The sequence below is a fragment of the Balaenoptera ricei genome, chromosome X, assembly GCF_028023285.1.
Source record: "Balaenoptera ricei isolate mBalRic1 chromosome X, mBalRic1.hap2, whole genome shotgun sequence".
NCBI lineage: Eukaryota > Metazoa > Chordata > Mammalia > Artiodactyla > Balaenopteridae > Balaenoptera > Balaenoptera ricei.
In genome coordinates, this window is record NC_082660.1 from 1170684 (window position 1) to 1241196 (window position 70513).

Here is a 70513-nt window from a genome sequence, read left to right on the forward strand (position 1 = left end):
ATGGATGGATGGATGGATGGGTGGGTGGATGGATGGATGGATGGGTGGATGGATGGATGGATGGGTGGATGGATGATGGATGGATGGATGATGGATGGATGGATGGATGGATGGGTGGGTGGATGGATGGATGGATGGATGGGTGAATGGATGATGGATGGATGGATGGATGGATGGGTGGATGGATGGATGGATGGATGGGTGGATGGGTGGATGGATTGATGGATGTATGGATGGGTGGGTAGATGGCTGGATGGATGATGGATGGATGGATGGATGGATGGAAGGATGGATGGATGATGGATGGATGGATGGATGGATGATGGATGGATGGATGGATGGATGATGGCTGGCTGGCTGGCTGGCTGGCTGGATGGATGATGGATGGATGGATGGATGGACGGATGAAATGGATGGATGAATTGGGGGATAGATGGATGGATGGTTGGATTGTGCCCAGTATCTTCTCCTGTACCGGGGATGCACCTCCAATATCATGGTTTTTCCTGCTCTAGACTCCCCCTGGGCTCCTGAGTTTACAGGACAGCTCCCTTAAGGCTGCGGGCACCTCCAAGCTAAGTCAGCCCTCCTGGACCCACCTGCCTCCTTCCCCTTCCAAACGGCGCCTTCTTCTGTTGGTTCCCCCTCAGTGCATGTCATTGACCTCACCCGGTGGCCAGAGCCTGGGACCTCAGAGTCATTCTTATCCCACCACCCCTGACCCCTGTAATCCAACCAGACACCCTTGATCAATCCCTGAGTCCTTTATCCCAGCCTAATCCCCTTTCTCTATCTTCGACAGTGATGCGGTCACCCACCCCAAACTACTGATTCCACAGTCTGAAGTCACCGTTGAGTACCACCGTATCATCACAACAGTGGGGGCGTGTAACATGTCTGCAGCATGAGGTTTTCATGTAACACTCAGCGAGTGAGTGGGTGAGTATATCTGTGCCTGACTCAGCACAGGGGTTGCTGTAACGGCTTACTCAGCATCCTGTGTGTGTGCATTAGGGCTGTTTCCAATTTCAGGTCTCCTAATGCAGCCAGAAGCATTAATTGCACATATGTCTTTTATACCTACAGGGACTATATATATATATATATATATATATATATATATATACACACACACACACGTATATATATGTATATACACACATATGTACATTATATATGCATACTACATATATGTGTGTGTGTGGCCACACACACACGTATGCAGAACTTACACATATACTTTTGTATATCTGTGGGGAATAATTCTATAGGATGAATTACCAACACTGAGACTGAAGACTCAAAGAGAATGTGGGCACTTTAAAAATGGTAATTGATAGATTTTGTTGAATTTATTTTTGAACATCAGGCTAATTTGTACCACCAACACCAGCAGAGGCGAGAGTGCATTTCTGCAGTGTCTTCAATTGTGGTGTGCCTTTTTCTTTTTATTGTGCTGCTTAGGGCATGATAAATTGCGTAGAAAGTTCTGGAATAAATAAAAAATGATCTAATAGGAGACTGAGTGGCAGAAGGTGGATTCCATAAATAGGGGAATGTTCATGGGAAATGACTGGACTGATACCTTTGCTGAGGATGGATGACCCTTCAGACTTTGGCTTCACATCCAGACCAGAGGATTAATATGGCGGAGCTCTCGCCAGTGTTCATTAAGGAGGTGGGTGCGCCACCTGGTGGAAAGGGGTTGTTTTGAATAAAGTGTTGAGAGGCATGGATCTGTGAGGTGGATGGAGAGAGGGATGGCTGGGTGGGTAGGCGGATCGATGGGCAGATGAACAGGTGGGTGAGTGGGTGGATGGAAGGATGGGTGGATGGATGGGTGAGTGGACAGATAGGCTGATGAGTGGGTGGGTGGGTAGACCAATGGATGAGTGGATGGATGGATGAATGGATGGATGGATGGACAGATGAAGAAACAGACAGATGGAGTGTGGAGGCTGAATGGACAGATGAATGGACACACAGGTGGATGAATGGATGGATAGCCAGACAAATGGTTGGATGGATGGATGGATGGATTGTTGGATGAAAGGACAGATAGGTCAATGAGTGGATAGATAGATGGGTAGATGAATGGATGGATGGGTGGGTGGGTACATGGATGAATGGGTGATGGACAGACGAATAGGTGGATGGGTGGAGGGTGAATGGACACACAGATGGATAGGTGGATGGATGGATGGATGGGTGGGTGGGTGGATGAGTGGCTGGATGGGTCAATGGATGGATGGATAGATGGGTAGATGAATGGATGGATGGGTGGGTGGATGGATGGATGAACAGATGGATACGTAGGTAGATGGATAGATGACCAGATAGGTAGATGTCTGCATACGTATATACATACATTTACAGATACCCATACTAACACCAGGCACTTTTCTCGTAGGAATGGATTAACAGGGTCCCTCGATATGGCTCAAAGTGAAAGGAATAGTGATACAGAGGGGGGAAGGTGTCTAACCTGGAGGGAAGTATCTGAATCTAGATGGAAGCCAGAACTGGAGTAGCTCTGGGTTCAGAAACAGGTGTCCAGCTTACTGTTCTCAATTCTCGCAGTGCCTCATTGAATGCCTACATCCAGCATGAACCTGAGTACCCCTGTATCAGCTGTAATTAGTTACTCTAAGATGAGGGCACAGTGGAGGAGGGTGGGTCTAATCTAACGTGAACGGGGCCCTTATGAGAAAAAGAGATGGAGACACACACACAGAGGGAGGACGATCCTTTGAGGATAGAGGCAGAGATGGCAGTGAGGCTGCCACAAGCCAAGGGACACTGGAGATTGCCAGCAAACCACCCAAAGCCAGGAGACAGACCTGGGACAGATCCTTCCTTGGAGCCCTCAGAAGGAACCCACCCAGCCCACACCTTGGTTTCAGACTTCTGGTCTGAAGGGGGTACATTTCTGTGCTGTCTGGGGTAATGTGTTACAGCAGTCCTAAAAACTGAATCGAGTGATGATAAGAAAATCACTGCTTATTTAAGCACGAGAGGAGGTCATTTTCTGTGTGGGGTAAAGAGGCATGTTTTTCTGTGATTAAGGAGGGCTGAGGATCCATATGTTTATTCCAGATGTAGCAGTCACATATGGCTGGGTAACAAAGGGCTCCAAACGCAGAGGCTGTAAACAACACATGTTTATCATCTCCCAGTTTCCCTAAGTCAGGAGTCCAGGCAGGGACTAATGGCGTCCTCTGCTCAAGGGTTCACCGGGCTGAAATTAAGCTGTCAGCCAGGGCTAGGGGTCGCACTGGGGGCTTGGGGCTCTCTTCAAAGCTCAGTGCTTGTTGGAAGAATTTCAGTTTCTTGTGTTGGAGCATTAAGACCGTCATCTCCCAGAAGCCACCTGCCAATCCCGGCCAAGTGGTCTTTTTCCACCAGGCAGTTTGCTTCCTCGAGGCAAGCAGGCAGTTCCTCTGTTGTTTCAAAGCTCTCCGACGGCTTAGCCCTGACTCCGACACCTGATTAGGTCAGGCCCATCCAGAATAATCTCTCCTTCCATTAGCTTGAATCAGTGGATTATAGACTTTAATTACAACCACACAATTCCTTCACCATTGCCATATAATCCTGGGAGCGAGATCTCATCCGATCCCCCGTCCCCGTCACGCTCAACGAGAGTGATTTATATACCCACGCATATATCACGCCAGGACAAAGGATTAGGGCTACAGGTAATTGGGAACTTTGTTTCTTTGTTTCTGGGGTATATCCCCTGAAGGAACGTTTTGCTCAAAATTGTAAAAGGATTTTCCTTGAACATTTCCCAAATTATTACAATCCTTTCTTAGTCTTGCCGCTTCCAAAGAAGTGAATACCTCATTTCTTAATTCACTTTGCAAATTGCTTGGTAGAACACAGCGGAGAAGCAGTTTCCAAATTTAACAGTTCTCCAGGGAAATAAGCAAGCCATCCACATGCAAGCAGCCTTTGGGAGAACGGCTTTCAAGGGAACACCAAACACCTTTATGTTCTCCAGAAGAAGAAGACAAAAGAAAACAGAAAAGATGCATATACCCCACTGAGAAGCCTGCCTGTGTTCAAAGAGGGACCCTCTTACCTTGGGGGACCCTGGAGCCTCCGTTTCCTCCTTGTCAGGTGGATGTCATGATCATATTTGACTATATGGGTAGCATTTAATTCGACTACATATCTCACCCATAGCAGATACCCAGCAAATACCCAGGAGCCTCTTTTCAAAACTCCACCTGACATAGGGTGGAGTTACCCACCCTCGCCCCTTCTGAAGCAAATGCTTTGGCACTTTCCGTGTTGAAAAACAGAGGGTCTGTGCTCTTGTTCTCCGACCCTGGGTTTTTTTTTTTTAATAAATTTATTTACTTATTTATTTTTATTTTTGGCTGTGTTGGGTCTTCGTTGCTGCGCACTGGCTCTAGGCGCGCGGACTTCAGTAGTTGTGGCGCGCGGGCTCAGTAATTGCGGCTCATGGGCTCTAGAGCGCAGGCTCAGTAGTTGTGACTCACGGGCTCTAGAGCGCAGGCTCAGTAGCTGTGGCGCACGGGCTTAGTTGCTCCGCCGCATGTGGGATCTTCCCAGGTCAGGGCTCGAACCCGTTTCCCTTGCATTGGCAGGCGGATTCTTAACCACTGCACCACCAGGGAAGCCCCCAACCCTGAATTTTCAATGTGGGGACTTGTGACATATTTGGGGCCTCAGAATCACATGACTTGTGCAGCGCCTGGCATAAAGTGGGAGCTTAATAAATTGTCATTTGTTAATTTATATCATAAAATTATATGTATATTATTGTGCATAAATTATATGTAACATGTAAAGTTATGCAAAAGTTCATTACATATGAAATATGTTATGTATAACGCCTAAAGCATATTATTACTTATTTACAGTTAAATTTTAGATATTATTAGGCTTCACCTTAAAATGATAAAATACATAAAGTATATGTCAAGTAATTAAAAATAATCGGTATGTAATTTGTGTCATTTTCAGATATTATTAAAAATAAATATTATAGAAAAATAAATGTTAAAATGTAAAACATTCAAAATGTAAAAATAATATATGTTTACACTAACATTGTATTACATATGTAGATGTAATTACCTTATAATATAATAACGTTATGCAACGAATCAATTCCTATAATACAATAATCAATATGTAATTAGATAATAGTTTATAATGAAATTATACTATATATTATGTGCGATGCATAATTATAATAGTAATTTAGGCCCAAACACCTGGTCCCGGTCCTAAGTCAGGTGGCCTCACACTCCTGCCCCAGGTGCGGCCTCCGCCTGGACGTGAACACAGGTAGCGGCCTGGGGGCGGGGTGGGCTCGCGCATGAGCAGTGCAAAGCCCGGGAGGGGGGAGGGGAGGCCCCGGCCGGCACCACCCCCTCGTCTCCGGAAGTCCCGCCTCTGGGGGCGGGACCAGGGCCTGGAGGAGAAACAGGGAGCCGCCGCGCGGCCGCTTCCGCGGGCCCCGGCGCCGGAAGCGGAGATGCGTCACAGGGGCGGGCGACGGCGGCGGCGGCGGCGGCGGGTCGCGTTGGGGGTGCCTCCGGTGGACGGTCGCGACGCCGGGCGGGGAGGCCGCGCCTGCCAGGGTCGTCGGGGGCCCGCGGAGAGCTGGGGCCAGGGCGGCGGCGGCCTGGGACGCAAGCGGAACCCCGCGCCGGTGAGCGCCGTCCGCAGCCGCCTCCGCCCGCGAGCCGGGCGGGGGTCTGGGGGCGGGGACCCAGTGGCCGTGGTATCAGAGGGCCGGGGTCTGCGGAGCTCTCGGGAACGGGGACCCAGGGGCGGGGGACCCAGAGGTCGGGAGTCTGCGGGCGGCCAGGGGGCGGGGGTCGTAGGCCTGGGGACCTGGAGTCGGGGAATCGAGGGCCGAGGTCTGTGAGGAGCCGGGGGCGGGGGACCTGGGGTGACGAGGTAGCAGGGGCCGAGGTCTGCGGGGATCTTGGGGCCGAGGACACCGGGGGCTGGGAGAGGAGCCAAAGGCGGCCAGGGAGACGGGCGTTCCCAGGAGGCCACTGGTCCCCGGGGGGGGGCGGGGGGGAGGGCAGGGCCGGTGCCAGAGAGGTAAGGAGGCGGGGCCGGGGGGCTGGGGGTTCCGAGGTTAATGGGGTTGGCGGGGGTGTCCGGGACCACAGGCAGCGGCCCGAGACAGGGAAGGCGGGAACTGGGGGACGGGGGGGGCAGTTGGAGGGGCTGGAGGTCCTTGGGACCGCGTAGGGGCACCTGGTGGTATCAGGGCAGCGAAGGGGCTGGGGGTCGCGCCCAGGATGCAGGAGAAGCCAGGCGACCAGGGAAGCTGGGAGTACCAGGGCTCCCGGCAGGCAGGCGGGGGAGGGGTCGTGGGTGTCCCAGGGCTCTGGTTTGGGCCCTCCCTGCGGTCTTTGGGGTCTTGTGGAGGGGGGAGTCACAGGTCTCAGCCCAGGCCAGAGTCCCTCTGCGGTGCCCCTGACCCTGCCACGTGGCTCTTCCCTCCAGCTGGGAGGCCCGCACCCCTTGGGTTCCTCCTGGATCTGGGGAGGGAGCTCCGAGAGCTAGCGGGTGGGCGGGCAGGCCGGCTGAGGCCGCCACCTGTAGGGCTTGGTGTCCGTGGGTCTGGGTCAGGCTCAGCGCTGCTGCGGCCTGGCTTTCTGGAAGCAGGCACTTGTCCCACCAGGAGGGAAGAGCTGGGGGAGGAGGGCCCCCCCCCCCCCGGTTTCCGAAAGGCCCTGTCACTTTTATGCTTTATTTGGGCACAGAGAGGGTGCCTCTGCCCACAGTGGGGAAATTGAAGTCGATGGCCCTTGGCTGTTTTTTTCAGCCTGAAACTTCCTTCCTGTTTCTTCCGTGGAAACACAGGGCCGCCTCCTCCACAGAGGCTCCCAGATGCCTGTCCTGGGCCGTCCCTTCCCTCCCCCGTGAGGTGTCTGCACCTTCTGGTGGAGGTGGCGGGTGGAGCCGGCCTGCCCCGTGTACGCTGAGGGCAGCGACCGACCCCGCCGAGCTGGGCTCCCGCCGCCCTGGCCCCAGGAGAGCTGCCTCTGGGTACTGGGGGCAGGTAGCGCTGCTGGAGGAGTCGGGCTGCCAGCTGTGCCTAAACGTTTTGTCGGCCCGTTTTCTCCCCTGCTTTAGTGTAATCTCATTAAAAGCGCCAGCGTCTCGGGCTGAGGGCCTTTCCCTACGTAGAGGCCCGTGTGCCTGACGTACAGAGAGCAGACTTGCCTCCCTGCGCTGGGCCCGCGGCACCGGCCAGCCTGGGACACCTCGCCCCGGTGCCCGGCCCTGACCCCTCGCGCGCGTGTTTTTCAGGCCTGAGGTCCCGGCTATGGCTGCGGCTACCATCGTGCACGACACGTCCGAGGCGGTGGAGCTGTGCCCTCCCTACGGCCTGTACCTGAAGCCCATCACGAAGATGACCATCAGCGTGGCGCTCCCGCAGCTGAAGCAGCCGGGCAAGTCCATCTCCAACTGGGAGGTGATGGAGCGCCTGAAGGGCATGGTGCACAACCACCAGTTCTCCACGCTGCGCATCTCCAAGAGCACCATGGACTTCATCCGCTTCGAGGGCGAGGTGGAGAACAAGAGCCTGGTCAGGTCCTTCCTGGCCTGCCTGGACGGCAAGACCATCAAGCTCAGCGGCTTCTCCGACATCCTCAAGGTGCGCGCCGCCGAGTTCAAGATCGACTTCCCCACCCGCCACGACTGGGACTCCTTCTTCCGGGACGCCAAGGACATGAACGAGACGCTGCCGGGCGAGCGGCCCGACACCATCCACCTGGAGGGGCTGCCCTGTAAGTGGTTCGCCCCGAAGGCGTCGGGCTCCGAGAAGCCCAGCGAGGGGGTGCTGGTGCGGGTGTTCGAGCGCTTCGGGGAGATCCGCAACGTGGACATCCCCATGCTGGACCCCTACCGCGAGGAGATGACGGGCCGCAACTTCCACACCTTCAGCTTCGGGGGCCACCTGAACTTCGAGGCCTACGTGCAGTACCGCGAGTACGCGGGCTTCATCCAGGCCATGAGCGCCCTGCGCGGCATGAAGCTCATGTACAAGGGCGAGGACGGCAAGGCCGTGGCCTGCAACATCAAGGTGCGCGCGGGGTCCCGGGGGCGCGGGCGGGGCCCCGGGGGATAGGCCCCAGCGGCAGGCCCGCGTCCTGCAGGACGTCAGGCGCGGGGAGGGGAGCGGGCGGCCCCGTTCTTCTCACGGAAGCTGCGTCTTCAGGGAGGCGTGAGGGAGCCCAGCGTCTTCCCGTGGCCGCGGGGGGGACGGGCGGGCACGCCCTGGAAGGAGCTCCAGCCGGGCCCGGCCGGCGCACCGCAGGCCCCCACACGTCCCTGAGACGAGGCGACGGCCCTTTTACGGCCGTGCGCTGTGCCTCGTGCCGGGCGGCTCGGGCGCCTGGGCGGTGGAGGCGCGGCCGCCTGGCTGCGGGGCCGGACGCGGGGCTTCCCGGGAGGAGGAGTGACCCGGAGCAGTGGCACGGGTGCGGGGGTGTCCCTCTAGTTTGTGGTCCCCTTCCCTCGGGAGGAGTCGGGTCCCGAGCGCTGTGAGGCTCGGGGCCCGCGGGCACTCAGCGGGAGGGCGTCCGGGAGCCCCTTCCCTGCGGTGGGTCTGGGGGAGCCGGCCTCACGCGGGCGGGCGGGGCTGCCACCGTCAGGGAGGCTCTCGGGTCGCCCGACCCCACCCCAACCCGCCCCAACCCGCCCCGTTCTCCCTCGGAAGGTTTCTTTCGATTCGACCAAACACCTGAGCGACGCCTCCATCAAGAAACGGCAGCTCGAGCGGCAGAAGCTTCAGGAGCTGGAGCAGCAGCGGGAGGAGCAGAAGCGCCGGGAGAAGGAGGCGGAGGAGAGGCAGAGGGCCGAGGAGAGGTGCGTCCTGCCCGGGCCGGGCCGGGCCGGGCCTCGCCCCGCCCCACCCCGGGAGCGCCCGCCCGGCCGCCGTGTGCGCATGCGTCTGCGGGCTCGGGCGCGTCTGTGTGCGCATCTGTGCGCATCTGCGGGCGTGGGTGCCTCTGTGTGGCAGCTGTGCGCGGGGGCGCGTCTGTGCGCGCGTCTGCGGGCGCGTCTGTGTGCGCATCTGCGGGCTCGGGCGCATCTGTGCGCATCTGCGGGCGTGGGTGCCTCTGTGTGGCATCTGTGCGCGGGGGCGCGTCTGTGTGCGCGTCTGCGGGCGCATCTGCGGGCTCGGGCGCGGGCGGCAGCCGGAGACCCCGCGGGCAGGTGCGCCCCCCGCCCCCTCCCCGGAGATCGCCGCCCGCCTCCCGCGTGGCCCCTGCCCCGTTCCCCGCACGGGCCTTTCCCTCCGAGCCTCCCTGAGCGCCATGCGCGGGTCCTGCCGACACAGGCACGGAATCTTGGCTGTTCTGCAGGTTTTTGCGTTCAGGCTGAAGCTGCTTTTAAGTGAAGTATAGAGCTGATGACGCTCGCGGGTTTTAACAAAAATGCCTCATACAGTGGGTCTGTAGAGTAACTGAGGTTCACGCGTCTAAAGGCAAACTCGGGGGACGACCTTTCCCCCTTTTATCTTTTACTTTGTGACTTATAAAAGCAACCTGACCAACGATACTACCTGCATTTTGGAAAACAAGGAGAGATTCTTCTTGGTCCATCACGGCTGCTGTGCGCTTGTTGTTTCTTTGCAGCGTGTGTGTGTGTGTGTGTTACAGTCAAGGTTTCGTGTGTTTTGCAGAGTGTTGTTCAGTCTTAGGCGTGCGTGATCTGGGCAGTTCATTGCTCACCAGTGTTTACCTGTTGGCTGAATTGACTTAGCTCTTGCCCCGGCTGTCGGGTTCCTGTTTTGTTTTCCCTTCTTCACCGATAGCAGTAACACAGATGCTGAGATGTCTCGGCGGGTAGCAGTTCCTTTGTCTGCACCGGAACCCAGCTCCAGGGTGGCGGGTCCGCACGCCGCCGCTGTTCTCCGCTCAGCCCCACGTGGCTCCCGCGGGGAGGCGGGGGTGGCTGGGCAGGGGCGAGCGTGTGGCCGTTGGTCGGGGGCCAGGAGCCCCGGAGTGAGGCCGTCGGTGCAGAGAGAGGAACGGGCGCCCGGGGAGTGTAGGCCGTGCTCGCGGCGTGGCTGTCCTCAGGAGGCGGCCCTTGGCAGGGACGGTTTGGATCGCGCACTGAACCGGGCCGCGGCGCCAGCACGGCCCCCTCAGGCAGAACCGGGAAGCGCCAGTGGCGTGCGGACCACCCACTCGCCCTTGTCCCAAACGGGCCTTGTCCTGCCTCTTCCAGGCTAGACCGTGACCACAGGCCCCCGAGCTGGGGGGCGTAGAAGTTACCCCACGGCCTTCCTGACAGCAGCTCTGAGGTCTCGTTAAAGGCAGTTTGCTTGACCTTAATGGCAGGAAAAGCGGGCGGGGACCCGGGGCTGAGAGTGGCCTTTGAGGACAGAGAGCAGGATACGTCCTGGCGAGGACCCGGGCACACAGCCGCAGGGCGGCGCCCCGGCTGTGGCCGCGGAGGGGGCAGGCCTGGCCTGGGACGAGCGGTGGGCCCGGGAGGCGCCCAGGGTGCGCTCTGGTGGGCAGGGCTGTGGGGCGGAGCCTCGGCGTCTGCGCCCCATCACGGGCGGGCGTGTCTGGGTCCTCTGGTGTTCATAAGGAACGGAGTGCAGCCGGCCAGCAGCGGTCACGTTCCTGGTCGTGGCAGGTCGTGGGCCATGAGCTCCACGCTTGAGGGCTGTGGTCACTTGAGGCCCGTGAGGCCGCTAGGACCCGCAGCTCTTGACGGACACCTGCTGCGGGAGACCTTCAGGTGTGTGTGGCCTCCTGGACACCGGCACCCTCGAGCTGTCCTGCTTCCCCGCGTTAGCCCGGCCTCGGTGCCCAGCCCGCCCCCCTCCTCCGTGTCCGGGTGAGCTTGGGTCCTCCCGCCTCCTCGTCCGGGCCTGGCGCCCTGGGAGTGATGTCGGCTCTTCTGCAGACGGTCTGCCTCCTGGCCTCAGGGGTCTCTTCTGTGTCTGGTCCTGCCCAGAGCGACCTCGCCTCTCTGCTGTGCCGGCCCCACCGGCGACTCGGCGAACTTTAAAGCTCGAGGGAGATGCGGGTGTGCCGAGTGGAGACATCCGTTGGTCTTCAGACCTTCCCTGGGGGTCTGGAGCCATCCTGCTTTCGGTGGCATCCTCATTTCCGAACGAGGAAAGGATGTTGTTAGGGTCTAGGCTGGTGGGTGTGGTGCGGGGGTGTTCATGGAACAGTCGCTGTCTCCAGGGCGTGTGTATGCAGTGACCTCGCAGGGTGTCCCCAGTGCGTGCTCTCGGGACCCCTTGATCGGGGGACACCCCAGGGCAGACCGGGTCGGGTTTGCGTCCCCTTGCCTTTGTCGTTTCTACCACTTCCTATGAAAGGCCATGCAGTACAGTCTCTCGTGTTTGGTCTTGCCCTTAGCTCGCTGCTTCCGGAACCTTCCTGCGGCCGTGTACGTTGCTGATTCCCTCCCGCTCAGGGCCCACGGGTTCCCGGGGTGTGAAAGCCCGGGCCGGGTGTCTCCGCTGCCACTGGGACTGGGGCCGGTCCAGCACGCTGGCTCTGTGCTCGGGGTGCGTGCGGCCGGCGGAGGGGCGTCGTCTCCCCGCGCTCCGCGCCGCTGCCGCAGCCCTTTCCCCGTCCGTCTGTCGTCGCCCCTCCACCAGCCCGGTGCATCTTGTTCAAAACTCAGCTTCCGACGCGTCCTCCCCGGCCGGCCGTCCCTTTCTTCACGTTTCCGGGCTGGGGTCGCACTCAGCGAGACTCTCCCTCGGACGGCGCCGGAAACTCTCACCCCTTGTGCCCCGCGCTCCTCGGGTCCTCGGATGCGGCTGAGCTTTCTCCGGGGATAAAGCGCTGAGATGATGAGTCCCGCGATCGCCGTCCCGGGGCCCCCTTCCCCGCGCGGCCCGCGGGCCTCACGGAGCCCCGTGTGTGTCGCTCGCGCAGGAAGCAGAAGGAGCTGGAGGCGCAGGAGCGCGAGAGGAAGCGGGAGGAGAAGCTGCGCAGGCGCGAGCAGAAGCAGCGGGACCGCGAGCTGCGCCGCAGCCAGAAGCAGCTGGAGAAGCTGCAGGCGGAGGCGCAGCGGAAGCTGCAGGAGAAGATCCGGCTGGAGGAGCGCAAGCTGCTGCTGGCCCAGCGCAATCTGCAGTCGCTCCGGCTCGTCACCGAGCTGCTGAGCCGCGCCAAGGTACCGCCTGCCGGGGGTCGGGGCGGAGGCCGGAAGATGCGCGGTCCTCGCCGGGGCCCCGGGAAGCCAGGCGCCTGGAGCCGGGCCGTGCCCCCTCGGTCCGCAGCTGCAGAGCTGACGGGTCTCAGCGGCGCTGTGCGGACGGCCCTCCCGGTTCCCCCCGCTGCTCCTGCTGGAGGCCAGGCCGGTAACTCCCGTGAGCCGGGCCGGGGGCATGGACGGACCTTGCTGGGCGCTCGTGGTGCTCAGGCGGGCCGCGGAGTGAGGCGCGGGGCGACCCTAACCTGTTGTCTGGTTACAGTTGTGATCAGTCCGCGGGAAGGAGCGTGGCGGGCGCGCTGAGACCTGTGGCAGCGTGTTCTTGTTTCATGGTGAATATTGAAGACCCTGAGCAGGCCCGGCCCCGCGCCTCCGCGCCGTAATCTCAGCTCCCCGTGGCCGGCGACCTTCGCACCGACAGCAGGCCCCGTCCGCCAGCCGGAGGGGCCCGGCCCGCGCAGAAGGCCCGCCCCGGGGCTGCGGCGAGGAGCTTGGCCAGGGCTTTCCTCTCCCGGCTGGGCAGGACGCGCGGGCGTGGTCAGGTCAGGTGGGGCGGGCCAGGCTCCAGCCGGCCACCCGCCCGCCCGCCGGCCCGGTTCCCCAGGCCCCCCAGGCCGTCCGCCTGCAGAGCCGCGCGGCCTCGGAGCGTCCGTGCGGGCTCAGAGCCCAGCTCAGGCGCGGCCCCCTCTGTCCCGCAGGCCGTGAAGCTGCGGGCGCAGGAGCAGCAGGAGGAGACGCTGCGGCTGCAGCAGCAGGAGGAGCGCCGGCGGCTGCAGGAGGCGGAGCTGCGGCGCGTGGAGGAGGAGAAGGAGCGCGCGCTGGGCCTGCAGCGCCGGGAGCGCGAGCTGCGGGAGCGCCTGCTCAGCATCTTGCTCAGCAAGAAGGCGGACGGGCCCCGCGCGCCCGCCGAGCCGGGCGCCTCGCACGCCCACCTGCTGCAGCCCGTGCTGGACATGCTGCACACCGTGTCGGCCGGCTGCGCGGGCGCCGCCCCGCCCCCGCCCTGCGGCCCCCGGGAGGCCCCGCCCCGGCCGCCGGCCGCCGGCCCCGCCCCCGGCCCCGGCCCCGCCCAGAGCGTGAACGGGAGCGCCGCGGAGGAGGAGGCCGCGAGCAAGGAGGGGCAGCGGGCTCGCCGGGTCGCCGCCGACGACGGCCCCTCCGGCCCCGCCGAGAAGAGGTGCCCCGGCGTCCTCGCCTGCATCCCCGACAACAACCAGCAGCCGAAGGCCGCGCCCGCCGCCTGCGAGCAGAGCGCGCCCAGGAAGGACGCGCGCTCCGAGCAAGACAAGTGCAACCGCGAGCCCAGCGGGGGCCGCGGCCGGGCCAGCGGGGACCGGGGCAGCGACGACAGGCCCAAGCGGGAGCGCAGCCGGCCGCGGCGGGCGGGCAGCCGGGAGGACGCGAGGCCGCACAAGGAGCGGCGGCCGCACCGGAAGCGCTCGCACCAGGACGGCAGCCCCCGCCGGCGCAGCGCCAGCCCCGAGCGCGAGCGCGAGCACGAGCACGAGCACGAGCACGGCCGGTCGCGGAGGTCCCACAGCGGAGACCGGCACGGCCGGCGGGAGAGGAGCCGGGACCGGGACCGCAGGGGCAGCTCGGGCAGGAAGCGCAGCCGCCACCGGCGCAGCGAGAGGTCGCGCTCGGGCTCCCCCAGCCGGCACCGCAGCACCTGGAACAGGTAATGCACGGAGGGCCCAGGCAGCCGTCCCGGAGGACCAGGACGGGGGAGCGCACGTCCTGCAACTCGCTGCCCCCACGCCCCCACGCCCCCCCCCCCCCCCAGCACACCCAGGGAGCCCCCTGGTGAGGAAGGCAGCGCCTCCAGCCTCCTCTCCTTCGTGGCCGTGGGTCTAGTTCAGAGGCATCGTCCCCGGTCACGAGCTTTCGTTTCCCTTAAAACTGTTGATCCAATAGCTTTAACGTCAGCAGCCCTCTCTGAATCAGGAGGAGCACGTAGGCCGCCCGCCGTGAGAATTGCAGACCACCCCGCCCCGGGCACACAGGCTGGCAGCGCCGAATCCCTGCACCTGCTCGGAGACGCCTCTCGTACTCACTTCACGGGAGCCGCCTGTCGCGTCTCGGGGACGGACTGTCCAGTGTGGCGGCCGCAGCCCCACGGGGCGTGGAAACGAGGAAGTCTCGCCCTGCGGGTGTTTTTTTGTTTTTTGGTTTTTTCCCTCATTTGTAAGTTCAACGGATTGGGAACAGAGTTTGGGTGGGATGCCAAAGGAAAATGGCTCTGGTGCATATAAGTCATCGGCGGGGAAGCTGTACGTTCTGCAACACGGAAACTCAGATGTGCCATCTTTCTAGGTGTGGGCAGGTGCGGAAGTGGTGCGGAGGGTCCCAGACACTCACTTTTTTACAAATTCAAGTAATTCAGCGTAAAAAAAAAAAAAGGTTGATGAAAGTTAGTTTTGGTTCCTAGTCAAGGTTAGCCTGTGTGGTTTTTTTTAAGAAACCGTTTTGCTAAATTATTTTTACTTGGAACGTTTCAGATTTAATGCTGCAAACATGTTAAATTTTATAGTCGTTGGCTTCTCTGAGTGAAGCTCAGAAATCCTTAAAGATAGCTGTATCGTCCGCCTTAGGAGAGATGGTGTTTATTCCAGTTTGCGTTTTTATGGTGAAATAAAATCCTTTTCCAATGAACTAATGTTTCCCATACTTATGTGTTTTCTTTCTTAAGTTCTTTGGGCTACTTCACTGACCTGAGCGTAATTTGGCATATTTGAAATCGCCAATTTCTAAAGATTCATTTCACATGCTGTGACTATTGTAAAATAACCCCCTGGAGGAGAACACGCGTCCTGGGACTCATTTGATTTGTGTACCAGGAACATAAAAGTTTAGCAAGTTCACAGAAGCAGTCTTTAAAGCTACAGTGCCATTAAAAAAAAAAAAAAAAGATTTAAAGAAAGTGGTTCTCTTCTCACCTTGAGTTGATGTAGCAGGTAGGTGTCAGTGCCCCTGTTGGGACCCCGAGCTGCAAGTGATCCCTCCGTCTGTCTGTGTTTAAGTCAAACCCAGATCTTATCAGCACGTGGAGGGCAATTATATGCCTTTTCCACCCTAGTCACATCATCGTCAAAATCTCAGGCCGGCACAACAGACTTCCACTTTCCTTTTCTGCGCTGGCATTGGTCTGGTCTGTCACCAGCCGAGGTGTGGGTGCAGGACGTGCTCAGATGCCCAGTGATTGGAGATGCCTCTCGGAGATGCACGCGGGCAGCTGTGTCAGGATTCCTGCAGCCTGGCATGGAGTGTTTTTTGCCCCATCAGCAGCTCTGAGAAGGTCGGGGGACTGGGTGTCACTCTGGGTGCCCAGGATATGTTGCTGGGTGAGACAGGCCCCCTGAAACATGGGGATCTTGAAGGAGCAAGTACAGGAATGAGGAGCAGGCCACGTGGCGTTGTGTGTGTATGTAGGGGAGGTCTCTGAAGTCAAGGGAGAACTCCGTGAGGTCAGAGGAGGTTTCTCTGAAGTGAGGGAGAGTCAGATCAGGGGGCATCTCTGAGGTAGGGGAGGTATCGCTGTGGACGAGAGTCAGGCATCTGAATTCTAAACCTGTTCCACTGATCATGCATCTTCCACCTCCAACACCACTGAGCTACGCGGCAGAAGGCGGAGGCGTGATAAATGCTGCCCAGGCCAATCGTCCCTTACTGACTGGTCCTCCACCTGTTGGATCTGTCAGTTCCTGAGAGGGGGATGGCATTGACATCTCCAACCGTAGCAGCAGATGCATCTTTTTCTCCTCAAAGGCCTTTCCGTTTCTGCCTTTTGTGTTTGACGCTGTGTTGTTAGTTGCGTACAAGTTAAGGATTGTCACGTCTCCTTGGAGAACTGGCTCCTTGGTCGTTTGCAGTGCCCTTCTGTACCTTGATAATTTTCCTTGTCCTGAAGTCTGTTTGGTGGTAAATGGGGAGGAAAGGAATTTGATGGAAAGAGATGTCCGTTACATGTATGTGTCTCCTAGACACACACACAGCATCCAAGGGTGTCAGGGAAGAAGAAGGTTTTGGCGTAAGCCATGATCTCTCTTTTTCAAGCCAAGCTCTGCAGAGGAGAGGACAGTAGTCTTTTGTTGTGACACAGCAGATACTTTTAGAGGCAGCGTGACTAAGAATGAGGATTCGGGAGCCTGGCTTAGAACCGTTTCACCCAACAGCCCCTCTTCTGTGAGGCCGATGGCAGTGATTTGCGTGGGGACCCGGTGAAGAGCACCCCTACTGCCCGTGTGGGATCCTGGTCGTTTGGACTCATCTTGGCTTTAAGACACTTATCATCCTTATGACTTAGGGTGGGATTTCCCAGGTTACCAGTGCAACCAACCCTTATCCACGGGTTCCACATCCACGGATTCAGTGAACCGCAGGTTGAATACTATGTTTACCATCTGCGGTTGGTTGAATCCGTGTGTGCGGAACCATGGATACAGGAGGTGGACTCTGGGACTTCAGCATCGGCGAATTTTGGTACCGGCGGTGGGTCCTGGAACCGATCCCCGTAGATACCGAGGGACAATTGTGCTTTCATTTATTTTCTAAAAGTTCTCTTGTTTTCTGTAGGAGTTGTTAGCGATAAAAAATAGAGATTAATTGAAACACGTCTGTTAACTGATTAGATTTTATCTTCACAAACCAGGATTTTTCTTAGTTCTAAGGTGACTAGATTGTAACCAAGGGCGCTGTGACTAAGGAACACGTTTATTGAGGAAACAGAAGGTTTCCACCCTAGAAGCGTTGTCCTGCCAACTTCTGGGGTGAATGAATGGGAGGTTTGCTCCTCCTTTTCTGTCTGTCTGTCTCACAGCATTTTGTCCTGAGCCTCTTTCTAGCCGAGTGGGATCATTATCTCATTGTGGGTAAACAAAAACCATCCCCAATTTATCACAGTTTCACCCGGTGGAGATGTTCTCCAGACCTAAGGGCCTGGGGGTCACCAGGTGGTCTGGGATTTGGGACTTGACTGTGGCTCTTGTGTCCTCTGGAACCTAGCAACCTGCATTGGAGGAGAGATTGGGAAATGACAAAAGGCGCAGAGCTCTCAGGGAAGAACGAGATTAACGTGGTGTCGGGCAGTTGATTCACCCCCTTTCACTGCCATCTTCGCTCCTGCAAACCCTGAATCTAACAGGCAACTATCGATACAAAGGAATTTTTGACCTGCTTTCGTTGTATGGTTGCTTATTTCCCTGGATCTTTAAAGTACTGCCGTAGAGGAGGTTGTCATCACCGTGACCATTCCTTGCCCTCCAGGCCTATCCCCGCTCAGCACATACGGCAGAAACCCCTCCGACTCACCCGAGTCACCTAGGCTGCCGTCTTGCTCGATTCCCCAATTCCTGTCTTTGCCCTGTAATCTCCCACCTGGGGTTTCATGCCAGCTCACGGGGTCCTTGACGCACACACCGTTTGAAGGGGATCGGGTCCATTTCTGAGTCCTCGGCTTCGCTCTAAACTTGTTCTTGTAACTGATCGTCCTGGGAGAGTGGCTCCAGCGTCCCCTTTCTCCTCCCTCTCCCGGCCCCCACGGAGGCACCGTGCCTCCTCCTTCCTCGTACTTGGGCTCTGCGCCCCAAGATGGCACGGCTTCTAGGGTCCCAGTGTCACCTGGAGAGGTGGGTCTGGGAGTGACACGGGGACAGCGGAACGGAAGAAGGGCCTCCCGGAGGTGTCTGCTGGGAGATTGTTAAAAAGGAAATGACACCCTTCTGTCCATGTTTCTGCTCCCATCGAGTGCATGAACCAGGTTCCCCCAGACACAAGGAGAACCGGGAAAAAGTTCGTTCTGAGCCGTCATGAGAGGAAGCCCTGTCTCCCTCGTTTAGAGGACGCATTTCCGATCGAACGTCAGTTAATACTTAACATTTGCAAAGCTCTCATTTATACACCTGCTCGTGATGAGTCAGAGCACATAAAACACATAAAACCTTCTGTTAACAGTAAAAAACACACAAAGCGTAAATTCTCGTACAATTTCAATTTATATGTTTTATTTTTTCTAGTTTTATTGAGATATAATTGACATATTGGTTGGATATTTGTGTATACTGCAAAACGATCACCACAAAAAGCTAGTTAACCTCCGTCACCTCGTGTATAGACATCTTACTTCACAAGTATGATGGGATGACCAGGTACATTTCTAAGCACAAAAAATAGAGCCCAGAATCCTGGCGGGGAGAAAAGTGAGTTGAGAATGTGGATAGAACTAGAAAAGGAAACCATATAACATTATTATTTTAAACACACTGTTATTTTGTGGGGTTTTAAGTGGATGGATATAGTTATTAAATCGCTAGGGTGTTTAGATTCTATCAGACACACTCCAAAGAATGCAGCAAATTTGAAAAATGTCTATTATATGCCAAACATTGCACCATTTGCATTTGCATTTAGATGATATTTTTTTTAAAAAAGCGCGTAGGGGGGTCCCTGAAAGACCCCTGCCCCAGGATGGCGGTCTGGTTTCAGACTTGCAGGTGTTCTGGACTCACCTCGGGGTGAGAGGAAAAGGCAGGATCCCACCCGGCAGGTGTGGGGGGGCGGATGGAGCACCTGTAACAGGTGTTTTCCAGGTGATGCTGATGCAGTGTCGGAGGAGGGGGTGCGCTCCGCGGAGCGTCCCTTCCCGCCCCTCCCACCTGCCCCGCTGCCCACGCGCACATGGCGTGCCTGAGGCCCAGCCCCCTCCTCCGGGCAGGCCTTCCCGGGTGCCATACGCACCCCCCTCTCACATCAGGCCCCTCCAGTCAGCCCGCGGACAGGCTGACGTCTCCACCCCCAAGCTGTGTACGTGTCTCCCCACACCCGCTTCAGCCTGAGTGCCCCCATCTCTGCTCTCGTCCATAAAACCCCTGCAGGAGGGTCTTCTCTCCCGCCCGGCAACTCAGGCACTGCCCTCACACTCCCACCACCCTCACCGCCCCGTCAGAACGCTCGCACCCAGGCGCTGTAGACGGAACGTTTGCGTCCCCCCAAATTCAGACGTGTTGGGGGGGGCCCTTACCCCCAAGGCGATGGTGTCAGGAGGTGGGGCTTCTGGGAGGTGACGAGGTCATGAGGGTGGAGCCCCCGTGGATGGGATTAGTGTCCTTAGAAAAGAGACCCCAGAGAGCTCCCTGGCCCCTCCCTCCGTGTGAGGACACAGCGAGAAGACGTCCATCTAGGAACCAGGAGGAGGATCCTCACCAGATGCTAAATCTGCCCTCACCGGGATCTCGGACGTCCAGCCTCCGGGACCGTGAGGAATAAATGTGTGTTGTTTATAAGCCCCCAGTCGGAGGTATTACAGGAGCTGCAAGTAACGAATACCAGGTGGTCTCCGAGTACGTCTGAACTCACCCTTCTCCAATCACGTTCCCCCTTGCTTTAGGGCAGCAAGTTAAATCGTCCTGCGGCCCCAGGCTCCAAACTAAAAAGAAAACAAATTGCTCAATTAAAAAAACCAGAACCCACTAGAACGCAGTACTACTACTCTACTAATCATCATCACTGATAGTAATAATAAAAGGGAAATAAACACTGACGAGGATGTGGAGAAATTGGGTCCGTTTGCACTGTTGGTGGGAATGTAAATAGGGCAGCTGCTGTGGGAAGCAGTTTAGCAGTTTCCTAAAAACTTAAACAGAGACGTGCCGTGGGACCCCGTCATCCCACTGCTAAGTGTACACCCAGAGGAACTGAAAACAGTCATCTAAGAAAAGCTTGTACAGGGATATTCATAACAGCAGTATTTACAACGTCAATAAATGTGGAAACAACCCAAGTGTCCATGGATGGATGGATGGATGGATACACAGCCTGGGGTCCACCCACACCGTGGAATATTATGCAGCCATGAAAAGGAGTGAAGCTCTGACACAGGCTACCACGTGGATGGACCTTGAACACAGGATGCTCAGTGAGAGAAGCGGACCCAGAAGGACACACAGTGTGTGATTCCGTTGATAGGAAACGTCCAGAACACGCAAATCCATAGAGACAAGAAAGGAGATTCATGGTTGTCAGGGACTGGGGGAGGCGGAGGGGGAGTGACTTTTCATGGGGACGGGGTCTCCTTGGGGGGATGGGAATGTTTGACAGAGGTGATGTTTGCACAACACTGTGAAAGTCCTAAATGCTTCTGAGCTGTTTACTAAGTGGTTAAAATGGTCAGTTTTATGTTATGTGCACTTTACACGAATAAAAACCTAAGAATATGGTGTTTTGGCTTTTTCTTTGATTTCTCCTTTCCCGGGTTCTTGGTCTAACTCTGTAACGGAACCAAACTCGGGTCCGCTCACCTGTGCGCAGTAAAGCCAATCTCCTTCACCCCTGTGGTGAAGGAAAGTGCAGCTTTATTGCAGGGCCCAGCAAGGAGAACAGGGCTGGTGCTCAAAAAACCCAAACTCCCCGAAGGGTTTCGGCAAAGCATTTTTAAAGGCAAAGTGCGGTAGGCGTGTCCCAGGATGTGTGATCAGCTCCTGCACGATTCTCTGATTGACTGACGGTGAGGTACCAGGACGGGGTCACAGGGGTTAACGTCATCAGTCCTTAGGTGCCAGTAGGTCTGGGGGCTGCGTGCTCACGATCATCAGGTAGTTCATTTCTTCCACCTGGTGGTGGTTTTAGCATCTGCAAAACAACTCCGGGAACCTGCCTCAGATACTGTTATGTAAGTACTTTAGGGAGGAGCTACGGCAGAGGGCATGGGGGAGGGGTTTGTCCCGGGAAGGCCCCAGAGGGTCCTACTCGGTTACAAGTCCCTGGGCGCCTCGATCTTTGAAAAGGTTTAGAAGGCTGGTTTGGTTCCGGGGCTGGAGGGTGTACAGCTCCCCAGACGTCGGCCAGCCCCGCCCTCCTGGGCCGCGGGGCGGAGCAGAGGATGGTGAGGCCCCGCCCACCCGCCATGCTTCCGCCTCTCCAGGCTTAGGCCCACGCGGCTCACAGCCCGGGGCGTCTCTCCTGCTCGTGCATCGTCCTTACACCAGCTGAGTATCTCCTCAGCCTTGGACCCCACCCGCTGCAAGGCGCAGAGTTAGGCGTGCACCTCTGAAACAGGAACCCTGCCGTCCGCCCCTGAGCCGTGACTCGCCGCTACTGGTGAGAAGTCTGTATGGGTTTCCTGGGGCGTCTGTTGCAGATGGCCACAAGCTGGGGGCTTAAAATAACAAACAGTCATCCTTCCCCAGTCCTGGAGGCCAGGCATGTGAGGGTCAAGGTGTCCCAGGGCCGAGGTCCCTCCAGAGGCTCCGGGGGAGGGTCCTTCCCGCCTCTTCCAGCTTCTGGGGGCTCCAGGCGTCCCTGGGCTTGGGGCCGCCTCCCTCCCGTCTCTGCCTCTGTCTTCACGGGGCTTCTCCTCTGTGTCTGTGTCTCTCCTCTTCTGTCTCTTAGAAGGACCCTGTCATTGGATGTAGGGCCACCCTCCTCCAGGAGGACCACATCTCAGACCCTTCACTGCATCACACACGCAAAGACTGCTTTTCCAAATAAGGTCTTTTCTGAGGTTCCAGGAATTTTAGGGGGACAGTCTTCAACCCAGTGCAACATCCCAATTTCAGAGATGTTAAGTGTTTGGGTTTTTTGAAGGTACCTTTTGGAATTGATTCAACCATTTCTCACCTAATGACTAGATCATATTGAATCTCTGATTTTCCATCTTCCTTGCACGTCAGCCCTGGGAGTGTTTAAAAAGCCGAAAGCCTGATTTCCTGATTCGGGGGTCCAAGCCAGCCCAGGAACGGCCCCTCCCCCAGGCGGCTCCCACATGCAATCAAGGTGGAGGATTTGGGCAGGTAAAGGGTCCTGCTCCTTCTCTGTTTCCTTAAATCCTACTGTGGTTCCTGAGGTCAGAGCCTGTGGCCATATGTGAGGGTAACCGTCTCGAGAACGAGGTGTCTCGATGCTGAAATCATCAGAGGCTCCAAGTCCGTGGATTCACCCCCTAAGCTTCCTTAGACCTTTTTACAAAAGTGCCCGCGATTCACGGGTTAACTCTGGGGAGATCCCACGTTTCTACCGCAGCAGCCGTGTTGGGAATCACAGTATAGATTTTTCTCTCCAGGAAAGGGGATTTCTCTCCATCAATTAAACTCCCTGTGATGTTCTCTGGGCAGGCGTGAAAGCATTCTTCAGAGACATTATACATTTGTGCCTACGTTTAAGTTAGAGATTTTAAAAAACCATTTATTTTATGGAGGTAGAGTTGATTTACAATATGTTAATTTCTGCTGCACAGCAAAGTGTTTCAGTTATACGTGTATATGTATTCTTTTTCATATTCTTTTCCATGATGGTTTATCCCGGGATATTGAATATAGTCCCCTGTGCTCTACAGTAGGACCTTGTTGATCCATCCTAAATGTCATAGTTTGCATCTACTAACCCCAAACTCCCGATCCATCCCTCCCCCACCCCCTCGCCCTTGGCGATCACAAGTCTATTCTCTATGTCTGTGAGTTTGTTTCTGTTTCGTAGGTGTTTGTGTCATATTTTAGATTCCACGTATAAGTGACATTATATGACATTTCTCTTTCTCGGGCTGGCTTGCTTCACTCAGTAGGATCATCTCTAGGTCCACCACATTGCTGCAAATAGCATGAGTTCATTCTTTTTTATAGCTGAGTCGTATTCCATTGTGTATCTGTGCCACATCTTCTTTACCCACTCCTCTGCCGATGGACACTTAGGTGGCTTCCGTGTCTTGGCTACTGTGAATAGTGCTGCTGTGAACGTAGGGGCGCATGGATCTTGACCAGTCAGCGTTTTACTGGATCGTATGATTTAGAGATGTTCTTAAAACGTGTATGGTTGTTTGCAGTGAAAGCAGAAGAGGCTGTTTGCAAGCTCCCGTGCTGGAAGCAGAGGAGCGGTGGGCATATCCGCCTCTGCCCTGCTCGTGTGTGTCCTCAACACTGACGTGCAGGGACCCCCGGAGACAGAGGCAGGGAGGCCACGCGGCCCAGAGCAGGCCGTGCATTTTCCTGCAGCCTGTGCGTGCGATCACCTGAGGCTACTTTCGTGCTCTGGTGCTTCCTAAGTTTCCACGGATGGGCAGACCTTGTTTCGTCATGCTTTGCTTTACTGCACTTTACAGGTGGTGGACTTTTTAGAAATGGAAGGTTTGGGGCCCCCCTGCGTCGAGCAAGTCTATCAGCGCCATTTTTCCAACATCATTTGCTCACTTTGTGTCTCTGTGTCACATTTTGGTCGTTCTCGCAGCATTTCAAACCTTTAAATTATTTGTTACGGTGTCTATGGTTTTTGATGTTATTACTATGACTTACAATATTTGTTTTACTGGGGTGGCCTGGAACCAAACCCGCAATCTCTCCAGCGGATATCTGTGTGCTTTTTGCTTTTATTTTCTTTGGCCTCGCTGCGCGGCACGTGGCATCTTAGTTCCCCAACCGGGGATCGAACCCACACCCCCTGCCGTGGAGGCGTGGAGTCTTCTTAACCACTGCACTGCCAGGGAAGCCCCTAGGCTCATTTTTAAAGAGCACTCGTCAACATAACTTCTTTTCTGGCCCATGAGAGTAGCCTTCTGTCAGGATGCCGTCTTCCTTCTTCTGGTAGAAACAGGGGCCGTTCAGGGCCCGGTTGCGCGGCACAGATGCTGCTCCGATAGGAAGCTCGGCATGGCCAGGCCCCCTGGGGCTCTCGTGGCCTCCAAGTCCTTCTGAGACGGGCCGGGACCCGGGACCCTTTGCGGCAGGGCTTGCCCCTGGACACACCTCTCCTGGAGCAGCGAAATACAAAGAAACTATAAGGGACTAAAAATAACTGCGTGCATGCGCAGCTGGGGCCAATCTGGACAAAAGATAAAAAGACCAAAAACCAACTGTGACCTCTGAAGAGCCAGGAGCAAAAGCAAGGCACTTCGCGTGCCCCCTGCACACGACACCACCTAAGGGGTGGGCAGCCCACCTAAGCCGCCTCCCCTCCAGCCCGACCCCTGGACACACCCCTACCCTCACCCCGTATAAGGAACCAGCTCCCCCCTCCTCGGGGAGCGGGGCCAGGGCACCTGTTACCTGTTCTCGCTCCCCCGCTGCTGCAGCAGGGACCCCAGTAAAGCTTTGCCTGAATTTCTTGTCTGGCCTCTGGTCAATTTCTATTGCTTAAGGAGGCCAAGACCCCTGGTCGGGAACACTTCCTGCCCCTGGAAGAGTAAATCCAAGCCCCGACCTTGAATTTCATAGGTTCAGTCTCTGCGTGTGTCCTGGTTCTTCTATCGCTCAATCTCATTACTAGACTAATCCCCTTAAGTGAAGATCCCGCATTGATTCTGCAGCCAAGGGGGATTTGGCTGAGAAAGGGCTGCTTGCGTTTTAATCAAGCAAATGGTCTCGATGGCCAGTCCCTCTGCCCTCCTGTGGGTCCCACCCAGGGGTCCCCCATCGCTCTCGCCTTCAGGCTGTGTCCACCGTGGCATGGTCAGCTGGCACTGAGGTCCTGCTTGCCGGGATCCAGGGTTGAAAAAGGCAGGAGGGCCACCACGGCAGGGGCAGGTGCGGGGGGAAGCTGCAGCCCCCATCTGGGCTCTGAGGGTTTAAACCTGAGCGTTAGAAATGGCTGGAAAAGTTGGGGAGCAGCTCCCCAGCGGGGCTGGGCCGTGGCAGGACCCGGTTCAGGGCGGGTTCTGGGCTTCCTCTGGGATTAGCATGGCTCACCATGGTTCATTGGTGATTGAAACGCCTCCAGTGGCAATAACTGCTCACCCTGGTGTAGCGGATTAAATGATGGCCCCCCCAAAACATATGTCCTTGTCCTAATCCCCAGAACCCAGGAACGGGACCTTATTTGGAAAAGGGGTGTTTGCAGATGAGATGAAGGGAAGGGTCTGAGATGAGGTCATCTGGATGAGGGTGGCCCTACATCCAATGACAGGGTCCTTCTAAGAGACAGAAGAGGAGAGACACAGACACAGAGGAGAAGCCCCGGGAAGACAGAGGCAGAGACGGGAGGGAGGCGGCCACAAGCCCAGGGACGCCTGGAGCCCCCAGAAGCTGGAAGAGGCGGGAAGGACCCTCCCTGGAGCCTCTGGAGGGACCTTGGCCCTGGGACACCTTGACCTCAGACGTCTGGTCTCCAGGACTAGGTGAGGATGAATGTTTGTGGTTTACAGCCCCCCAGTTTGTGGTCATTTGTTACAGCTGCACCAGAAAATTCATACACCCCCCCTCTCCCCATATGAAGGGCCCAGAGCCTGTTCAATCCATCCAATGAGTCATCAACGCCAGGGATTAGTGGGCATATGGGTTTGGGACCAGTTCCACAGCTGATGGTGCAAGGGCGGGCAGGGGCTGGGGGTGCGGGTGATTTTAGGGCTGTGTGCTCATCAGGGACAGAAGGAGTGAGCAGAAACCCCGGGGGTCCCCGTAAGCTTTGTCATCCCCTTAATCAAGCTGATGGAATTTTCTAGAATAATCCATCTTGGGCTCACTCCCGGGCCTCCAGCAAAGAGCTTGTGGCATCAGCACTGGGCCCCTGGCCGTCCCCTCAGCTTGCTCACAGACCCGTGATTCCCGAAGCCAGGACGATTGGGTCCTCCAAGCCAGGCTGGCCTGGAAGGAAGATGGGTTCCCCCTGGGGAGGAGGGCTACCGTCTCCTGAAGGAATATTCCAGTGCCTTCATGGTCTCCCAGGTAGGAAGCTCTGAGAGCTAGCGGGTGGGCGGGCAGACAGCCTGAGGCCGCCACCTGGATTGTTTGGTCTCCTCTGAGGGGGGGGCGGGGTGAGAATGTCCTGGAACTCTGGACAAGACTATGTGCAGAAGCTTGGCCCTCGGGGCCTGGGGCCCTTCTGGGGATCTGTTGACCCCCATGGACTGCGTCTCAGAATGGTGTTCATGAAAGCTTAACCTGAGCTAGGTAAGATTACAAAGGAGATGGTGGTTATTGGAATACAGGTAGCAACTTATTTCAAGCACTGTGTGGTCGAGGAATACGGGTGCTCGTCTGCTACACCCTAAACACAAGGTGATGCGTTTAAAATCGAGGCAGCTTCGAAAGGTTCACCCACGATGTAGTGGACGTGAGTGTTTCATCCCTTCTCGTGGCTGAATGAATGTTACGTGCAGTGAAAGTGCCAGACACAGAAGGTCACAGGGTGTGTGACTCTGTTTATAGGAGCCGTCCAGGACAGGCAAATCAGACAGACAGAGAGTGGGTTTGTGGTGCCAGGGGCTGTAGAGTAACAGCTCATGGGGACGGGGTCTCCTTTGGGGGGAATGAGAAGGTTCTGGAACCAGACAGAGGTGGTGGTTACACAACATTGTGAATGTGCTAAACGCCCCTGAGCTGTTTAGTCTAAAATGGTTAAAGGTGATTCTTGTGCTACTTGAATTTTTGCTTCAATGAGAAGTGGAGGGAAGTTAGAGTTGGACTTTACGCTGTAGAGAGACAGGGGTGGCGGGTGTGTTGAATGAGGTGTGAGCGGCGGGTGCTGGCCTTCGGCCGGATGCACTGGGAACCCAGTCCGTCCTCGCTTTGGGGTCCAGGTGCTGAAGCTCGCCGTGTGCAGAGCCGCTGGGCGGCGGGTAGGGGCAAAAGCCAGTCTCCTCCGCTTGCTTGAGGGCGAGGCTGGGCCTGTCTCCGGGAGAGCACGATCCCTCCAGGCTCTCTCTAGTGAGCCTCCAGCCTCACCACGTGGCAGCTGACCGTCCTCGGGGCCTAGAGATGCCCCGAGCTTGGCCACGCTGGCGGGAGGGGAGGGGTGTGCGGGTCTGCGGCAGCAAGACGGGGCGCTGTCTGCAGCTGGTGGTCCATGCAGACCCCCGGCATCGGGGAGGGCACTGCCCGCCGGCAGGGTCCCACGGTCTCTGCGGCCGCTGTCGTGCACCTGAGGACGGTGTGGCTCCTCCTGGCCACGTGGTCACACGTGCGTGGTCTGGGCGGACTTTGTCCTCGAGGCAGGTGCTCAGATTCAGGAAGGGTGGACCGAAAAGGGGAGCGAAGCGTCTTCCCCATCCAAGCCCCGGATCCCCCAATGCTACCCGGGGACCCCCGAGGGCCACGACGCCTATCTTAGCGCCACTGAGATACAGGGAAGAGGACCTTGCAGGAAACAGAGTAACTTGCTGCCTTCCCCTGGCTTGAACACGCGACCTGGCTGTGCTCCCATTCCGTCCCCAGCCGGCTGGGGCTGCCCGCTCTTTACTCGGTGCCAGCTGCGTGCTCACAGGGCGTTCGGTGGCTTGTAAATCTTGGGAGGAAAGTCGCTTTGGTGCACGCAGTTTCGTGCCATGTGCTGTCACCCATAACAGAACCAGCGCAGATGCAATCGTACTAGAATAAAACTTAATACAACCTGAACAGAACGAGAGAGTTAATAAAATCTCTGTAGAATAAAGCTGAATGCAGCCTTAAAAGAATAAGTCAATAACCTCTCAATAGAAGCGTGATTACAGCTTTACTATAATAAGAGTTAATACAACCTCACTACATAAAAGCTAACACCGTCTTAATCAGATAAAACAATACAACCGTTAATAGGACAAGAGTCAATAGAATCTCAATACGATAACAGGTTCATCCAACGTTAAGAGAATAAAACGTACTACAACCACATAGAATAAGAGTTCATAAAATCTTCATACACAAAGAGTGGCTACAACCTTAATACGGGAGCTCATACAATCATAACAGGGTAACAGGTAATGCAAACCTCACAGAGTGAGAATCAACACAACTTTAACAGAAGAAGAACTAGTACCATCTTTAGAGAATACACCTTAACACATCCTTAGTAGAACGAGACTTAATAAAACCTTAATAGAAAAACTCTGAATACAACCTTCATGGAATGAGAGTTAATAACATCTCAATAGAACAGGAGTGATTGCCATTTACTATACCAGGAGTTAATACAACCTCACTACAAGAGCTAATACCATCTTAATAGGATACAACTTAGTGCAGCCTTAATGCAGTAAGACTTCATGTGCCCTTAATAGGATAACAGCCAATAGTACCTTAAGAAGAGTAGATACAATCTTAATAAAATAAGAGTTACTGCAACCTTAAGGGAATAGGAATGGATACAATCTTAAGGAGAGTTAATATAAAATATAATCTTCGTAGAGTGAGCCGTTGATGGAACTTTATTTTAATATAATGGTTCTCAAATGGGGACTGTGCCCCCGGGGGCACACTTGTCAATGTCTGGGGACATGTTTGCTTGTCACAGCTGGGGTGGGGGGAGGGGGAGCTCCTGACATCTGGTGGGTGGAGACCAGGGAAGCTGGTCCACACCCCACAGTGCCCTGGACACCCCACATCAGAGGATGATCCAGCCCCAAACATCGGTAGTGCTGCTGCCTTAATAGACTAACAGTTACTAGAACCTTAATAACAGAATTAGGAATTAACACAATAGTATTGCACTCCCCTCTCCCACACGCATTTGGAGGGCTTTCCAGTGTAATCGTGGGTCGGGAAGCAGCAACTTCCCTAGTTAACATAGACACAGGTCTTATTTTTATGCTGTTAAAACAAGCCTCATAGTAAGTGTGGGAAACACATTGTCTCAAGAAACCATCTCTCCACTGCACACCTGAAACTAAGACAACACTGTAAACCAACTCTACTCCAGTAAAATTTTTTTTTAATTTTTAAAAATGAAAAAGAATAGATAAACAATAAGGACCTACTGTATAGCGCAGGGAACTATACTCAATATTTTGTAATCTATATGGGAAAAGAATCTGAAAAAGAATGTATACCTGTATTCTTTTATATGTAACTGAATCACTTTGCTGTACACCTGAAACTAACACGACATTGTAAATCCATTCTACTTCAAAAAAATAAAAATAAAAATTGTACCCGAAATCTAGGGTACAATTCTGGAAAAGAAAAAAAGAAAAAAAATTGTCTCTCCTCGTGGGGTGTTTATGGATCCACCTCTCATGGCCAGTATTATCCCAAACCATGTGTGCAAGGGAAAAAAATGCATTGATGGTTTAATCATTTTTTTTACCCTTTATGTATTATTTGGAGGCACCCTATTCACTTCTTTAGATGGAGAGAGGAAAAGAGAAACCATCTTAAGACTCTTGACACCAGCAGGTAGGGAACACCGCTGACACCTTAAGGAAAAAAAAAGGAATGCGTATATTTCCTTGTTTGGAAAATGAAAACAATGCAGAAGGAAGGGTCCAGAATGAAAAGGCAGAAGGCCCTGTCTGTCCCCCATCCCCCGAATTTCTGCTCCCAGGTGATCACTGTGACTAGCGAGGGACAGAGAGAGGATTATAGGATTCTGAAAACTCACGGGTGGTTTCCCGTGGTTGCATGTGCCCCTCGCTATCCCTCGGGCGTCCCCTTTGGGGACCTCGGAGTCCCTCACGGGGGGCGTGCATTTCCCAGGACAGGCTCCTGCTGTTCTTTCTGCAGCCTGATGCTGTTCCGGGCGGGTTCCGTGAAGAGCTTCTGTGGACGGACAGGGCGGGGGCAGCTGCTGCAGACGCCTGGACCTCCCAGGCTCCCACACCTTTGCTCCTGCCCGGCTGGCCAGCCCATGAATGACCCCCTTGGCCCCTGCCTCTAGGGGGGCAGCCCCCACCGGGTCCTGGCGCCCACCCTCCCTGGGGACCAATCCATCCTCTCCATGGGGCAGGATTAGGGCTCAACCCCTCAAACAGCAGGAGCAGTCTCTTCTTGGGTGCAAGGTGGAAGCATCATTTAAAAAATGTTTTTGTTGTGGTAAAATAGACATACTATAAAATTTACCATTTCAACCATTTTTAAGGGCACAGTTCATTGGCATCAAGTCCATTTATATTGTTGGGCAACCATCCCCACCATCATGTCCAGAACTTTCTCATCTTCCCAAACTTTGTCCCCATTAAACACTGACTCCCCCTCCCCGAGCCCCTGGACCCACCATCTACTTTCTGTGAATTTGACTCTTCTAGGGAACCCCGATACGTGTCCTTCTGTGTCTGGCTTCTCTCACTCAGCGTCATGTCCTCAAGGTTCATCCACATTGTACCTGGATCAGAATTCCCATCTTTTCTAAGACTGAGTCATATTCCATTGTTTTTACACTGTATTTTGTTTATCCATCCATCCATCAGTGGACACCTGGGTGGCATCCACCTTTTGGCCATTATGAAGAATGCTTCACGTGAACACACGGGTGTCCACGCTATCTGTTCGGCTCCCTACTTTTGGTTCTTTTGGGTCTACACCCAGCAGTGGAATTGCTAGATCCTATGGTCATCCTATGCTGAATTTTTTGAGGAACTGCCCTGTTTTCCTGAGCACTTCCAGATGCACGCTCCCTTCCCACGGTGTGTGCGTCTGAGCGTGGTTCTTAAGAGAATTAAAGCTGAGTCTGGTTTCTGCCATTGCCCCGAGGTTCTCTTCGCCGCCTGTGAGCTGGGAGTCTTTGACCTTCTGGCCGAGGCCCCGGAGGCCCTGGGCTCGGCGGCAGTGGCTGCACGTCTGGGCGTCAGCTCCCGAGGGACAGGGCTACTGCTGGATGCCTGTGTGTCCCTGAAGCTGCTTCAAGTGGAAGTGAGGAGAGAAAAAGGTAAGCATCCTGGCTATTTTGAAGGAGGCATTTTAAAGGTGCACCCTCAGCACATTTTTTTTTTCTGTAAAGGGCCAGAGAGTAAGTACTCTCAGCCTTGTGGGCTGGCCGTGTGGTCTCTGCAGCTGCCACCCATCTCTGCCTTTGGCGCACCCAAGCAGCTGGAGACAAATGGGCGGGGCTGAGTGCCAATAAAACTTCATTGACAACACAGGTGGTAGGCCAGGGTTCCAAGAAAACTTTATTAACAAAACAGGTTGTGGAACAGGGTTCTAGTAAAACTTTATTGATAAAACAGGTGGCGGGCCAGGGTTCCAATAAAACTTTATTGACAAAACAGGTGGTGGGCCAGGGTTCCAATAAAACTTTATTGACAAAACAGGTGGTGGGCCAGGGTTCCAATAAAACTTTATTGACAAAACAGGTGGTGGACCAGGGTTCCAATAAAACTTTATTGACAAAACAGGTGGTGGGCCAGGGTTCCAATAAAACTTTATTGATAAAACAGGTGGTGGGCCAGGGTTCCAATAAAACTTTATTGACAACACAGGTGGTGGGCCAGGGTTCCAATAAAACTTTATTGACAAAAACAGGCAGAGGGCCAAAACCAGAGAGCAAATGTGGGATGTCATTTACCAACTCCCGATCTAGAGGTTTCCTCAGGCTGGTGTATGCACTGGAACCCCAATGAAGTATCCAAGGAACAAGATACAAATGTGAAAAAAAAATCTCTAGGGAGTAATTTTCCATCAAGCTGAATTGATTCAATTCAGGGGTTGCCGTTTATGATGAGAGTATATTATTTTGGTGTTGAAGCTGCTTTTCTCTTATGGAAGGTGGTGATGGTAGGTGGGTTTTTTTTTGTTTTTAATGTCCTTCCTTTGCAAAATTCAAAATTGTCAACACTATGTCGGTCATCCAGATGGTTCTTTAGAGTTTTGTCAATCCGTGAAATTGCAAAGTGTAGGGACTATCGCTTGATAGAACAAGAGTGGGTGGCCTGGAGGTGGGAGGGGTGGGTGGTGGGCTTTTTTCTTGCAGCAAGGACTTGTGTACCTGTTGGGTTTCTGGGGTGCAAACAGTGGGGGCGAGTTAACTTGAACAGGAAGACATCATCTGAGGGATTGACAGCGCTCAGATAGCCCGGCTTGGAAATCAAGCAGGTGCCAGCCACACCACGTGAACAAGCTTTGCAGGTCCCCCTCCCGGCCCCCACTGCAGCACTGCCCCTGAATGCCCAGCCCATGCTGAAACCCGGCCAGGACACAGCCGTGGAGGATGCTGGACGTTCTGTGGGAAGCATCTGGGGATGGGAGGAGCCTGTGGTCCCCGCTGACACGCGGCCCAGGCAGGTGAGCATCTGGGCAAGCGCGCAGGCTAGGAAGCCCCGTGACGGCAGCGTCCACTCCGGCTCTGCCTCTGGGGTCCCCGTGGAGACCCGCAAACATTGGGCAGGTACACATTGTGCAGAAGCAATGAAAGGCTAGATCCTTCCTCCTCATGAGCAGGACAAGCCGCTCCTGTCCTAGGAGGGACGCCATGAACAAGAACAGGACCACGCTGGACCCCAAGCACCGCAGCTGGGCCCCCGGGACGGGCTCAGGCACCGGACGAGCCTTTCGGACATGTGGCCCCGAGATGCCCAGGGCCGTCCCCCCTTGTCGGGGGCTGGAGGGATGGAGTGGCTTAGGGTCCAGCCGGGGAGCACGGTGCCGTCTGCCCCGGGGGCTGTGGGCCTCCTGCACCTTGTGGGGAAGATGACGGCCCCACCAGGCTCGGGTCCCTGCTGCACAGCTGAGCTCACCCCAAAAGCGCCCCTTTCTCCCCTGATCTTTGTTTCCTCTGCACGAGTCGGGCTGTTGCCCCCATATGTCCATTTTAAAACCAGTTGTTATTTAAAGGTCCGCAGACCGTAATATACATTTCCCTCGGGCTCGTTGGCTGTTTCCACCCGCTCCACCGGATCGCCCCGTGGGATTTGCCAAAGCTGAACCCAGCAGGTGCGTCTGCTGCCCACAGGTCAGCCGGTCCTTCAGGACGAGGGTCCAGCTGTTGGGATTTCCATGGTCCCAGGCAGGAATCGCGCTTCGCGCAGGATGTTGCCAATGCTGGTGTCGGCATGTCGGCGATGCCTCGGTATCTAACGCATTTTGGGTTTTTTTTCCCTCTGTTCTGTGTGTTTTCAGCTGTGTATGAAAGCACAGAGCTCGCCAGCACCTACCTGGCCAGAGCCAGCCCCAAGTCCCAGCGGGACATGCTGCTGCACACGGCCAGGACCCCCTACCTGTGCTGGGGCCACCTGGCCGCGGCTGTCAGGTGGGTGCGGTGTCGGTGGCGCTCCTGAGTCCCAGGGCTGCCTGGGGGCTGGTTGCAGGGCCTCCGAGGAATCGAAATGCCGGGTTTCTCGTGGAACCAAACGCGACAGCATTAGCTTTGGGAATCCGGAGCAGATGTGTGAAGTCACCTGGTGTCGACCGACGGGATTAATCTAATGATGTCGTGATGAGAATCCTTTTGCTTGGGGAGTCTCCAGGGGAAGTAGGGCTGCCCCAGGGCAAAGCAGGAGGATAATCTGGAACATGCGGGTGGAACACCCTGCGTGCTGCTCTCTGTGTGATCGCCGTGCTCCGCACCGGGCTTCTCAGCCTCCCCCCGCTGGCACCTGGGGCTGGAGGACTCTGAGGCGGGGCGTCCCCCCCGCTGGCATCTGGGGCTGGAGGACTCTGATGCGGGGCGTCCTGTGCCCTGCGGGGTGGGGGGCATCTTCCCTGGTCTCCACCCGCCAGGTGCCAGGAGCTCCCCTCCCCGCAGTGTGACAACCAACAATGTCCCCAGACATTGACAAGTGTCTCCTGGGGGCAAAATCAGTTGTAATTGGGAATCACTACGGTAGAGACAGATGGATAGAGCTATAGATAAGTGATAGATATTGATAGATCAATATTATTAGATAAATAATGATAGATAAGTAATGATACATTATAGATGATAGATGATTGATAGACAATATTGATAGTTTAATAGGTGATTGCTATAGATATTGATAAAATGATAGCTATTGATAGGTATGGATAGATGATAGGTAGATAGATGGATCTATAGATACGTGAATCTATAGGTAGACGTTGTTGATAGATAAATATTGTTAGATAAATGCTGATAGATAAGTACTGATAGTGATCAATAGATGATAGATATTGACAGATGATGGATAGGTAATAGGGATAGTTTGAGAGATAGATGATGATGGATAGACATTATTGATAAATATTGATAGAAGATGATAAATATTGATAGGTGGGTCTAGATAGATGATAGAGAGATAGGGACCAGGGACACCAGGGACCGGTTTCATGGATGACAGTTTTTCCACGGACGGGGCGAGGGGGGTGGCAGGATAATTCGGGCAGTAATGCAAGCGATGGCGGGATAGTTCAGACGGTAATGCGAGCCGTGGGGAGCGATGGGGAGAAAGATGAAGCTTCGCTCGTTTGCCCACCACTCACCTCCTGCTGTGCGGCCCGGTTCCTAACAGGCTGTGGACCGGTACCGGTCCGCGGCCCAGGGGTTGGGGAACCCTGGCTGAATAGATAGATAATAAATGATAGATAATAGAATTATAATAGGTGACTGATAGAATCTCTGATGCTAGGTCAGGGTTTCTCAGCCTCAGCACGACTGACATCTGGGGCTGGAGGACCCTCTGCTGTGGGGCGTCCCGGGCCCTGTGGGGTGTGGGGCAGCTTCCCTGGTCTCCACCCGCCACGTGCCAGGAGCTCCCCTCCCCCAGTTGTGACAACCAACTGAAGACATTGACATTGTTGAGAACCGTGGCTCTACATTTTCTTTCTTAATTACTTTAACTTAAACCCCATCTTGAGCCTCCGGTAGCTTAGCTGTGAGAACCCGGGGACCCAGTTCTGCCACTGGTTTTGGAAAAGATACAGGTCATCAGATTCACGCTTATCATCGTTGTTTGACTTCACATCTCTCTTCCAAAGTCACAGCCACGTGCGACTCACCGCGCACGTAGTGTCGATGCTGTTCTGAGCGTCTGCAGGTGGTCCAGGGCTGGTGTGTAAAGTGCATCAGGGTCGGGCCCACAGCTTGGAGCCAAGGGGACTCTCAGTAAGTCTCTGAGGGAGACCAGAGTGTCAGGGGTCTCGTGTCACAAGCAGACAAGAGGGCCCAGTAGGGGCAGTGGCACCACAGAGCATGGACGCCCGTCTAAAGGGCCAGCCCCCCATCAGCTCACACCAGTTGTTCCCACGCGTCCATGGGGTGACAGCTGCCCCAGCTTCCGAGCTTTGTGTTTTACAAGAAGCAGGGTGTCTCGATTTTAAGCGGACGTCCCCTGAGTTTTTGACCTTCGGGCCCGTTCAGTTAAAGAAAGAAGCCGTGAGCAGCAAAGCAAGCACAGCACGAGCTGGACACGGCCCAGTGGACACTGCCCGAGGGTGCAGGTAACCAGCAGCGCCTCCACGTCTCCGCAGCTCTGGCTGGACCCTCTGGAGTCGGTCCGAGGGACTTCAGTGCTTTGTCCCATGTGCAAAAGGAGCCTGGTTTTGGAGCAGTGGAGAGGAACAGTCTTCTTCCTTCTGCCTCGTGCTGGTGTGTCTGGGTCCCACGCGTAGGCACGGATTTCTGCTGCTGTGTATTTTTCATCAGCGTCTCCCGAAGGTCAGGTGGGAAGGAGATGCCTCACCTGACCGAAGGCTGGGTCACCTCATATCCGTGGAAGGTGCAGGGGGCTGATTGCGGCCAGACTAGATCCAGGATGGAAGGGGGACAGCACACCTGTACATCAGGGAGCTGGGCAGTGGGGCCCAGGAGGACCCAGAAATCCGGCCCCCCCGCCTCAGGGGAGCAGGAGAAAGCTGTAGGTAGACCCACTGGCCCTCCATCTGCAAGGAGGGTCCCATCCCCAGGTGCCAGGGGCTGCGTCCTCCTGGACCGAGGCGTCGCCCCATTTCACGTCATCTTTACACTCTCTTTAGACTGTCGTTCGTTTCTTCTTTCCTCACATCAGAGAGGCCTGCTACACGGGTAACCTGCAGCTCTGAATGTGCAGTTACTTTTTGCAAACTAGAAAGGAATTCGTGAGTGTCTTGGGTTACTTGTTTCCTGTTTGTTCTGTCTGCGATGTAAGGATGGGGTCTGTGAGCGCCAGTGTGCGGTAACTAATGGGCAGTAAAGTCTCAGAACCCGAGTGATGCCCGCCCCGTTTTCAGAGACCAGAAGAACCAGTATCTGAAGGCCTTTGGGGTTCCCTCCGAGGAGCTCTTCACTGCCATCTACAGGTCACGCCAAGCACCTTTTTTTTTTTTTTTTTTTTGGCCTCGCTGCACGGCATGTGGGATCTTAGCTCCCCAACCGGGGGTTGAACCCGAGCCCCCTGCAGTAGAAGTGCAGGAGTCTTAACCACTGGACCGCCAGGGAAGTCCCAAGCACCTGCTCTGATAGGGTTATGCTTATTATATTTTAAAATTTTATTGAAGTGTAGTTGATTGACAGTGTTGTGTTACTGTCTGCTGTACAGCAAGCGACTCAGTTATACACATATATACAATCTTTAATATTCTTTTTTTAAAATTAATTTATTTTTGATAAAGCTTTAATTATGCCCACGGAGACATACAGTCTTTTTTTTTTTTTTAATTAATTAATTTATTTATTTATTTATTTTTGGCTGTGTTGGGTCTTCGTTTCCGTGCGAGGGCCTTCTCCAGTTGCGGCAAGCGGGGGCCACTCTTCATCGCGGTGCGCGGGCCTCTCACTATTGCGGCCTCTCTTGTTGTGGAGCACAGGCTCCAGACGCGCAGGCTCAGTAGTTGTGGCTCACGGGCCCAGCCGCTCCGCGGCACGCGGCATCCTCCCAGACCAGGGCTTGAACCCGTGTCCCCTGCCTTGGCAGGCAGATTCTCAACCACTGCGCCACCAGGGAAGCCCCTAATATTCTTTTCCATGATGGTTTATCCCAGGATATTGTGTATAGTTCCCTGTGCTCTACAGTAGGACCTTGTTGTGTATCCATCCTGTATATACGAGGCTGCATCTGCTAATCCTGACCTTCCAACCCTTCCCTCCCCTACCCCCTCCCCCTGGCAACCACTAGTCTGTTCTCTGTGTCTGTGAGTCTGTTTCTGTTTCATAGATAAGTTCATTTGTGTCAGATTTTAGATTCCACATATGAGTGATATCATATGATATTTGTCTTTCTCTGACTTACTTCACTTACCTGATCATCTCTAGGTCCATCCATGTTTCTGCAAATGGCATTATTTCATTCTTTTTTATGGCTGAGTAATATTCCATTGTATATATGTGCCACATCTTCTTTATCTGTTCATCTGTCGGTGGATATTTAGGTTGTTTCCATGTCTTGGCTATTGTGAATAGTGCTGCTATGAACACCGGAATGCATGTATCTTTTTGAATGAGAGTTTTATCTGGATATATGCCCAGGAGTGGGATTGCTGGGTCATATGGTAGCTCTATTTTTAGTTTTTTGAGGAACCTCCATACTGTTCTCCATAGTGGCTGCACCAACTTACATTCCCACCAACAGTGCAGGAGGGCTCCCTTCTCTCCACACCCTCTCCGGCACTTACTGTCTGCAGACTTTTTAATGATGGCCATTCTGACCGGTGTGAGGTGATACCTCACTGCAGAGTCACGCTTATTTTTAAAAGAAATACAGGGCTGAGGCAGTGTGTCCAAATAGAGCAAAACAGAAGGAAGTTGATATTTAATTTAAAATTTAAAAAAAAAACCCAGATTTGGCAGTTCTGATGTTTGTGTGGATCAATTCCCTGTGTCGATGCCAATATTTTAATCTTCATTTTAAAGCAGAAAAACAAGGCCTTGTTTTGATTTGGCTGGAGTGATGCAGGGAATACTTTTTTCTTTCTTTTTTTTTTTTTGTGGCTTTCTGTAGAAAGACGCAGGCCTGGGGTTTTGCATGAAGCGCTGGTGTAAACGTTGTGAGATGGTGATGACTTCGTGATTATTTGCAGTGCTTGGCGCTGCTCACAGGTGCAGCAGGAAAAGCACAAAGGATGGGGGTGTAGCTGAGGGTCCTCTACAAGCTGGCGCCTGTCTTCCCCTCCCTCCCTCCCTTCCTCCCTTTCTCCCTTTCTCCCCCCTTCACTCCCTTCCCCGCACTTCCTACACGGAGACCAAACCCACACAGCAGACTCCGCAGAGGGGCCAGAGGAGAGAGGGACCCCCAGGCCCTCCTCACCTACCCAACATCCTTGAATCCTTCTCCGCCCCCTCCCAAGACCCCCCGCCCCGCCCCACAGTCTCTTCCCCACCTCCGCGAATCCCCCCCCTTTGGAGGCCTGGCCCCCGCGTGTGTGGACTCCCTCCTGGACTTGCAAAGGGGCCCAGGTCGCCTTGCCCTCCGCCCTGTGGGGCGGGGGACACGCCCTGGATTTCCCTGACTCTGACCTGCTCTTACGATGGAAATGATGCCAGAAATCTTGGCTCTCTGGGCACCGATGCCAGATGGAAATAGGGAGACAGAGTTTTGGAGGAAAAGAGAGAATCGCTGTACTCTTTGCCAGGCAGAGAGGGAACACGGCAGGCTAGTGCCTCAAGGACTTGTGCCCCCCACCTGGGCAACGGGGAGAGGGTTTTACCGCTGGGGCTCGTGGCAGCAGGCTAGTGTCTCAAGGACTGTGCCCCCCTCCTGGGAAACAGGGAGAGGGTTTACAGCTGGGGCTCGTGGCAGAGGCTAGTGCCTCAAGGACTGTGCCCCCCACCTGGGCAATGGGGAGAGGGTTTTACCGCTGGGGCTCGTGGTCTGGGGTAGGCGATAAGGCCGGTCTTGCCTTTCTTTTCTTCTGCAAATTCACTGCCAAAGCTGGCGTCAGGTGGCTCAGCGGCCAGGCCTGGTGTTCCTGAGGTTATCCGCCCGTGACCTCCTTTCTGAACTGAAGAATGTTGCGAGGGAGGGTAGGGGGAGAGGAACGCCAGGTGCGAGTGTAGTTCATACGGAGTCAGAGTGTAATTAACTTTGTGCGGGACACATCTAGCTGCAAGTGTCTGCTAGTAGCAACAGCTGAAGAATAACCAAGACTGCTTAATTCTTTCAGGCCTGATGAGGCTGTTTTCCTAGCCTGTTCATTGTTTCCTGATTTTCCTTGTTTACCAGAAAAGGAGAGTCTCATTTCTCTTTCTTTGCTGCAACAGAGGCGGCCTCCCGCCGGGGCCCCTAGAGGAGGATCCCTTCCTTCCGGCCGTACTCCCGGGCCCCGGGAGCCAGGTGCCTGTCTGTGTGTGGGGCGTTGACCCGGGGCCCCTGACACCCCGGATCTCACCCACCTCCAGCAGCTCGGGTTCCGATCCACAGACGCAGAGCCTGCCATTGTACCCGCGGGACTCGGCACAGGGGTCCCCGTGTCGGCGCTCACGATGCCCGCCCCGAATTCTGCACGGTTCTCACCGGCGCGCCTTCCCACGCCAGGTCCCAGGGCGAGAGGCCGCAAGCCGTGCGGGGCCTGCAGGACGAGTGGAGGCTCGGAGGGCCGAGGGTAGTGGCTGTTACCCTTCCCGCGCGTCTGTGACCTCGGAGGTGAGTGTCTGCCCCGTACCTGGAGCTGGGTTTGGAACTCGGTGTGGGGAGCGTATGAATCCTCGGTTTTTAAAAATTGAAGTCTAGTTGATTTACACTGTTGTGTTAGTTCCAGGTGTACAGCAGAGCGATTCAGTTTTATACATACATATATATATATATTCTTTTTCAGATTCTTTTCCCTTATAGGTTGTTACAGGATACTGAATATAGGTCCCTGTGCTCTACAGTAGGTCCTCGTTGTTTGTCTGTTTTGTATAGAGTAGTGTGTGTATCTGTGAATCCCAAACTCCTCATTTATCCCTCGCCACCCCCCCTTAGCAAACACAAGTCTGTTCTCTATGTCTGTGGGTCTCTTTCTGTTTCATACGTAAGTTCATTTGTGTCATATTTTAGATTCCACTTAGAAGTGATATCATATGATATTTGTCTCTGACTTACTTCATTTAGTATGATCATCTCTGGGTCCATCCATGTTGCTGCAAATGGCATGATTTCATTCTTTTTTATGGCTGAGTAATATTCCACTGTATATATGCACCACATCTTCTTTATCCATTCCTCTGTCAGTGGACATTTAGGTTGCTTCCATGTCCTGCAGGGAAACACTGCTGCAGTGAACATTGGGGGTGCATCTTGGGATCTTTTCAGATTATGGTCTTCTCCAGATATACGCCCAAGAGTGGAATTGCCAGTTCATACGGCAGCTCTGTTGTGTAGTTTTCTGAGGAACCTCCATACTGTTCTCAGTAGTGGCTGCAGCAGTTTACATCTCCACCCACAGTGCACAAGGACACCCCTGGTTTGAACAGTTCCTGGTGACCCCGTGAAGGAGGAAGATGGAAATCCCAGTTCAGACAGCAGGGAACAGCTTCCTTTCACTTCCCAGAGGCTGTCGTGGCCGCAGCTCCTTACTGTAGCCAACTAGCAACGGCTCCAAGGACGAGGGCGTGGGACACAGACGTGGGTCTCCGTGTGGGCAACAGTCAGAACCCTCTGGGCGGGGTTGGAGGGTGGTCTGCTGAAACTCCGAGAGCAGAGTCTTCTCATGCTGCCTTCCTGGTGGAGGAAAATACCGTGTGAGCCTGCAAGGGTCAGGAGAGTTTACTGGGGGACAGATGTCACTCCTCCCTTGGGGACCTTATGCTGTGATGCTGATGGAGATGAGAAGGATGGCCGGCCGTGTCTGGACATTGGACGCTGGCGGCTCGTAGAACAGACGCAGGACTGGGTGGGTGGTCCTCCTCCCTGTCTTACGGGATAAGGAGGTGGGGCTCCGTTGAGGTCGAAACAGCAGCGGTGAGCGCCGCCCCTTGGTCTGGTTTCGGGAAACCCTGCGGCTCCCTCCCCGACCCAGCGCTGCCTTCCCATAGAGGAGGACGGAAAGCACGGGTCCCCCTTCGGATAGGGATGTGAGGCTTCAGAAAATCATCTCTGGTGCACAAGGGGTGTCTTTGCCATGTTGGCTGGTAGCACGTTCCTCTAAGCAAGAGCAGACTTGCAACTGCTCTGCCTTGGGGGCAGCTGGGCATGAAAACACAAGACAGGAGGGTCTCCAGGACCTGGGACGTGCATGCCGCTGGTGTCTGGCAGGGTCCCCCTTGTTTCTCACCGGGGCGTCCCCTGGAAATGTCCCCCACAGGGACCCATGGGCATATCCCACTCCAGCATTTGCCCAGGGCTTCCTCTGCTTGGCTGTTGTCTGTCTTCGGGTGGACAGATGCCCCGGCGCGAGAGGACACAGTCAGGTCAGAGTCTGTGTGGAAGGCTGGCGTGCGGGTCGGCCCAACCAGGAAGACCCCCTAGATTCCAGGGCTTGTAGGTGAGCCTGTAACTATGGAGACCAGAGTGTGGGTACCACCCAGGTCCCCACGCTGTCACGTCCTGTGTCCGCTTGCAGGTGGTTCCGGGGCTCTGGCCAAGGCGTGCATGTCTCTGTACCTGGGGTCTCAGGTCACCAGACGTGGTCCAGATGACAAAGAGGCACTTCTCATTCCCGGAGGATGAACGGATCGGCTTCTGTGAAGGTGGGTTTCCAAGTGCTGTCTGTGTCCACGGGGAAACGGACGCGTCACGGGGGGGCGTGGGATAAGGCGGCGGTGGATGGTCAGAGTGGGTTCCTCCACACTCCAAATATACTCCCCCTCAGCCTAGAACTGTGAGTCATGACACATGGAAAACTCTGGGAGGGTATGTTGTTTTCTTGCAATTAATTCTTTCTTGAGTATTGTACTGGGTTCAACAGTGTCCCGTCCAAATTCATGTCCACCTAGAATTTGTGAATGGGACCTTATTAGGAAATAGGGTCCTTGCAGATGTGACGAAGTGAAGGATATGAGATGAGGTCCTCCTGGAGGAGGGTGGCCCTACAACCAATGACAGGGTCCTTCTAAGAGACAGAAGAGGAGAGACACAGACACAGAGGAGAAGCCCCGTGAAGACGGAGGCAGAGACGGGAGGGATGCGGCCACAAGCCCAGGGACGCCTGGAGCCCCCAGAAGCTGGAAGAGGCGGGAAGGACCCTGCCCTGGAGCCTCTGGAGGGAGCGCGGCCCTGGGACACCTTGACCTCTGACGTCTGGTCTCCAGGATGGGAGAGGATGGATTTCCTGGTCTGTGGCCATTTCTTACGGCCATTTCAGGGCACCCACACAGGCATCTAAATCCAGGTCATTTATGAATGACAGTAAATGACATGGGTTGAAGTTAGGATCAGGGGTCAGTTCCTGACTCAGAAGCTTGAGAAGCTTCTCAGGCTTTCCAAGGCTCAGAGACTACAGCAGCTTTGCCAAGAGCTGGAAGGGACGTCCTCTTGCTTTGGAAACGTGGGGTGCGGCTCCCAGAGATGGGCTGTCCCAGGAACTACGGTCTAACCAGCAGACGCCCTGTACCTCCATTTATGGAGGAAACTGGCCTTTCGTGGTTCTTTTTTTCTGCTCGCTCAGAAGAAAAACACCAGCTGGGGATATTATTTCCGTCCACTCTTAGATCTGCTGTAAATTCACTATGATTATTATTATTGTTTTTGGCTACACCATACGGCTTGTGGGATCTTAGCTCCCTGACCAGGGATTGAACCTGTGCCCACTGCAGTGGAAGTGTGCAGTCTTAACCACTGGACCACCAGGGAAGTCCCTCGCTATTATTATTATTTTTTAAATCACCTCCACGGGACTTCCCTGGCGGTCCAGTGGTTAAGACTTCATCTTCCAATGCAGAGGGTGCAGGTTCGATCCCTGGTCAAGGAGCTAAGATCCCATATGCCTCACGGCCAAAAAACCAAAACATAAAACAGAAGCAATATTGTAACAAATTCAATAAACACTTTAAAAATGGTCTACATCAAAAGATCTTTAAAAACAACAAATCACCGCCAAGTTCATGGCATCTCATGGGACAGGCCATCAGCATTGCATCTGGGGCCAGATGTGGGGTAGACACTCCCGAAATGTTGACTGATCCAGACGAAGGATCATCTCCTTTTGAACAACTCTGGATCTCATAGGCTGATTTCAAGGTGACAAGAACGTGCTGAATCGTGTCCTTGAAGGGCTGGATACCATCTTTATTTAAAATTCTGAAATTTGGGGACGTCCCTGGTGGTCCAGTGGGTAAGGCTGCACAGTCCCAATGCAGGGGGCCCAGGTTCGATCCCTGGTCGGGGAACTAGACCCCGCATGCACACTGCAACTAAGAAGTCCGCATGCCGCAACTAAAGATCCTGCGTGCTGCAACTAAGACCTGGTGCAGCCTAAATGAATAAATAAATAAAAATAAATATTTAAAATTCTGAAATTTTGACCATCAGGAATTTGTTGGGGGGTGTGGGGGGCTTAACGCTGATTTTTAAAAAATTCTTTTTAATTTTTATTTATTTTTGGCTGTGTTGGGTCTTCGTTGCTGCGCGCGGGCTTTCTTTAGTTGTGGCGAGCGGGCTTTCTTTAGTTGCGGCGAGCGGGGGCTACTCTTCGTCGTGGTCTGCAGGCTTCTCACTGCAGTGGCTTCTCTTGTTGTGGAGCACGGGCTCTAGGCGCGCGGGCTTCAGTAGTTGTGGTGCATGGGCTCAGTAGTTGTGGCTCGCAGGCCCTAGAGAGCAGGCTCAGTAGTTGTGGCGCATGGGCTTAGTTGCTCCGTGGCATGTGGGATCTTTCCGGCTCAGGGCTCGAACCCGTGTCCCCTGCATTGGCAGGCGGATTCGTTTTGTTTTTTTTTCCAGTTTTTTTTTTTTTAATCAGCCATCAATTTTATAAACATCACTGTATACATGTCAATCCCAATCGCCCAATTCAGCACACCACCATCCCCACCCCACTGCAGTTTTCCCCCCTTGATGTCCATACGTTTGTTCTCTACATCTGTGTCTCAACTTCTGCCCTGCAAACAGGTTCATCTGTACCATTTTTCTAGGTTCCACATACATGTGTTAATATACGATATTTGTTTTTCTCTTTCTGACTTACTTCACTCTGTATGACAGTCTCTAGATCCATCCACGTCTCAACAAATGACTCAATTTCGTTCCTTTTTATGGCTGAGTAATATTCCATTGTATATATGTACCACAACTTCTTTATCCATTCGTCTGTCGATGGGCATTTAGTTTGCTTCCATGACCTGGCTATTGTAAATAGTGCTGCAATGAACATTCGGGTGCATGTGTCTTTTTGAATTACGGTTTTCTCTGGGTATATGCCCAGTAGTGGGATTGCTGGGTCATATGGTAATTCTATTTTTAGTTTTTTAAGGAACCTCCATATTGTTCTCCATAGTGGCTGTATCAATTTACATTCCCACCAACAGTGCAGGAGGGTTCCCTTTTCTCCACACCCTCTCCAGCATTTGTTTTTTGTATATTTTCTGATGATGCCCATTCTAACTGGTGTGAGGTGATACCTCATTGTAGTTTTGATTTGCATTTCTCTAATAATTAGTGATGTTGAGCATCTTTTCATGTGCTTCGTGGCCGTCTGTATGTCTTCTTTGGAGAAATGTCTATTTAGGCCTTCTGCCCATTTTTGGATTGGGGTGTTTGTTTCTTTAATATTGAGCTGAATGAGCTGTTTATATATTTTGGAGATTAATCCTTTGTCCGTTGATTCGTTTGCAAATATTTTCTCCCATTCTGAGGGTTGTCTTTTCGTCTTGTTTATGGTTTCCTTTGCTGTGCAAAAGCTTCAAAGTTTCATTAGGTCCCATTTGTTTATTTTTGTTTTTATTTCCATTACTCTAGGAGGTGGATCAAAAAAGATCTTGCTGTGATTTATGTCAAAGAGTGGTCTTCCTATGTTTTCCTCTAAGCGTTTTATAGTGTCCAGTCTTACATTTAGGTCTCGAATCCATTTTGAGTTTATTTTTGTGTATGGTGTTAGGGAGTGTTTTAATTTCATTCTTTTACATGTAGCTGTCCAGTTTTCCTAGCACCACTTATTGAAGAGACTGTCTTTTCTCCATTGTATATTCTTGCCTCCTATGTCATAGATTAGTTGACCATATGCGTGTGGGTTTATCTCTGGGCTTTCTATCTTGTTCCATTGATCTATGTTTCTGTTTTTGTGCCAGTACCATATTGTCTTGTTTACTGTAGCTTTGTAGTATAGTCTGAAGTCAGGGAGCCTGATTCCTCCAGCTCCGTTTTTTTCCCTCAAGACTGCTTTGGCTATTTGGGGTCTTTTGTGTCTCCATACAAATTTTAAGATGATTTGTTCTAGTTCCGTAAAAAATGCCATTGGTAATTTGATAGGGATTGCATTGAATCTATAGATTGCTTTGGGTAGTATAGTCATTTTCACAGTATTGAGCTTTCCATTCCAATAACATGGTATATCTCTCCATCTGTTGGTATCATCTTTAATTTCTTTCATCTGTGTCTTATAGTTTTCTGCATACAGGTCTTTTGTCTCCCTAGGTAGGTTTACTCCTAGGTATTTTATTCTTTTTGTTGCAGTGGTAAATGGGAGTGTTTCCTTAATTTCTCTTTCAGATTTTTCATCATTAGTGTATAGGAATGCAAGAGATTTCTGTGCATTAACTTTGTATCCTGCAACTTTACCAAATTCATTAATTAGCTCTAGCAGTTTTCTGGTGGCAGTTTTAGGATTCTCTATGTATAGTATCATGTCATCTGCAAACAGTGACAGTTTTACTTCTTCTTTTCCAATTTGTATTCCTTTTATTTCTTTTTCTTCTCTGATTGCCGTGGCTAGGATTTCCAGAACTATGTTGAATAATAGTGGTGAGAGTGAACATCCTTGTCTTGTTCCTGATCTTAGAGGAAATGCTTTCAGTTTTTCACCATTGAGAATGATGTTTGCTGTGGGTTTGTCATATACGGCCTTTATTATGTTGAGGTAGGTTCCCTCTATGCCCACTTTCTGGAGAGTTTTTATCATAAATGGGTGTTGAATTTTGTCAAAAGCTTTTTCTGCATCTATTGAGATGATCATATGGTTTTTCTTCTTCAATTTGTTAATATGGTGTATCACATTGATTGATTTGCGTATATTGAAGAATCCTTGCATCCCTGGGATAAATCCCACTTGATCGTGGTGTATGATCCTTCTAATGTGTTGTTGGATTCTGTTTGCTAGTATTTTGTTGAGGATTTTTGCATCTATATTCATCAGTGATATTGGTCTGTAATTTTCTTTTTCTGTAGTGTCTTTGTCTGGTTTTGTTATCAGGGTGATGGTGGCCTCATAGAATGAGTTTGGGAGTGTTCCTTCCTCTGCAATTTTTTGGAAGAGTTTGAGAAGGGTAGGTGTTAGCTCTTCTCTAAATGTTTGATAGAATTCACCTGTGAAGCCATCTGGTCCTGGACTTTTGTTCGTTGGGAGATTTTTAATCACAGTTTCAATTTCATTACTTGTGATTGGTCTGTTCATATTTTCTATTTCTTCCTGGTTCAGTCTTGGAAGGTTATACCTTTCTAAGAATTTGTCCATTTCTTCCAGGTTGTCCATTTTATTGGCATAGAGTTGCTTGTAGTAGTCTCTTATGTTGCTTTGTATTTCTGCACTGTCTGTTGTAACTTCTCCTTTTTCATTTCTGATTGTATTGATTTTAGTCCTCTCCCTCTTTTTCTTGTTGAGTCTGGCTAATGGGTTATCAATTTTGTTTATCTTCTCAAAGAACCAGCTTTTAGTTTTATTGATCTTTGCTATTGTTTTCTTTGTTTCTATTTCATTTATTTCTGCTCTGATCTTTATGATTTCTTTCCTTCTGCTAACTTTTGGTTTTGTTTGTTCTTCTTTCTCTAGTTTCTTTCAGTGTAAGGTTAGATTGTTTACTTGAGATTTTTCTTGTTTCTTGAGGTAGGCTTGTATAGCTATAAACTTCCCTCTTAGAACTGCTTTTGCTGCATCCCGTAGGTTTTGGGTCGTCGTGTTTTCATTGTCATTTGTCTCTAGGTATTTTTTGATTTCCTCTTTGATTTCTTCAGTGATCTCTTGGTTATTTAGTAATATATTGTTTAGCCTCCATGTGTTTGTGTTTTTTACGTTTTTTTCCCTGTAATTCATTTCTAATCTCATAGTGTTGTGGTCAGAAAAGATGCTTGATATGATTTCAATTTTCTTAAATTTACTGAGGCTTGATTTGTGACCCAAGATGTGATCTATCCTGGAGAATGTTCTGGGTGCACTTGAGAAGAACGTGTAATCTGCTGTTTTTGGATGGAATGTCCTATAAATATCAATTAAATCTATCTGGTCTATTGTGTCATTTAAAGCTTCTGTTTCCTTATTTATTTTCAGTTTGGATGATCTGTCCATTGGTGTAAGTGAGGTGTTAAAGTCTCCCACTATGATTGTGTTACTGTCAATTTCCTCTTTTATAGCTGTTAGCAGTTGCCTTATGTATTGAGGTGCTCCTATGTTGGGTGCATATATATTTATAATTGTTATATCTTCTTCTTGGATTGATCCCTTGATCATTATGTAGTGTCCTTCCTTGTCTCTTGTAACGTTCTTTATTTTAAAGTCTATTTTATCTGATATGAGTATAGCTACTCCAGCTTTCTTTTGATTTCCATTTGCATGGAGTATCTTTTTCCATCCCCTCACTTTCAGTCTGTATGTGTCCCTAGGTCTAAAGTGGGTCTCTTGTAGACAGCATATAAATGGGTCTTGTTTTTGTATCCATTCAGCAAGCCTGTGTCTTTTGGTTGGAGCATTTAATCCATTCACGTTTAAGGTAATTATCGATATGTATGTTCCTATGACCATTTTCTTAATTGTTTTGGGTTTGTTTTTGTAGGTCCTTTTCTTCTCTTGTGTTTCCCACTTAGAGAAGTTCCTTTAGCATTTGTTGTAGAGTTGATTTGGTGGTGCTGAATTCTCTTAGCTTTTGCTTGTCTGTAAAGCTTTTGATTTCTCCATCAAATCTAAATGAGATCCTTGCCGGGTAGAGTAATCTTGGTTGTAGGTTCTTCCCTTTCATCACTTTAAGTATATCATGCCACTCCCTTCTGGCTTGCAGAGTTTCTGCTGGGAAATCAGCTGTTGACCTTATGGGAGTTCCCTTGTATGTTATTTGTCGTTTTTCCCTTGCTGCTTTCAATAATTTTTCTTTGTCTTTAATTTTTGCCACTTTGATTACTATGTGTCTCGGCGTGTTTCTCCTTGGGTTTATCCTGTATGGGACTCTCTGCACTTCCTGGACTTGGGTGGCTATTTCCTTTCCCATGTTAGGGAAGTTTTCGACTATAATCTCTTCAAATATTTTCTCTGGTCCTTTCTCTCTCTCTTCTCCTTCTGGGACCCCTATAATGTGAATGTTGTTGCGTTTAATGTTGTCCCAGAGGTCTCTTAGGTTGTCTTCATTTCTCTTCATTCTTTTATCTTTAGTCTGTTCTGCAGCAGTGAATTCCACCATTCTGTCTTCCAGGTCACTTATCCGTTCTTCTGCCTCAGTTATTCTGCTCTTGATTCCTTCTAGTGGAGTTTTCATTTCAGTTATTGTATTGGTCATCTCTGTTTGTTTGTTCTTTAATTCTTCTAGGTCTTTGTTAATCATTTCTTGCATCTTCTCAATGTTTGCCTCCATTCTTATTCCGAGGTCCTTGATCATCTTCACTATCATTATTCTGAATTCTTTTTCTGGAAGGTTGCCTATGTCCACTTCATTTAGTTGTTTTTTTGGGGTTTTCTCTTGTTCCTTCATCTGGTATATAGCCCTCTGCCTTTTCATCTTGTCTGTCTTTCTGTGAATGTGGTTTTTGTTCCACAGGCTGCAGGATTGTAGTTTTTCTTGCTTCTGCTGTCTGCCCTCTGGTGGTTGAGGCTGTCTAAGAGGCTTGATGGGAGGCTCTGGTGGTGGGTAGAGCTGACTGTTGCTGTGGCGGTCAGAGGTCCATAAAACTTTTCGGCAGACGGATTCTTAACCACTGCGCCACCAGGGAAGTCCTTAATGTTGATTTCTAAAACCATTGTATTAAAATATATTGAATCTCAATGACCCAGTTTTGGGGCCCCTTAAATTTTGTGTGCACAGGCAGTGCCTCACCCTGATCTTAACCCTAATCCCACCCCTGGGGAGTCTTCCTCTTACTTCTTGGAGATACACGATCAGTGTTACTTTGGTGCCTCATTTGGAAAATGGGTGAAGAAGCAGACTTTGGAGGTTGGGGGAATTAAGTGAAATACTACTTTATTATGTGCTGTTACCCCGTTGAGGTTGGGTGTCTGCGATTGGTCCCCAAGGGCAGCTGGTAGAAGGTGCAGGCATGTCGACCTTCATTCCTGGGTCTGCATTCTCTCCAGGCTGTAGGCAAATGGACACCTGACCGAATTTGGCCCTTGGGCCGTAGTTTTCTAAGAAAAACCCCTGTCTTTCTTCATTGAGTGGAAGAAAATCCATTTGGAGGAACCTCCTTCTCCATGCCCTATCTCATGGGAGAGTATTCTGGGGTCCATATTTCCTGGGATACTCAGCACAAGGAAGAGAGCCAGGGGATAGCCTCTGTGTCATCCAAGACATCCTCCCCAATTCCCGTGAATTTGCAGAGTCTGGACCACACAGGTCAGCTGAGGTAACCCTGTACGGCTCAGGACTATCCAAGCTCTCTTCCCACATTGATACTTCTTGCAGGAAAAATGGTAGGAGAGTTGAGTGCTGGCCACCACCTACAGGTAAGAGTCTCTCTTCGGCATTTTTATTCAGTCAGGGAAACACATATGGACCTTGCTGGCCCAGTTTGACTCATCGGAATGGAGCTTCTGATGCATTGCCTGGGACCTCCTGAAATCCATGGCTTAAAGGATGCTGTCTGTTTACACGGGACCTTCGGAAAAAAAATAAAAATAAATCCATTGTCCAGATCTGATGGAGGGAAAGGGGCCCCCAAACATCGTTCAGAATGGTCCTGTCTTCACTGAGATTTCTTTTTGTTCAGGGTCTGGTTGAAAGGTCACCAGCTGGGAAGATCTGGGGAAAGCTCGGTCCATACAGGTGGCCTTTCCCCGCTGGGTGTTGGTGTGGTACAATGGGATTGAGATGCAGGCTGACCCCAGGGCACTCGCCCTGCGTTACAGGAGATTTCTTTAAAGACTGCCTTCCGGAGCCGGATCTGTGCATCCTGGCCAGGGCCCTGCATGACTGGACGGGTGAGAAGTGTTCACACCTGCTGGGGAGAATCTACGAAGCCTGCAAGGCAGGTAAAAGGTAGGGCTGCGTGTCGCTGTGCTGGCAACTCGGGGCGGGGTTGGCAGGCTCTCCTTGGGATGCCGGGGACTGAGTTCATGTCACAGGTAAGGGGCGTCATCCAACCCAATGGATCTCTTTCCGCATCAGTAATTAAAACCGACAAAAAATGGCATTGATAACCATTCTGCAGCGTATCGCAATGAAAGATGGAGGTAGCCGCTGTGTGTGAGGGGGACAGTATCCTGTGAGGTCACCATCCTGAGGGTCCATGAGCACGTGGGCACAGCCGCTGTGTGTGAGGGGGACAGTATCCTGTGAGGTCACCATCCTGAGGGTCCATGAGGACGTGGGCACAGCCTCTGTGTGCGAGGGGGACAGTATCCTGTGAGGTCACCATCCTGAGGGTCCATGAGGACGTGGGCACAGCCTCTGTGTGCGAGGGGGACAGTATCCTGTGAGGTCATCATCCTGAGGGTCCATGAGGACGTGGGCACAGCCTCTGGGTGTGATATGTTCACAGTCCCAGCCGAGCGCTGAAGGTTTCCTTGCTTTCGGGACATCACCACGTCTCAGGCGTTTGAATTGCTTCTCCCTCTCCAGGATCATCCATTTTCCCCAGAAACTGTGGTTCTGTTAGTGGGGAATCAGTTTTAGAGGCAGAGTTGCCATTGCTGGGAGGGCAGTGTTTCTAGACCCCTTCCGTGGAGACAGCTAGGAAATGGATTGAACATGCTGAATTATTCACATTTCCATCCATAGGGGCATTACCGGGCAGTTACTCAGTTTGTATAACTTTGTCCGTGTGTGGCGTCCTACACCTGGAGCCTTGTTCCTGAGATCATCAATACTACTTGCTTGCCTTGTCCTGCTGTGTGCATGACGTCATTCTAAAGGAGCAAAACCAAGGTTACTACAAACAAGGGAACTGCCAGGCGGTGCTGTGTCTTGTCTGCAGTTCTTCTGTTTAGAATATCCACGAATTGGTGCCTCCACGGTCACAGAAACTATGGTTGTCGCCCGGAGGTGATGTTGCCAATCGAATCACAGCCTTCTCATGGCCTTTGGTTTGCTTCCAGTGTTTAGGGCTTGCCTTTGCTTTTTATGTGTTAATTCTTGGATGACTAACACATTTGCATGATTCAAAAACCAAATGCTGATGAAAGGTACATGCAGAGAAGTCCAGCTTGTAATCTGACCCCCTCACGCATATTTCTCCCCAGCTCTTTTAGGAGAGCTGATTTATGCTCTTTTTTTAAAAAAAAAAATTACAAAAATAAATAAAGCCGCCATGTTTCCTGGGTGAAGCCACGCCCGGGAGGGACCTGGCACCGGGGCCGCTGCCCACAGCATCCACGGTCACCCTGCCCCTCACCCGCCTTGTCTCCGAGATCCAAACGCAGCACCTGCCGCTTTGCATATTTCTCTGGATGGCCAGAACTCTGCAAGGGACGCCATCGATGATGCTGAAGCCAGGGGCAGCCCTCGGAAGCAGGAGGAGCATGGCTTTGCAGGTCTGGAATTTCTACCCAGCAGGAAGCTGACCTCGGGCACGTCACCTACCTTCTCTGCACCCTCACCCTTCAAATTTAACAGACGGGACTGGGTAATCTCTAAAGTTTGTCTTAAATGCCCTGTGATTCTTTGAATACGTCCAACCAATGCCTCTCAGCTGGGGTGATCTTGCCCCCCGCCCCCGGCTGGGGACACACCCGGCAGTGTCTGGAGTCGTCTTGGGCTGTCACGCTGGACTGAAGGATGCTGCTGGCCGCTGGTGACTGGGTACCAGGGTTGCTGCGCAACACGCCACAGCGCACAGGGTACCCCACATCCGAGAGTGGCCCAGCAGCCCCCGATGCCCACGGTGCCGGGCTCGAGAGACTGGGTCAGGATGTGGTCACACTGCAGCTTCCCCGATCCTCGTGGCTGTCACGACAGGACTGGCTCTTAGGGGTGCGTTGATTTCTTAAGAGTCCTCCTGAGCCGAGGGCTCTGGGAGGGTCACGCTGTCTTCGTGGGGGTAGGAAGAGAAAGAGGACCTTCTTCAGAAGATGATGGAAAGCCAGCTGCTGGTCCCAGACTGTGCTCCCCAGCGTTGGTCCAGCTCCGTGGCCTGGGGAGGGGCCGTGTGGACTCAGCAGGGAGGACCCTCCAGGGCGCCAGGAATCACCTGCTCTGGCTTCTTCGCAAATACCTCTCAGGACAGCCTGGAGCCTTGGAGGCAGACGTCCTCCTGTTGCCACGGCGACGCTGGACCACTTGGGGCAGGACCGGGATGCCTGTCTGCCAGCAGATGGCGCTGTTGGGCGGTTTAATGGACGTTGGCTCCACGGACCAGAGGAGGCTGGGGTGGCCCTAAACGGAGAAGACACCCCCACTTTACGCCTTTGCCTCCGAAAATGTTAGGTTTCACGAAAACAAGTACCTTTTCATCATTTTCCCCCGTGAAGGGCGATTACAAAGTAAGAATAAAAGGCATCATTCTCCAGGTTCTAAGGGAGGGGACACTGCCCCCCGCCAGCACCCTGTCCCGCGGAGAGACACCCTGGGCCGGGTGGATATAAACGTACAGTAGGGCCGGCTGCATCTCTCGCAGCAGGGCCCTCGAGCCATTGCCGGAAACACCACCTCTTTCTGGAGGTTTTCTGCCCCAATGAAGAATTTGCGTGGTCAGCGGTGATATGGAAGGCCCCGGTCAGCTTGTTTAGAAGAAAAGCTGCTGAAACACACAGCACGGCATGAATCCTTTGGATTAAAAAAAAAAACAACAACACAGTTCTTGTACAAGGTTGTCACAGAAAACGAATACCCCTTCTCTTTTGTTTCTCTGACGTATTAGCTTCCACGGGGGACGACGATGTATGCTGAACTGATGAACATTTCCCAAAGAACGTGTTTGCCGCTGCCTGGGTCATTGCAATTCCTCCTGCATCCTCCAGACTTGGGGCCCCAAGTCTGCACAAAGTAGAACCCCTTTGTGTGCAGGGGCCGAATGCATCCATCCATGTAAGTTAACGGTTCCTTACAGCAGAAACTAACACAGCACTGGAAAGTAACTATACTCCAATAAAAAGTCATTTTAAAAATTTAAAAAAGGGACTTCCCTGGCAGTCCAGCGGTTTAGACTCCAGGCTCCCAATGCAGGGGGCTCGGGTTCGATCCCTGGTCAGGGAACTGGATCCCACACGCCGCGGTGACGATCCCGCCTGCCGCAAACTAAGACCCAGCGCGGCCACATAAATAAATAAATATTTTTTAAAAATTAAAACAAAAATTGGCCTTTCTGGCTTTTTTCACTCCTGCAGAACGACCGTGTCTATGGGAAAAGCATTGAAGGGAAATACGGTATTGAAGGGAGACGGCAGTAGGCACACCCAAAACGCTCCTCTTTTACAAAGCTTTCACGCCTAGGATCTCATGGGACCCCTGGGGCCGAGTGTGCAAAAATGGACTTGCCGGGCTTGTGCAAATGCATGCAGGGAGACGCTTGCGAAGGAGCAGAGACTGTCCTGTTTGGAACTATGCACCAGGGTGGGACTGTCACCCCCAACCCCTGGCCCGTGGAGACGCTGGTGATGAAACTGTGCCGGAGATGGCTTACGGGGTCCTCCAGATCCACTGGGATTCATCTCTGGGCTGCCCTGTGCCCATGTGATTGACACCTACCTGGCTCTGTAACTGCCTGATTTCGGGGAGGGGACGTCGGCCAGTGCGTGAGAAGGGGCTGCTGCCTAGCAGGGTTTTCCTGGGTTCTTCTCCCCAAACTGAGCAGCTCTTTCCCTTGGTCTTCGAGACCTGGGGGTGGGGGGGTGCACCCCCCTCCCTTGGGGATTCCCCTTGGCCGAGCCCACGCTGTAGGAATGTCTCGTCTATGATCTCCAAGACGCTGACCCATGTAGGAAGGAAGCAAGTAGCTTCTTCAGTGCCAGGCTGTACAAACGGATATTATTTGGACGTTGTCAGAATTTCAAAGGGCCATCATCAGCTAGACAATACCTTGGCACCGTTTATTTTAAATTTTCTAATGTGATTCCTTAACAAATGTAAATCCGTATAGTAGGGTTTTTAAAATATATATATATATTTATTTATTTATGTATTTATTTGGCTGCGCCGGGTCTTAGTTGCGGCACACGGGATCTTTAGTTGCGGCATGCAGGATCTAGTTCCCCGACCAGGGATCGAACCCCGGGCTGCCTGCATTGGAAGTGCGGAGTCTTAACCGCTGGACCGCCAGGGAAGTCCCTGTGCCATATTTTAGATTCCACAGATAAGTGACATCATATGATATTTTTCTTTGTCTGACTGACTTCACCTAGTATGACAGTCTCTAGGTCCATCCACGTTGCTGCAAATGGCATGATTTCATTCTTGTTTATGGCTGAGTCATATTCCATTGTGTATATGTACCACATCTTCTTTATTTATCTCTTCTTCTGTCGATGGGCATTTAGGTGGCTTCCATGTCCTGGCTATTGTAAATAGTGCAGCTATGAACATTATTTTACTTTTTAGAATAATAAGTGATCTTCATGATGCTTATAGATGGACATGGCTACAGAATGGTTAGCTTTGGAAAAGTAGAAATTGCTTTAAATATTTGTCATTAATAGTAAAACCATCCTCCAGATACCTGACCCGCCACCCAAGTCATTAAGCTACCAGCAAATCAAAACCTAATTAGTATAGGAGACTTCAGTTGGGAAAATAGATTCCAAAATTAATCATAAACAGGTTCACATCTCTCAGGATGGCTACTATCAGAAAAGACCCCAGAAAATAACAAGTGTTGGTGAGGATATAGAGAAACGTGAACACTTGTGCAATGCTGGTGAGAATGTAAAATGGTGTTGCTGCCTCAGAGAACAGAATGGAGGTTTCTCAAATAGTTAAACACCAAACTACCATAAAATGCAGCCTTTGAGTATTTACCCAAAAGAATTGAGAGCAGAAACTCAGAGAGGTATTTGCACACCCATGTTCACTGCAGCGTTATTCACAACGGCCAAAACATGGACTGTAAACGTCCGTAAACGTAAATGTTCATGCATGGGTGATGGACACACAGAATGTGGTCCATCCATACAGTGGAATATTACTCAGTCCTAAAAAAGGAGGGAAATTCTGACGCAGGCCACAACGTGGATGGACCTTGAGGACGTGAGGCTCAGTGACACAAGGCAGTCACAGAAGGACAAGTCCTGTAGGCTTCCACTTATGTGAGGTCCCTAGTGGAGTCAAATCCATAGAGACAGAGGAGGAGGGTGGGTGCCTGGGGCTGGGGAGTGGGTGTTTAATGGTGACAGTTTCAGTCTGGGCAGATGAAAGAGTTCTGGAGATGACGCCGGGGAAGGTTGTACAACGTGAATATACTCAAGACCACTGAGCTGTACACTTAACAATGGTCACTTTGATGTTGTGTCTTTTCTCCATCATGAAAACAAATCCCCTATAAAGGACTGTAGGCACATTCCCCTCAGTGCAGACGCGATGACCCAGGCCAGAGAAGGAAGCTGCTGGCTTTGGAGGACAGGCGGGTAACCTGTGCAGACAGAGGACCGAGAACAGGGGACAGACAGTTCCACCCCCCCCCCCCGCCCCCCCCGGGAGCGGAAGCTGGGATTCCTGCTACCTGCCTTGGGAGAAGCAGCAGGAGCGCGGAAGGGTGGCAGGGGGGTGGGTGACCCCGTCTGGCCCCTGGAGTTTCCCCTCCTTAGCAGGTGTGAGGTGGGCTCCAGGTGGGCGTACCTGCAGATGGGGGTGGGGAACGCCCTCGTGGGGCAGAGCACGTCCAGTCTCCCCTCTGCAGCCAGAGCACAGGGGGAGACAAGTGCCTGTGAACCCCTGTCCCCCAGGGAGGCTGGCTCAGGGCCCCCAGGGGAGGGCACCTGGAGTGAGGAGGGGGTCCTAGCAGTGGGGAAGGGGCCACAGACAAGGTAGCGGGGGTCGCTGAGCTGCCCTGAGGAGCTGAGCCCCTGCGAGACCTGAAAGCAGGTGACCCCACCTCACTAGGTGAGAGGAACCTGCGCAGGTAGGGGTGGCGGGGGGCTGGGGGACACAGGTGCCCTGTCCCGGAAGCCGCGTGCCAGGTGGGAGCGAGCAGGTGTCCCGACGGACAGCAGGGGGCGCTCCTGCCCCATCATCCCGTCCACCTGCTCGGTCGACCCGTGGTCCCTAGAAAGTCATCACGGAGGGAAGGCTTCGATGAGTGTCTGCAAACAGATGTTCCCCTGGTGAGGCCTGCCGTGCTGACAGCCTCCCCGGCCCCTTTAACACGTCTGTGCTGAGACAGCACAATCCCGGTTAGCCAGGAGGAGGCTTCCCTGTGTCCCCGCCCCTGTCTTTCCTTTCCTCTCCACTGAGCTGCTTACCTGAGATTTCCGGGCGTGACAATTTCCGGAGAATTCGTTCGGTGGCGTCGAGAATTGGGCCACAAAGCACAGCACGGGAGCGTCCGTAGAGGGAGGGACATGGGGTCGGCTCCCTGGCTCGTTTCAGCGAACGTGATGGAAATCTGTCACCTGTGCTTCAGCGAACGTGATGGAAACCTGTCACCTGTGCCTCAGCGAACGTGATGGAAACCTGTCACCTGCGCCTCAGCGAACGTGATGGAGACCTGTCACCTGCGCCTCGGCGAACGTGATGGAGACCTGTCACCTGCGCCTCGGCGAACGTGATGGAGACCTGTCACCTGCGCCTCGGCGAACGTGATGGAGACCTGTCACCTGCGCCTCGGCGAACGTGATGGAGACCTGTCACCTGTGCCTTGGCCTCGCTGCTGCTTCTACCCGGCAACCCTCTTCCTGGGCTTGCGATGGTTACATTTTCCATCACTGGATGTGTCATGTGAGGGCATCCGGACACCCTGGCCCGGTGGAATCCGCCTCGGGGACGCATCGCGACCCTTAGCGTGGGCGGCGGGGGCCGGAAGGTGGTCCTCGTCATCCACAGAAGGCGGTTGGCCTGCGGGGGGGGCCCCCCTCCTTCCCCCCCACCATGGGAGGAGACCCGAGCGGCTTTTCCAACGATGATGACCGTGCCACTTAAAGCACCTGGGCATCGCCGGGGAGGCGGCACAGTGGGAAACACACACGTGCCCCGGGCTGGCCAGGTACCTCTCGGGAGGTAACCGCCCCGAGCATCTCGGCGCCTTTGCGCCGGGGTGGGGGGTGGGGGGGGATTGAATGTCAAACTGGTGCAGTTCCCCAAGAAAGATGCCTGGTGGTGGCGCTCGGGGCGATCGCTCTGCCGGGGATTCTGGGTCGGAAGTGGCTTCCCATCTACTCGTGTCTGACTTATGACTTCTAGTAATTGTCCTGCTGTTTTACGTGGAGACCAGACCAGTGTGTGACTACATGTATTACTTCTGTAATTATACAGCATCTGTTTATACCTGGTTCTATGATACATAATCCAAGGATGGCGCCCGTCTGTAGATATCTCCGGGTCTGTATTTATGACCCCGCGTGTGTGTCTACACCTGTGTGTGTCCGGGATGATAGGACTATATCTGTGTCTTTAACCCCTGACCACATTGCTGTCTCTGTATAATCTGAAAGCTTATTCTGTGGTCTGTCTATAAGTATAGGCAACCTATGTGTTCTAAACACAATTTTTTTTTACAATGTTACAATTTATTCAAATACTTGGCATCTCTGTGCATTTTTTTCCCCCAACTACAGAGACACCTCATTTATTCCAGGTGGCCATGGAAAGAGGTATTCCACACGACTGAATTAAAGTCTGAATTAAAAAAAAAATTTGAGTATAAATCTTCCTAAATTGGGTATGAATTTCCCCTACATTCTTCAATGGAGTTTGCCAATCCTCACTCAACTTTCTCTCTTTCTTTCTTTTTCTTCTTCCTTCCTTCCTTCCTTCCTTCCTTCCCCTCTCTCCCTGTTCTGTTTATTTCTCTCTTCTTGCTTTCTTGGTTTTTTTTTGGTTTTTAATAACACAGGGTTCAGAACACCTGATATATTTCTTTATATTCCTTTCCATGATGTTTTATCACAGGATATTGAGTAGAGTGCCCTGTGCTGTACAGTAGGACCTTGTTGTATATCCATCCTATATATAATAGTTTGCATCTGCTGACCCCAAATTCCCAATCCTTCCCTCCCCACCACACCCGCCTTGGCAACTATAAGTCTGTTCTCTATGTCTGGCTAAACACATAATGAGATGTGTAATCTCAGGAAGCAATTTTCCCCCTTGGGATTATAGAATTATTCTAATAATGATTAATAATATTTTTTAAAGTGCTAGTCTGTGCAGGGCACCATCCTGCATGCTTTCCATATTTTATTCATTATTTTCATTATCAACCTCCCCCCAAGGCAGGCATCCTTATCCTCACCTTACAGATGGGGAAACCGAGGCACAGACTGTCACTGACTTGCTGGAAGTGAGCTTCAGCCCTGAGCTTTGAGCCTGGGGTTGCTGGTGGTGGGGCTGGGGTCTGACGGTCATGGCATGACCGGAAGTCACCCGATTGCTACGTGGAAGAGGGATGATGTGTGGACTGTTTTAAGGGACATGTCACAGTTCTTTGTTTTTCCAAATCAAGCCAGCCTGGGCTCTGCGTCCCCATTTGAGCTTAGGTGGAAGGGGATAATGAAAATTCTGGAGCGGGGAAAACAGGGTCCTGCGGCTAAGACAGACAACTCCAGCTTTTATTTAAAGTCTACGGCCCCCAAACCTAATGTCAAGTGTGTATGGAAAGGAGATAAAAGGCTGTGGACAGAGGGATTCAGCTTCTGGTTTCCATGGAGTTGGTCCAGCACCAGAGGGACGGCTTGTGAAGCGGTACTGTGTAACCCTGGGGAATATTTTGGTCCTTTGGATGGGAAGGCACTAGTAGAAATGTTTTGTTGAAAGCATGGTTTTCCAGGAAGGAAATAAACATCAGTGCTCCCCTGGAGAGACAATAAATGAGGGGCGGACACAAGGTCCACCCTCCCCCCGCTCCCAACCTCAGAAAATCAGGTCCTCCTGGCTCATTACCTGGGGGGAAGCTGAGTCCCCCGCTGCTTCTAGGTGGAATGGGCGAGGAGGGAGAGCCTAGGCAGCACATGGCCTTGGCGTAGACGGGAGGAAACGTTTCCGGCGGGGAAGTTGTCTGGCGTGGCTGAAGTTATGGATGAGAGGGGGCAGAGAGAGGAAAAAGAGCCTCAGACGGGACAGCTGACATAGCAACGGAGCCAGACATGTGGGAGCGAGGTGCAGGGCACACCCACCCAGGCTGCCCGCTGCCTGGCCCACCTGGGGCCCCCGGGGACAGGACATGCGGAGATGTCAAGGCCAGTTCTTGTGTAACGTAGGCGTCAGATAAATTTCAGTTACTTAATGCAAGAAACTACAAAGCCGCTTTGAAAGTGCATGGTTTTTTTCTTTATAATTTAAAACAAAAATTGGGGATTATCAATAAGAGTTAGGAAAAAGATAGTATGCTTAAAAATTGCACTTCTTGGTGATGACCACTAGTTATAATTGGTGTATTTCTTTGCTAGGCACCAAACATTTAAAAATAGACTGATCATGTCTGTTTAGTATTTTATTAGGGTCTTTCCTCCACATTCTGAAACTTTCCTTAACCATGTGATTTTTGATGGCTGTGTAAGTACATTGAATTGCTTCTCTTTTGGTAGGACATTTAGGTCATTTCTGACTCTTTTCACTGTAAATAACCTATGGATGTCCTCACTCATTGAATCATTGATGGATTGATTGATTCATTCAGTAAACGGGTTCCAAGCCAGACCCCAGGCTGGGCCCCAGGAGGGGATGTGGAACCCTCAGGTGTGGTCCCTGGGGATGATTCAGGGCTTAGACTGTTCATCCCACAGGCAGATGATAAATCATACAGAGTGTGCCGGTCCCAGAAAGCCACCGACAGTGACACTGGTTTGATCCATATGGGCTTGAGGAATAACTCTAAAATACTGATTTCCGACTCAGCTCTGAGGACCCAAGACTCATGTATGTGGAAAAACTTCCACCCAGAAAGACTGTGCCAGTCAAGTCGGAGGGACCATTGCACCGAAGAGTCCGCATTAGTCTTTATGACATGTGAAGTCTCATTTGCGTTTCTGCCATAACTAGCAGAGTTAACTTTTTACGGGATTATCGGCCCCAGGTATTTTTTTCCTCAGATGAATTCCCAGTTCCTCGACCTTGCCTTGGCTTCCGTCGGATGCGTTGGCCTCTTCTGCTTAATTTGTCCTGTGAAAAGAATCAACTCCCTTTCGGCTTTTATCGCTTTTTATGCTTTTTGAAGTAAAAGGTGACAGGTCATTTGTATGACGATAAACGTGACACTGCTTATTCTAAGAACTTTGGGAAACTGGGAGGATTTGTAAAAATAATAGGATTTGGATCCCTTCCGCCCAGAACACACCCCCGTGTGGCTTGTTCGTGCCGACGCTGGCTTTTGGGTTAAGTGCTGCTTCCCGAGCGGGGGTCCTCTCCCCATGCCAGCTGAGTAGGGCTGCCGCCCGACCCCCATGCCCCCGCCCCCTCCTCTTTATCTGCATCATTTAGGCCCCGGGCTACATGCAGCCTTGCTGGACTTTTCCCTGTCGTGTACCGGGGACCAGGCTGCACCAAGAGGAAACCACAGGGACTTCCCTGGTGGCGCAGTGGTTAAGAATCCGCCTGCCAACGCAGGGGGCACGAGTTCGAGCCCTGGTCCAGGAAGATCCCACATGCCGCGGAGCAGCTAAGCCCGTGCGCCACAATTACTGAGCCTGCGCTCTAGAGCCCGCGAGCCACAACTACTGAGTCCGTGTGTCACAACTACTGAAGCCCGCGCACCTAGAGCCCGTGCTCCACAACAAGAGAAGCCCCCACTCGCTACAACTAGAGAAAGCCCGCGCGCAGCAGTGAAGACCCAACGCAGCCAAAAATAAATAAATAAATAAATAAATTAATTAATTAATTAGAAAAGAAAAAGAAAGCAGAAACCACAGCCTTGGACCGCCGGCCGCTGCTAGCAGTCACCTTTCCCCAGGTGCGTTTTCACGTGCAGAGACACCCCACCCCCATCCCGGCTGCCCACCTCCCGAGCAGGTGCTCCACACACAGCGCTCGGTACTCCGGAAACCATCCAAATCGTGCCCGAAGGAGGCTGGCTGGACGTGACAGCCAGGTCCCGGGGCTGCCGGAGAGCAGAGTCTCCGTTGACAAGAAACGAGGCTCTCACGGAAATAACACAAGTGGCTTCAAACAGCAAAAGTGAAGACAGTCCCTGTGGAAGACATCAGGATGTAGGGAAAGGAAGAAAGGATCAGAAAAGCCTCCGTTACCCTCCACGCAGGGCTAATTACTGTGTGTTTCTGAGGCACTTTACCTATTGATAAATACTTGAAGGAGGGTGGGTTTCAGCTGGAAAAATATGAGTCCTGGCCTGCGTGCAAAGCGTGATGACTTTGTGTTTGTACAAAAAGCCTGTTTGCCTGCTTTGCCCGTTTCCAATCAGTTTGTAATTTGCCACTTAAGTTTTTTTTAACCTTTTTTAAAAAAATATTTATTTATTTATTTATTTATGTTTGGCTGCGTTGGGTCTTCGTTGCTGCACGCGGGCTTTCTCTAGTTGTGGCGAGTGGGGGCTACTCTTCCTTGTGGTGCGCAGATTCTCATTGCGGTGGCTTCTCTTGTTGCAGAGCACGGGCTCTAGGCACACAGATTTCAGTAGTTGTGGCACGTGGACTCAGTAGTTGTGGCTCCCGGGCTCTAGAGTGCAGGCTCAGTAGCTGTGGCGCATGGGCTTAGTTGCTCCGCGGCATGTGGGATCTTCCCAGGCCAGGGCTCGAACCCGTGTCCCCTGCATTGGCAGACGGATTCTTAACCACTGTGCCACGAGGGAAGTCCCTAACTTATTTAAAAAAATTTTTTATTGCAGTATAGTTGATTTACAGTGCTGTGTTAGTTTCAGGTGTACAGCAAAGTGAATCAGTTATACATATACATGTATTCACTCTTTTTTTAGGTTCTTTTCCCATATAGGTCATTACAGAGCATTGAGTAGAGGTCCCTGTGCTATACAGTAGGTTCTTATTAGTTATCTGTGTTATATATAGTCATGTGTATACGTCAATACTAATCTCCCAACTTATCCCTCCCACTTAAGTTTTTTTGATTTGCCATTTTTAATTTGATGGCAAAGCAAATCATCCAATCTCTGTTCACCGTGTCCTACCTCTGTCCATTATGTTTAGAAAAGCCTTCCTTTATAAAAGTATAAACGTAGCTTCCAATCTCTTTTAGTACAGTATTTTATTTTTTACAGTTAAAAATGTGTGGGATTGGGCTTCCCTGGTGGCGCAGTGGTTGAGAATCTGCCTGCCAATGCAGAGGATACGGGTTCGAGCCCTGGTCTGGGAGGATCCCATATGCCGCGGAGCGACTGGGCCCGTGAGCCACAATTACTGAGCCTGCGCGTCTGGAGCCTGTGCTCCACAAGAGAGGCCACGATAATGAGAGGCCCGCGCACCGCGATGAAGAGTGGCCCCCGCTTGCCGCAACTAGAGAAAGCCCGTGCACAGCAACGAAGACCCAACACAGCCATAAAAATAAATAAATAAATAAACCCAAAAAGTTAAAAAAAAAAAAAAAAAATGTGTGGGATTAACTGTGTGGAATTGATGGGGGGATGCATTCTAGGAATCTACCTCTTTGATTTATTGAAATGGGCCGTTCAAAAAAAAAGAAAGCAAAAGCAAAAAAAAAAAAAAAAAAATACCCTGGCACGAAAGTGTAAGAAGCAGCAAGGTGAAAGAATCTCCAAATAATGATGCAGATTAAAAGCAGCCAGAACCCCAAAGAACACACGGTGTCGTTCCATTTCTAGGAAAATGTAAATGTCTGGAAATCCCATGCTTAGAAAGTTCTAAACGATGCAATCAATGCCATAGTGACGGGAAGCAGGTCAGTGGCTGCCTGGGGCTGGGGGGGGGGGCAGGGTGGAGGAGGGAATTCGGGGAGCGATACTCAGGGCATCTTCTTGCTTGGCCCTTTGTGAGTCATTCCCTGGGGGACGGCCACATGGGGTCCACGGAGGGCAGGTCCTGTGCTTTTCAAAGGCCATGACATTTGCTGACCATGAAGGGACAGATGAAAGGGGAGGAGAAGGTCGTGTGTGTCTAACTGAGCAGGAGGCGGGGAGGCTCTTTTTGATCCCCTTGGGGGGCTCCGTTGACAACCTTGGATTCCCCACAGCCTGTGTTTCCTGCCTCCTCGGCTCTGGCTTCTGTTGCCCGTGGATCACGCCCCCCATGTTCGTTTTCAGCAACTTTAACGAGACTTCCTGAGCAGGTGAGGCTGGACCAGGTGAGCCCTGGCTTCCCCGTGAGGCGTCGCAGACCAACATCTCAGCTGCCCCGGGAGGCGCCCTGCAGCCTCGCTTCCTGCTTTGGATTAATACACAAATCCACGCTGCCCACTTCCCGGCACACCTGCTCCCCTGAGCTTTCCGTTCTGTTCCTCGCTTTCCTCCTGGCCTCTCCGTGTCCGAGTTGTAAACCGTCTTCCTCCTGAACTCAGCCATCCTCTTCCAATTTCACATTCCCACTCACCTCTGCGTTTTCCCGTTAAAAGTCTTTTCCTGACAAGCCGGGCATGTGCAGCTTTTCAGGTGCCAGATGTCGTTGGTACCAAGTCTGGGAAAGACTGAGAGCAAAGAATGTTTTGAAAATTCATGGTGGCAGGACTTCCTTAGAGCAGTTTTAACGGCTGATGTCTGGGGCTGGATGACCCTCTGATGTGGGGCGTCCCGGGCCCTGCGGGGTGTGGAGCAGCTTCCCTGGTCTCCACCCGCCAGGTGCCAGGAGCTCCCCTCCCCCCAGTGTGACACCAAAGACGTCTCTGGACATTGTCATATGTCCCCTGGGGGCAAAGTCATCCCTGGTTTAGAACCACAGCCATAGACAGATCAATAGATGGATGGATGGATGGATAGATAGATAGGTAGTCTCTCATGCTAGACAGGGTGTCTCAGCCTCAGCACGACTGACATTGGGGCTGGAGGACCCTCTGATGTGGGGCGTGCTGGGTCCTGTGGGCTGTGGAGCAGCTTCCCTGGTCTCCACCCGCCACAAGCCAGTAGGATCCTCCCCAAAGTTGTAACAACCAAAAATGTCCCCAGACATTGTCAAGTGTCCTTCTGGGTGGCCAAGTCATCCCCAGTTATGAACCACTGAGATAGATAGATAGGTAGGTAGGTAGATAGATAGATATGGATGGATAGATGGATGAATAGATAGATGGATAGATATATGGATAAATGGGTGGGGAGAGAGAGAGGTTATGGATGGATGGATAGATATATAGATACATAGACATGGATGGATGGATAGATAGATTATATATAGAGAGAGGATATGTGGGTAGATAAGACAGGATGGATGGATGGATGGATGGATGGATAGATACATGAGATGATAGATAGATAGATAGATAGACAGACAGATAGATAGATAGATGATAGATAGATATGGATGGATAGATGGATGAATAGATAGATGGATAGATATATGGATAAATGGGTGGGGAGAGAGAGAGGTTATGGATGGATGGATAGATATATAGATACATAGACATGGATGGATGAATAGATAGATTATATATAGAGAGAGGATATGTGGGTAGATAAGACAGGATGGATGGATGGATGGATGGATGGATGGATAGATACATGAGATGATAGATAGATAGATAGACAGATAGATAGATAGATATGGATGGATAGATGGATGAATAGATAGATGGATAGATATATGGATAAATGGGTGGGGAGAGAGAGGTTATGGATGGATGGATAGATATATAGATACATAGACATGGATGGATGGATAGATTATATATAGAGAGAGGATATATGGGTAGATAAGACAGGATGGATGGATGGATGGATGGATAGATACATGAGATGATAGATAGATAGACAGATAGATAGATAGATGATAGATAGAGTCTCTCATGCTAGGTCAGGGTTTCTCAGCCTCAGCACTGCTGACATGTGGGGCTGGAGGACTCTCTGATGAGGGGCGTCCCGGGCCCTGTGGGGTGCGGAGCAGCTTTCCTGGTCTCCACCCGCCACGTGCCAGGAGCTCCGCCTCCCCAGTGGTGAAAACCAAAAATGTCCGCAGACATTGCCAAGTGTCCCCTGGGGGCACAGTCACAGTGTTTGAGCGCTACTATATTCAGTTAAAATTCCCTGGCGACAGCATCTCACACGCGTGGTCACGACTCGTTGCTTGAGGACTTCAGTGCATCCCGTGCGACTCCACAGGGACAGGACCCTGGAAGCTTGCACCTCGTTCCCCCCAGGATCCACCCCGCACAGCTTTCCCTTCGCTGATTTTGCTGTGTATCCGTTCATGGGACTAAACCATGACCATGAGTTCCACCTGGTAATGAGCCTGAGTCCTTCCAGACAGTTGTCTGTCAATCCTGGGGGGTCTTGGGAACCTTGATGCAGCGTCCAAATCCATATCCAATCCCTGGTTTACAGAGAGCCTGGATGGTCCAGACGACCTTCCCCAGGTGAGGGAGGCAATGATGGGGTGGAGGAGACCCCCTGCTTCTACCTGTGTTGGTTCATGAGCCCCCAGCGCACCTGAGTGCTTCCTGTTCTCCCGCATGCTTACTTCCAGAGCAGACACTTCTTGTCACACTGTTTCTTTTGTGACTGCGTATGTGCTCTTTCAGGTTTTTCCCCCACAGTTTTTAACCTTTGGAGTCTGCATATTTCATTTTCTTCTCCTTTGCTGTTTCTGTTTGAACGATCCCATCCAGGCTGCTATTTTTACCCCTGAATAAGCAAGGTTATTTATATACAGAGATGCTGAGGAAAAGGAAATCTATTACCTCCGACCTAGGTCTGGGAATTTATAAAAATAAGCAGAAAATGAGTGTCTCGCCGTACCTGCTTATACGGAGGTTTCGTGCAGTCACGAACTTGTCACTTCCAGGAAGGTATAAATTCAGGGGCAGGTGTGTTTCTGAGATTAATTTCCATTCTGGGTCTTTGGAGGAAGGGTTGTCCATCTTGTGTGCTGGCCGTTTGGGTTGCTGTGGACAACCCAAATTCATTGATCGATTATGTGGTTACAATATGGCAATACTAGCATGGCCTGGGTTCAATGGGGGTCCCCCCAAGCGTGCTCACATCCTTATCTCCAGAACCTGTGAATGTGACCGTGTTTGGAAACAGGGTCTCTGCACATGGGATGAATTGAAGGATCTCAAGATGACATCTTCCTGGATTATCCGGTTGGGGGTCACCAGGGGTAACTATCGTCTTCACCTCAATCTTGCCTACAAACCCGGGTTAGATTCCAGAAACATCCGAGGACAAACGAAGCGGAAGGAACAGGGATGGTTTGCATCAGATGTGCTTTATTTAGCGGGAAGAAAATCCTCCATTACCGTATGAATACCAGCCAGGCAAGATAGTCCCAATTCACCTGCAAACGCGACCCCTTGTTTATAGGAATTCTAAGGATTCTAAGGATTTCTGAGGAGTGAAGTAAATAGGAAGGGACCCCAGGAGCTGACCCTGTAGGTCTTTGTTTCCCTAGGCTGCATCTCTCCGAGGGAAAGGAGAATGATTTCTTTTGAATTCTGCACATTGATATAGTCTGGATGAGTCCCTGCGAGGAAAATGGGTTTTCATCAAAGTGCCCAGATGCAATGGCTTCTTTCCTTTTGATGGGGATTTATTACCGACAGGCGTTTGGAACAGGCCACACGGAGAGAGGAACGACAGAGGCTTCCTCACCTTCCTGCCAGCTTGGGACGATGTCTGCATGGGGGGCTCGCAGATCCTGTCGAGACAGGAGGGTGTGAGCGCCCTGACCTCGCCTTGCAGGCTGATGTTCCCAAGAAGAGCCGCAGAGCCACGAGCCTCTCCTGGCTGGCTCTGCAGAGAGACCTGGAGGGGCCACTCTGTTTCTCCCCCTCCACACGGGTATTGCTGCTGCTCACCAGCTGTGATGGTTAATTCGATGCGTCAACTTAGCTTTATAGCTCACAGGGGCCCAGACAGCTGGTCAAATGTGATTCTGGGTGTGTCTGGGAGGGTGTCTCTGGATGAGATGGGCATGTGAATCAGTGGACTGAGTGAAGCAGGTGGTCTTCCCCAGGGTGGGTGGGCCTCGTCTAATCAGTTGAAGGTCTGAATAGAACAAAAGTGGAGGGAGAATATATCATGGCTATCTATCTATATGTATCTATATCTATATGTATATCTATCCTCTCTATCTATCTATCTATCATCTATCTATCATCTATCTATCATCTATCTATCTATCCTTTCTATCATCTCCATCTATCTATCATCTCCATCTATCATCTCTAACATCTATCTATCATTTATCTATCTATCATCTATCCATCTGTTATCTACCTATCTTCTTTCCATCCACACATCCCATTGGATCTGTTTCTCTGGAGAGCCCTACGGATACAGCTGGGGAAAGGACGTGGGAAAGAAGACAGAGGTGTGTGTGGATGGGGTGGGAATCAGGACGCAGGCCCCGTCCGGCAGGAGTTGGGTGAGTGGTGGGGTTGCTGTCCTGGGCAGAGCTGGTTCCAGGATGAGGAGGGAAGGGCAGGTTGGGCCCTGGGAGGAGTGGGGTCGGTAGGAGGAAGGAGGGGAGACGGGGGTCAGGGGATGGGCAGGGGTCTGGGGGATTGGGAGACGTGAGGGGTCACAGGTCAGGGGCTGCCTGGGGGAGGAGAGAGGGGCCGTCCTTACTTGCAGGAGTTGCTGCACTGAGCCCAGGGGCTGTGGCTCCCGGAGTCCACACTCCCTGCAACTTGGGCGCCAACCGCGCAACCTTCACCACCACCGTGCTCACGTCCCAGGCATCGCATGAGGGACCAGAAAGTGCCTGGGGAGACGCCACCTTTCTTCCCCAGTTTTTGAATCCTATCCCACGTCTTGCTGAAACCCCATGGAGTGTGTTAAAGAAAATTATGCATCGGGGTCTCAAATAATATGTTTGCTTCTCCATTGTGCATGATATGTTAACTACAAATTGTATAAGATCCATGAAAACTTAAATGTAATGTATGATTTGTCTATAAATTATATTCATGTAAATATATAAAATATAATATTCATTGTATTCTTATACTGTTATAGGTTGCACTCTATTATATTATACTGTATACAATGATATATATTATTACCTTATATATTGTACTGTATATGATTATACATATTATACTGTGTATATTGTATGGCAATCATATTATATATTATTATATATTTATATTATATTAATTATATTATAATTTATTTATATAAATTACATATAAATTTACTATGTATTGTAACATAATTATATACATGGAAATAATATATATTATTTTATTAATATAATTATAATATATACATATAATGTAGAGTATACATTTTATGTATAATGTATAATATACATTTAATATATTTTATATTATATAAGGAATAAAATTAAATATGTAAATTAAATATGTAGCATGAATATTAATTAATATATATTAAAATATAAATATAATACACCATATTATTTATAGCCATATAATCATATACCTATTATATAATAATCATCTTTAATCACCTATAATTATAGCTATGTAAGTATAATTCCATATGATTATAACATACAGGTAACACTTTACCTGTTTATATATAATATGTATCATATCGTTTATAAATGTATATAATGTGTACAATCTATAATTATATTGCATATGTGTGTCTCATATGTTGTAATTTACGTATAATTAAAATTATAATCATATATAAAATTATATATAATTCATACTATACAGTATAATATTCTACGTATAAGGACGCTTATTATTGGGTTTAGGGCGCATCCTAATGCAGGGCGATCTCCCGGTTCCTGGCGCACAGCTCCCGAAACCCTAGGAGCTTCCCGAGTGACGCAGGCGCGAAGAGGATCCTGCGACCCTCGGAACGAGCCCCGCCGCGCCTGAGTCTGCGCGGAGGCGTAGCCCTGGGAGGCGCGGGCCGGTTGCCCCGAGGAACCAGCCACGTGACGAGAGGGTGGGCCGTTCAGCCCCGCCCCCAGGCGCCACGCAGCGCAGAGGGGGCGGGGCTCGAGCGGCTCCCGAGGCGCGAGGCTTCGGACCGTCGTGCCTGGCGGCAGCCCCGTGAAAACCCTGCGTAGCGGGGTTCCGAGAGCTTCCGGGTCGGGGAACCGGTCCGCACGTTGGGAGAGTGACGCGCCCGAGACTCCGCGGAGACAGGAGCTCCGGCGCTCGGGGCCCTCCCGGGCCTCGCCGTCCACCGCTCTCTCTGGCTGTCCGTCCCTTTGCGATAAACGGGTGAGTCAGCCACGTGGTGCCTGAGTTCTCTGAGGAGGGCGTCGCGGGGACCCTCCGTGTGTAGCCTTGGGGGACGCAAGCGTGGGCGGCCTGGGGCCCCAGTCCCTGCGCTTGGTGGTGACGTGGGAGCCGCCCTGGGGGGCCGAGCCTTTACCCCGGGAGGTCTGCGCGCACGCGGGCGCCTGTCAGAGGTGGAGTGGAGGCCACCCAGCTGTGTCCCAGGAGAACCGGAGGCTTGCTGGGTGCGGAAAGCCCACACGTTGGGTGTCGGAAGTGCTCTGAGTAGAGACACGGTTTTCCTTTAATAATTATTATTATTATTAATTTTTCTACTCCTTTGGAGCGAACACCTTCTCCTGGCGCTGACCTCTCTGCTCTTGGCCTTTTCCCCGTAAGCCAGCCTTCTCTCTGTGGTCAGAGAATTGTCTGAAGCCACAGTGAGATCATGTCCGTACCTGCTTAAACCCTCCGTGGTTTTCCAAAGCTGTTAGAAAAAAGGACAAATTCCTTCACCTGTCCTGCTGACCGAGGAGGGGCCGCAGGTGAAGGGTGGTTCCTGATACAACGAACATGCTTTGAGGCCGGTGGAAACGATCTCCCACGGCGTGCATCTCTGGGTTTATACTCTGTGTTCTGTTGCTTCAAGACCTTCAGAATGTTTTCTTATTACTTATGTTTGACGTAGAAAAGCGACTAAAATATTTTGGGGCTAAACGGTTTGCCCTACCACGTAAGAGCGGACCCGTTGAGTTTTGCAAGGCAGACCGTCATAGCATCTGTAAATACATGGTGTGACCCATGCTCCTGTTGGTCAAGACAAGTGTGTCTCTGAAATTTAATTTTGCATTTGTTGATTCTCACGTTAAGTACAGTAACATGGGTGCTTTGCTTTCTTTGCACCGTAAATTGGTTTCCTGGGGTCGTTGTAATGACCACAAATCAGGTGGGTTAAAACCACAGGAATTCATCCTCCTCCAGTCCTGGAGACCAGACGTCTCAGGTCAGGGTGTCCCAGGGCTGAGTTCCCTCCAGAGGCTCCAGGGGAGGGTCCTTCCCGCCTCTTCCAGCTCCTGGGGGCTCCAGGCGTCGCTGGGCTTGTGGCCGCATCCCTCCCGTCTCTGCCTCTGTCTTCCCGGGGCTTCTCCTCTATGTCTGGGTCTCTCCTCTCCTGTGTCTTGTAAGGACCCTGTCATTGGATGTAGGGCCACCCTCATCCAGGCGGACCTCA

The 70513-nt window shown here is 52.0% G+C and overlaps 2 protein-coding genes across 3 annotated transcripts; both read left to right on the forward strand.

The window, feature by feature from the left end:
* Window positions 1-5528: 5528 nt before the first annotated feature.
* Window positions 5529-14856, forward strand: AKAP17A (A-kinase anchoring protein 17A). 2 transcript variants are annotated; one of them, XM_059911902.1, is made up of 6 exons: window positions 5529-5689; window positions 7312-8089; window positions 8726-8874; window positions 11925-12165; window positions 12903-13882; window positions 14119-14856. In XM_059911902.1, exons 2-6 carry the CDS (start codon window positions 7328-7330, stop codon window positions 14141-14143), a joined length of 2157 nt encoding a protein of 718 aa, XP_059767885.1. In that variant the 5' UTR covers window positions 5529-5689; window positions 7312-7327; the 3' UTR covers window positions 14144-14856. The 2 variants fall into 2 exon arrangements, with proteins under 2 accessions (XP_059767885.1, XP_059767886.1); XM_059911903.1 differs by having other exon boundaries at window positions 12903-14856.
* Window positions 14857-21276: 6420 nt separating this feature from the next.
* On the forward strand, window positions 21277-54034 carry ASMT (acetylserotonin O-methyltransferase). The gene is given in 10 exon segments (XM_059911904.1): window positions 21277-21294; window positions 25084-25841; window positions 30558-30732; window positions 32919-33048; window positions 39203-39280; window positions 39282-39310; window positions 41211-41265; window positions 41267-41337; window positions 49839-49968; window positions 50710-54034. Coding segments are annotated over 9 exon segments (801 nt in total). The 5' UTR covers window positions 21277-21294; window positions 25084-25829; the 3' UTR covers window positions 50831-54034.
* Window positions 54035-70513: the final 16479 nt, after the last annotated feature.

Coding starts and splice junctions, on each gene's coding strand:
- AKAP17A (XM_059911902.1), top strand. CDS start 7,328: ATGGCTGCGGCTACCATCGTGCACGACACGTCCGAGGCGGTGGAGCTG. Junction 8,090..8,725: donor CCGTGGCCTGCAACATCAAG/GTGCGCGCGGGG, acceptor CTCCCTCGGAAG/GTTTCTTTCGATTCGACCAA. Junction 13,883..14,118: donor CACCGCAGCACCTGGAACAG/GTAATGCACGGA, acceptor TTGATCCAATAG/CTTTAACGTCAGCAGCCCTC.